At 44.8% G+C, this 72089-nt stretch overlaps 1 protein-coding gene across 1 annotated transcript; it reads right to left on the reverse strand.

The window, feature by feature from the left end:
- Positions 1-8465: 8465 nt before the first annotated feature.
- Dusp10 (dual specificity phosphatase 10) lies at positions 8466-56025 on the reverse strand. The gene is made up of 4 exons (XM_004670104.2): positions 55904-56025; positions 52879-53721; positions 14848-15219; positions 8466-9032 (listed from the first exon to the last, which is right to left on the reverse strand). Exons 2-4 carry the CDS (start codon positions 53678-53680, stop codon positions 8767-8769), a joined length of 1440 nt encoding a protein of 479 aa, XP_004670161.2. The 5' UTR covers positions 53681-53721; positions 55904-56025; the 3' UTR covers positions 8466-8766.
- Between the last annotated feature and the right edge of the window lie 16064 nt (positions 56026-72089).

A 72089-nucleotide genomic window follows, 5' to 3' on the forward strand; every position in this document is an offset into this window, starting at 1 on the left:
TCTCCCAGGCATGGTGGATGGTGGTCATGCCTTTAATCCCAGGACTTGGGAGGCTGAGTTAGCAGAATCACTATAAGTTCAAGACTAGCTTGAGACTATATAGTGAATTCCAGATCAGCCTGGGCTAGAGCAAGACCCTACCTCAAAAAAAATAAATAAATAAAAAGTGCTCTGGAAGACTCAGGCTGATATGTCTGTGGTCATGAGAGAATATCAGGACAGAAAGGCAGCAGTCATTGGCAAGTAGATGCAACTGTCACCTCCTAACCTTCACCTCATTCCTAGGCTTGATTTCTGGCCAGCGAGCAGCTCAACTTTACCTTTGCATTACAACATGATTTGAAGCAATATTTCAAAGAAGCTGTTGTTATTGCTTTCCGTACTGTCATCCCAGCACTTCTGCCTCCTTCACACCACTTCCCTTGCATAGGCTTGGCTTCAGGTGAACTGTGGTGGACAACAATGTTTGCCGATTCCTTGCCACTCTTCCTACTGAGGTAGAGGCAATTGACCTCCCTTTGAATTTGGACTTAAGTTTGAAAAATTTTTACAAGCAAAGTAAAAGTCTTATTTGGGAAAGATATAAGCTGCCACATGAGAGAAGAGCACAGTCTGATACTTTTAATAAACAAAATTTTGCATAAATTATCTGAGACTTCAAAGTTTAAATGATTTAGAAGCCTCATAACTCTCATCTATGCCTCTAGGAAATGAGCTACCATGTCTTGAAGAATCCCAAGGATCCTTAAGCAGAAGAGCCATGGTATATAGTAGACAACTCTGGCTGAATTCCAAGTCAATTACATAATGCACTTGCCAGTCCTTGGAAATATGTTCTTCAGCCCCCATCAGTCTGTCTTAGGTGACACTTATTATCCCATTGACTGGCCTACCTCTACTGAACATGCTTGAAACAGATTAATGAACAAAATTATCAATTTTTATTGTGTTCAGCCACTAAATTTTGTAGTAGTTTGTTATACAGCAGTAAGCTGCATGTAAAAGTCGTAAACATGCCGGGCGTGGTGGTGCACGCCTTTAATCCCAGCACTCGGGAGGCAGAGGTAGGAGGATGGCCTTGAGTTCAAGGCTACCCTGAGACTACACAGTTAATTCCAGGTCAGCCTGGACCAGAGTGAGACCCTACGTAGAAAAACCAAAAAAAAAAAAATCATAAACACAAGTTCAATATGGAACTCTTAAAGAATAGTGAAGATTAGTGCCACCAATAGGGACCAAAAAAAAAAGTAATGACTTAATTCTTTCTACACTCCTGTTCTATTTCATTCATTTGTTCTATGAAGATCAGAGATGAGAAAGGCCAGTGGTATTTTAAAAGTCTCAATCAGCTGTTGGCTTAAATTATACATAGTGTTCCAGATGGGACTTGATCAATGGAACAAATCAACATATCTCCTGCAACCTTGGTAAATAGCTTGGTGTGTAGCTATTAGTATGGCAAATGCTTATTTCTCTATACAAGTTATGAAAGAATAAGGTTTTAAGCTATAACTCATGGGCCCATCCAGATGACCAAATTTCTAAAATAATTTTTTTAATTTTTTTTAAATTTATTTATTTGCAAGCAGAGACAGATAGAGAGAATGTGTGTGCCAGGGCCTCTAGCTGCTGCAAACAAACTCCAGATGCATGCACCATTTTGTGCATCTGGCTTTATGTGGGTACTGGGGAATTGAACCCAGACCTACAGGCTTTGTGGGCGAGTGCTTTAACTACTACCAAGCCTTCTCTCCAGCCTTTAAAATAAATTTTTATTAGACATTCATCTTTTTACATATTAGCTATGACTGTTATTGTGCTACAACTCCAGAGTTAAATAGTTATGAAAGAGAATTTATGTTATTCAAATCCTGAATTATCTATTGTCTGTCTCTTTACAGACCCATAATAAAAACCATCAGAAGCAATCTGTCATTACTCTCCCACTTCAGGGCTATTTTAACTTTACAGTCCTATGCCATAGTCTAGCTCATAGGGATATTTGTCATCCTTCTGTATCACCAGATACTATGCAGGCACATATGTGAATGATATCACACTGACTGTACATGGAAAGAAGGATGAAACAACGACATAGATATGATGATAATATGAAGCAGATTTTGTCAGACTCTGGGTTCTGGAGTCACTTGCTTATTCCATGTGCTTGAACTGGCTCTCACTTCCACTTGATGATGGAAAAGTTGGGAAATAAATCTTAAAACATACAGAAACCTATACCCAGTGAAATCTACACAAGTCTAGTGGTTTTAAAGATGCCAACATATCCCTTACATGGACAGAGTAACAAGTTGCTGCATCTGATGTCTCTTGCTACTAAGAGACATGTGAGACATTTCTGGATTTGAGAGAACAAATATATTTCCTTGGTCATTCTGTCCCAATCCACTTACCAACCAAGTAAAATAAAAGATTTTTAGTTCTGAGTGGGGGTTCCAAAGTAAGAGATGTCTCTATAGTGATTCAAAGCTACAATGCTAACTTTATAACTAGATCTTATAAATCCCATGGTATTAAAACATTTGCATATTAGACAGAGATTCAATATGAACCCATTCACCAGATGAGTGCATCAAATACTGATTATTTAGAACAAAATGATAACAGCCCTTTGGATAAACTATTCTTCCCTTTGATAGCAGTTTAATACTAGAAACCTGATCATGAATCACAGTACTTCCCATGATGAGCTAAGTGCTAAAGATGCAACAAACATTTGAACTGAGCATGAATGATAGCATTCCAGGATCATGTGGACATGGGATATGTTATATCAGGCACAAATACACTGAATAAGAAACTGACTCAGAAACTCATGATTCATCCCAATACCTGAAGAAACTTACATCTGTGGAGTCATGAGAAGCTTTCAGTGAGCAGTGGACTGAAAACAAAATGACCTATTGAAAAAAGTTCACACAATTTCTTGGTATCATCCAGAACTAAATGGCTGTATATAATTATATAGCCAATGAGTCCTGGCATGCCCATTCTGTCTGTCTGCTTATCTATGTAAAGGGATATACTTCCCTAAGGGGGAGGCACAGAATGACCCCAGCTCACCAAAACTCATTTTAGGATAGAAGGATCTTAATAAGTATCAAACATATCCATGTGGTGAACCTCTAATACGTTCCCCTCTCCCTCACTTCACCAATGAGCTCATAATCAAAGTAGCCATGGTGGTGGCCATGAAAGTGCATGAGTACGGCAACATGATTGCCTACTTGCCAAAGCTAGTCTAGCCAATTGACCAACCCATGAAAAATGAAAGCAGCTCTGAGCCCCTGAACCAGCACACCATCTCCGGGAGAATGAGCCAGAGATGGCAGGACTTCTGTCACAGGAGAACAGCAGTATGCTGTCACTCCACAGGAACTTACTTCTCATATGGAGTCGCCTTTCCTACCTGCAATGCTTTCACCAAGTTTAGCACCTGTGCCCTTACAGAATTCTCCTGCCTTATTCAGCACCATGGCATTAGATGCTGTGGGGCTTACTCTGCAGTAAATTAAGTGTGAGAGCAGGTTCATGCTCATAGAACTCATTAGCCTTACTGTGTTATTCATCACTCTGAAGAAGCAGCATGGTTCTTGTGACAGGTCTGTTACCTGTGCTAGATGGATGAAGACACTTTGCAGAGCAAGAGTGATAGCCTGTAAGATGCAGTCAGTTCTCTAAGTTATCAACCACTGTCGATTGCTGTTTCTCCTTCATGTGGGATCCTTAGGTATAGGAATCAAAGGATGGTAATGGGATAACAGCTTCCTATTACCGATTAATAATCCACTTGAAAAAAATTGTTCTTTGGGAATTCGAAGAAGTTTAGGCTCTTTGGTCTGGAAGATTTAGTCCCTAGGGGAGAAATCCTTCCACTCAGAGATGCCACAATGGAAATTAGGCTTGAAGTTGATGTTACCTACTGGACACCTTGTGCTCCTTAAAGAGTCCAAATTAAGTCCAGAAAGGTTTCACTGTACTGTAAGACATGGCTATGACTATGTCAAGTCAACTGGATAGTACTGGACTGTAGGATTAAGAAGGATATGTGGAATGCAAGTGCATCCTATATACTTACATATCCTGACATTACTTTCATCACTGTAACAAAGAAAAAAACAACCCAGTACATATTCAATTACAAAGGCCTAGATCCTTCAAAAGTTAAAATTTAGGTCACCTAGTAGTAAGAAACCATGGTAAGTTGATGTGTTTGCTGAGGTCAAAGGGTATATGGACTGGGAAGTGGCAGGAGGAAGTTATAGATGGTAGCTATGGCCCAAGATCAGTTACAGAGATCAGGATGATAAGTTAGTCCCTCATTTCTCATTCTGATATATTTGGCTATATATCCACAATTCTTTTCTCTCCCCTATCCACTACCTAATATAAAATGTGATAAAAGTAATTATCCTCCGTATTACAAAACCAAGTTCCGAAAACTGAGTCAGTTTCCTTTTGAGAACTTTAGTGGGGAGTTGCTTCCATGTCTTTCCCTGGATTCTGGTGTTCTTTATCCACTGTCTACTCCCATTATCACATGATATTCTTCTCATTAGGTCTGGGTCCAAATTTCCCTTGTCTCATAAGTATAGCAGTTACTAAGATAAATCCACCTTAATCTACTATGACCTTTTGTTAACATGATTACATCTACAAAGACTCTTATTCTCGACCAGATATATTTAATGTACAGGGTGTAGGCCCAGCATTCTTTTTGACCAACAAAACTCAAATACCATTTACTTCTGTGTTTAAATTAGCATAAGTCAAATGGATGGTGGATCTCATTTAGAAGTGGTTTTAATTTCACCCCCAATAAAGTAACAACAGGGGCTACACATCCTCAAATGGGTAGGGGGAAGTGACAGTTTCATCACAAGCTAGAAGCATCATTTTGCTAAGGTCTTCATTTGGATGTTTGAATGGTAAAAAAAAAAAAAAAAAAAAAAAGTATAGATAGATCCCAGTTTAGCAAAGAACTACAATCCCCAGAATTCCCTTGTCTGTCCTACACTGGGTTAAGAAGTATTAGGAGATAATTGTATGTGGTTGGGAAGGAATGAAGTAGTACTTTGAAAGGGCCCACGGCTAAACTATAATGAGCACACATATGCACCAATTGTGTGACTCTTCTTGACTTAGCAGCAGCTGTGGTTCATCTTCTACAGCTCCCTTCAGATGTCATCCTTCAGCATCTCCGAGACCTACTTGACAAAGGGCACAGGTCCATCAGACAGCTCATAGAGGTGGGTGAGAGGCTGCCGTGGTTCTCACTTGACTTCATACTCTCATCTTCTCTTTGCTCTACGTCCACTTCATGGGACAATGGACAGAGACACTCAGGTCCTAGCAGACCAAGGACTTTGCCAATGTCTTCAGCAGACTCCACAACTGCCTAGAACAAACTCTTCGTGTTGCATCATCCAGTGTCTCCGCTTCTGTTCCAACCCCGGTCCATGAATCTTACACCAAACAGAAGTGGACACACCAAGAACCATGGACAGCATGACATTCATATCCTACCACCTCCAGAATGCCATCCTCTACTCTACAAATGGCTGGTATTTTGGACACCATTTACTGGGACTCATGCAGTGAGTGCCAGCACTTCATCATTTTATACTGTCCCCTGTTCATCCCATTATTCACATGCAACGATTGTCCCAGATCAGATCTTAAAACAAGACATCTGAAATTGGATGGTGCACATTTTGAGGATGAGCAGGAAAGCTTATATATATAGGTATATGATTCATTTCCTAAAACTGGCTTATAAACAGTCTGAAGATCAAGACTGCTCAGTCTTCATTCCGCGTGGTTGACCAGCCTCCTTACCTCTCAGAAAGTGATGTTCTAGCATAGAAGCTTATTGTCATTTCCTTAGTAAACATTTACTACATGATTTGGGTTCTAGTTTTTTGCTGCCATGCTAATTCAGCATGGAGACAACCCTGTGTGGACCTTAAGAATGAAGCATGAATTGTACTGAGAGTCTGCTTTCTCAGGAAGACACACAGTTGCTTAGCTCAGCCCTCTACCTCCTAGATGAATACTGAGGCCCTGACCCATGAGAGTCTGCCTTCTAGCATGATGGCATGGTGTTTTCATGAAAGGGTCAACATTCCTTTTAAAGAAATGGAGACCGAGTGACTCCATGCACATTAGTAGACAGGACCTGAGATCTCAGAATTCTTGGTATGCTAGCTGGCAATTTGTCTGCCCTAGGACAGACTTTGTTCTAAAGTCATGAACTTCCAAGCATATAAATCACATCTATGTCACTATTGATTCATTCCCTTTCTTTGTAAGGAAAAAGGAAAGAAAAAAGGAGAAAAAGAGAGAATTTTACATATCAGAAATTCAACATTCATACTTAAAAACAAAAAAATGAAAAGAGTCTGCCAAAAAGTCTGTTAAATTACTGCATATTTTAAATCATTAATAATGTATTAGAAGAGATGGCTTAGCAGTTAAGCGTTTGCCTGTGAAGCCTAAGGACCCCAGTTCAAGGTTCAGTTCCCTAGGACCCACGTTAGTCAGATGCACAAGGGGGCACATGCATCTGGAGTTCGTTTACAGTGGCTGGAGGCCCTGGCATGCCCATTCTCTCTCCCTCTCTCTTTATTGGCCTCATTCTCTCTCTGTCTGTTGCTCTCAAATAAATAACTAAAACAAAAAAAATTATATAAAATAAAATAAATAATGTATCAGAATCTGACTTAAATATGCTCTAGTACCAAGGAAATTGAGGTTATTCTGCTAGCAAGCCTTTAAATGGGAAAATGCTGTAATATTTACTTTACACCTGGTTAACATTTAATATTAAACTAATTTGAAATAGCTCTGTTAATTCCTTCAAAAATTAAATCTTCACTGTTCAAATAAGAGAAAAACCCCAATGACTTTTGGCAGAAAAGCTATATTAAAAAAACTGAACATCAAAATATTTTCGTTATAATGCTTATAAGCAAATGTTCACAAAAAATAAAATTGTCGAATGTTGTCACTTAGAACCAGACATGCCAGAATTCCTCCTCTTACTCGTGTTAGGCAAGGTTCAGTGTGCTGCAAATCTCCCCTGTGGTAAGGCCTTCTGAACATGTATTTTAAGAAAACATTTGGTCTGTTTTCCTCCCACAGCCCACCTCCCACTGCCTGTGCATACAAAACCAGCTATGAATGAATCCAGAGTTATAACAGCCACTCTGCTTCTTACAAAGCTGAGCCCTGTGGCAAGGGAACGAGTGGGGAAATACCACTTCTTACAAGGTACAACATGGTAAATATCCCCAAAGCTGTCCTGCAAGCAAGTGACCATGGGACTATGAAAACCTGTGGGGAGCAGACTGTCAACAAACACCCACGAGTCACTGGGAGATCTCTGACTTCTGCCTCATCAATGCTAGCAGTGATTTGGTTCCTGAGACTGCTGGGAGCCCCTCCTATCTGAAATATCACCTCACAGTGTCATATGAGAAATTCTGTCTCCAGAGGGGTATGATCCTAGGGCACACCAGTGCTGGGGTTCTTTGGCTTCCTTGTGCATTCTCTGATTCACACCCTCATTTCACTGTTCCTAAGTAAAGAGTGTTTCATTTCTAATTATGTTTTATGTATACATTCCCAGAGGCAAGAGAGGTGTGACCCTGATTTGAGGTAAAAGAGGGGCAAAAACGACACATCCCAGAACGAGTTTCATTTATATAATGAAAATAAATTTTTACACAATCAACAAAACCACACCAAGGTATCTTTTTTTTGCGAAAAATATTTTTAAATAAATTTTTGTCTTTTTTTTACATTCTGATATACATATATAACAAAGGTTTATGGCACTGTAACCAGAATCAAATCAAAAAGAAGGAAAAAAAGAAAAGGAGAAAGGGGAGAAGGAAAGTATCTGGTTTTATCAAATCCCTTTCTAGCTCAAAGCCGGCCACCTTGTACAATTTGTCATTCAACTGCCAGCTCTAACTCATTTGCACACTCAAAACACCATTTTATTGCACAAGAGCCAAGGAAGGAAGGCATATGGTATAATGGTCAGTTTCTTGCTATTAAAAAAAAAAACAAAAAAAAAAACAAAAAAAAAAAAACAAAAAACTCTTAAACCCAGAGAGGAGGAAAAAAAAAAGTCCAGAGCAGGAAACACACACAGTCACCAGTACCCCTTCCCTGCAGAGAGCGCATGGAAAGGGTTCTGAGAGCAGACACGGACGGCCCTGTTCTCCACACGCTGAGCATAAAGCCATAGCTGGGTGAGGTCTTGCTTTTCTACATGGTCAGCCCAAGTGGGTTCCAGGCTTTCAAGGGTAATCCATGTCTTATCTACTTACTTTTTGGTTCTTTTAATCAAAGTAGGGTAGCTTCGGTCTATGAACCTGCACAGACTATATAGTCATAAACTCTACAAATAGCTTAAAAGGAAATGGGGGAGAAACAAGTTTTATTAGACTTTTATTATTGGCTTTAGAAAGTAACCTCTTTAGCCTCCCTGAATGATGAGTCTGAGGGAAGCCAAGCTCAGTGGCATCAGGAGTTATAGTCTCCTCATACTTGTTAAAAATAAAATGTCTTTAGACAAGTTTGTTTCCATTTACAAGCATTTGCCCCCCAACTTAAGAAAAAAAAGATAAGAGAACAGAAAAGAACAAAACAAAACAAAACAGAATCCATCTTCCTTCCTGTTCATCTCCAAGCAGAGAAGTAACCCCTTCCATCCTGCTGACCGTCACAGGACTGTCACACAACGGTCTCCACACCCATTAGCTTTGGTGTAAGGATCCGAGGGGTCACACCATTGTTTAGGTCTTCCTCAAATTCCAGCAACTGCCCCATGAAGTTGAGGTTTGGGGAAATAATTGGTCGTTTGCCTTTGACAAATTTGTAAGCATCAGTCATGGTCATCCGGGTGTGTTTCATCAAATAGGCGATGACAATGGTGGCAGAGCGGGACACGCCGGCCTGACAGTGGATGAGAAGCCCCTTGCCACACTGGTGAGCTTCCTCTGCAGAGAGAGAAAGGGGAGATGGGAGGTGAGATCAGAGAAGTAGCAGATGGGTGGATGGTGGTTGACTTGTACACGAACTGGACAATACCTCGGTGTGTAGAAAAAGAGCTTACTCAAATGGTTTTAATAGTAAGTATGATATGCTAGTTAATTCTGTGTGCTTAGGTCATAATGTCCAAAATTAGCTGCAATCAATACCATCACGAGTAAGAAGTGGTAGATCTACACTTAACAAGAAGGACAAAAAAGGAGTAAAGACATCGTCCATGGTAGCAGTAGCAGCGTGCTTCACAGATGCTGACTAAAGCCACATCCGTGACACGATGGACTCACACATGGAGTGAGCGGCTATGTGCAATATAAATGTCCTCTCACTCAATTACCTTGTCCCTTTTCTGGCTTTTTCTAGAATCATACTACTGAAATAAAGTGAAAGTCACAAAGGAAAGGAAGGGAAAGAAGAAAAATGGAAATGAACAGAGGGGAATTAAATACACACACACACACACACACACACACACACAGAGAGAGAGAGAGAGAGAGATAATATAGATCCACTGCTGATTAAGGAAGTTAATTCTATTCACCAGATTGTATAGCTTATCAAAACTACTATTATTCAACATTTCTCTCCATAAAACTATGTTGTTTCTTTGTACTATAGAATTGCTCAATTGCAAATCCTCATAAAAGTGAAAAACCAAAACTCAACTAGAAAGTTACTACATTAGGCTTCCCACCAGGAAAGCTAATTGTTGCAGAGTTACCTAAAGATCTGTAGTCTGCCGCTCTCAAAAAAATAAAAATAAACAACTTTTAAAAAAATATATTTAGAAGAAGGGCTGGAAAGATGACTTAGTGGTTAAGCACTTGCCTGTGAAGCCTAAGGACCCTGGTTCAAGGCTCAGTTCCCCAGGACCCACGTAAGCCAGATGCACAAGGTGGCACATGCATCTGGAGTTCGTTTGCAGTGGCTGGAGGCCCTGATGTGCCCATTCTCTCCCTTATCTCTATCTGCCTTTTTCTCTGCCTGTTGCTCACAAATAAATAAAAATAAACAAAAAAATTTAAAATATATTTAAAAATATCTATAGATGAGGGGTTGTGAAGAGGGCTCAGCAGTTAAAGGTACTTGCTGGCAAAGCTTGTCAGCCCAGATTCCACTCCCCAGGGAGCCAGAAGCAAAGTGGTGTGTGCATGGCACATATACCCACACAATAAATAGAACTTCTTAAAACAATGAACATCTATAGATGAGTGTGAAAGTTATTTTCTACTGTCAAGTTGATCGAGTCAGGGATGTGCCCCTTGGGGAGGTTTGGGAGCGCATTTCCAGGAAGGGTGAGCTAGGGGAGGAAAGACCTTTCCCTACAGTGGACATCCAGTGCTTATATAGAAAGAGGCTCCAGGAAAACATGCTCCTGTTTTCCCTGTCTGCCTTCATGCTGCCATTCTTTGCTGGCACCAGAACCCTTGGTCTTCCAGGTGGACTGAACACCAGCAACTGTCCAGACCTTCAGCACCAGACCGGGACTGCTAAAGCATCCAGTCTCATGGACTGAGCAGCTACCAGGTTTTGCAGATTCTGCAGAGAGCCATTGTGGGACTGTCCAGCCCCCATTGTGTAAGCCAATCTAATAAATTCCTTTGTGGTATACATTCATTCTATCATTTGGTTCCTCCAGACACTAACATGCGAGGCTTACTTCTCAGACATAACAGGACTTTAATAAAGTATTCCTTTCTCAATTTCTTCTTGTTATCACATATATTATATCACATATATTAATAAAGTATTCCTTTCTCAATTTCTTCTTGTTATCACATATAACTTACTGACCTCCAAACCAAGATGAGAAAGCTTGATAGTAGGAGAGTCAGCTAAGTGCTAGGTCTGACAGCTGGTTCCACTTTCATACTAGCTGAGTTACCTTATCGTATACCTCCCCCAAACCTCAGTCCTTCTGTCTGAACAATGGGAATGGCGCTAGATCACCAGCCACAGGGAAAGGGAATGACATCACTTGATTTAGGGGTAAATAGCCTTAATGAACCCCTAAACACGGAGACTATATAGTTTATATTAAACTCTCAGTGAGCATTATCATGTTGTGAACCCTGATTTGCTCTCCCTGAGGCAACACTATAATATTTTAGTCTATCCAATAAGACGACAAGGAAAAAACACGAGGGCTGGAGAGATGGTTCACCAGTTAAAGATAGGGGCTTGCAAAGTCTGACAGCATGGTTCGAGTCCCCAGTAACCTATGCGCAAACTGGCTCACATGTCTGGAGTCTGTTCTGGCATGTCTCCGTATCTATCAAGTTCTCCCCTCCACCCCCACACACAGCCTTATAAAAATAAAATAGTACCCATGCTGAATGAATTGTTCGGCAGGATAAATGCTGCTTTTTTGGCATGGGGGCAGGGGGCATTCAAGGTAGGGTCTCACTCTAGCCCAGGCTGACATGGAATTCACTCTGTAGTCTCAGGGTGGCCTGGATCTCATGGCGATCCTCCTACCTCTGCCTCCTGAGTACTGAGATCCAAGGCATGTGGCACCACACCCAGCTAAAATGCTACTTTTTACTGGTTTTGTATTCCTCCTAAAAGAGCACGTAAGTGTAAATAATCTGCAAGGAATGTGAGTCCCTTGGTTGAAATCCTCTTAGAACAAGCAGGTCCATGCCACTGAAATGGAAGACAACTTCCCAACTTCCTCCAGGAGTTAAGTCAGGTGGGACTGCAGTCATAACGCCACATACGGGCTTCCTGCTCTACCTGGTGGCGAGCATTTCTTCAGGACTCAAGACTCGGTTCAGATTTTATAAATAATGAACCCAGAGTATCTATGTACCAAGTATTGGGAACTAATTAATGATGCATTGTAAACATGGCCCCAGCATGTTAGAGAAAGGCTCCTGGCTAGAAGCCAAGAACCCCAGGGCTGGTCCCTTCTTAACACTAGAATTCTTATAACCTTGGAAATGCCACTTACTACTCAAATCTTAGCAAAAATACTGAATTTCCTTCCAGACTGAATGCCACGTGGTTCTACATAGAAGGCATAGACTTCAGACTGAATACCTCATGGCTCCACACTGAATAACACTTGGTGAGATCACCAGACAGATGTCCACAGCCTCCACCTCTCAAGCAAACCCACCAGACCTGATAGCTGTTAAACCTGAGCCTTTTCCCTGGCCAAAGTGGCAGTAAATGTGGGTGCATTCTTCTTTTGAACTTAGGCCAGTGACAATAATTAGGAAAAATACTGGGTCCCCTTTTTGTAGCAATAAAAGTTGAAGTTGGGGCTGGAGAGAAGCTCAGTGGTTAAAGGTGCTTGCTTACAAAGCCTGGGGGACTGGGTTCTATTCCCCAATACCCACATAAAGCCAGATGCACAAAGAACATCTTTCAGTGGCAAGAGGACCTGGCATGGCCAATCTTTCTTGCTCTCTTCTTCCATCCCTCCATTCTTCCCTCCCTCCATCATCTCTATTTCTCTTTCCCTTCCTTACTGCTTGAAAATAAATAAATTATATATATGTTTTAAGTTGGAGTTGCTTGTGAAAAAGACTTCAAGCATCAATTATCTGCAAGTGTTCTCCGTGTGATCATGTGATTCTTACAACAGCTCAAGGCTACAGAAGCAGCAAAACTCAAGAGTAATTCTGAACTGATGTTTCCTTCTAGAGAACACCCTGTTATTGCTAGACTTTACCTTGGGCACTACAAGGGCTACACTAGCTGGTTGTTTCTTGTGCTGGAGTGTGGGACAAGCTGCCTAAGGAAAATATGCAGTAACACCCAGCACCAAGGCTTACTCCTCAGTGTTGCTCAATGTTTAAGAAGTGAGATAAACCCAGAGGAAAGAGAAGACAACTTTCTTTACCCTCCTTGCCCTCCCCTGCGGTGATGCAATGGGGAAGAGACTCACTTCTGCATGACCTGTTTACTGAAAGGGCCTCCTCAGAACCAGCTCCTCAACAATGCTACCCATGCCTCAGCATGAGGCAAGGTAGGTGGGGGGGAGATGCCACACCCACCATTGTGTGAAACTCCAGAAAAAGAGGGGGCAGGGTACAGCTGGAGAGATGGCTTAGCAGTTAAGGTATTTGCCTGCAGAGGCAAAGGATCCAGGTTCAATTCCCCAGGACCCACGTTAGCCAAATGTACAAGGGGGTACACGTCCATTTGCAGTGGCTGGAGGCCCTGGTGTGCCCCTTCTCTCCCTCTCTCTGCCTCTTTCTGTCTGTCAAATAAATAAAATATATCTTTTTGAAAAAGAGAAGGAGGTAGGGCTATATTCTCTGCATTATACATACTCCAAGATGTGCAGGGTCCTGTCAGATGAGGCAGCAGCAGTGACCAGCTCTGGCCTCCACCTCCTCACACTCCTTCAGTTCTTCTATATGCATACAATACACATAAATGCCAAGCTCTGATAATTGGTATTTGTGCATATGTATGTGTGTGTGGGGGGTGTTCCTGTGTGCATGTCTATTCTTACGTGCGCTGGTGAGTGGGCATGCACAGGTTCTGGTGCATAAGCGTGGGTGTGAACATGCGTGTACAGGTCACAGGTCCGTGTGTGTGTCCTCCTTGAGGGCTTTCCACCTTGCTTTTCTGAGATAGGGTCTCTCACAGAACCTACAGATCCCTGAATTGGCTGGACTAGCCAGCCAGCAAGCCTTGGCGACCGGCCGCTCTCCATCTCCCCAGCGCTGGGATGAGAGGCACGTGCAGCCATACTTCACGTTTTCTGTGGGTTCTGGGGATTCGAAGTTGGATCCTCGTGCCCACAGGGTGAGTCCTCTCCTCACCCACTGAGCCATCTCTCCAGCCCCAACCTCTGCTGTGTTTTCATTGAAAACTGGGAAGAAGAGAATTTATTTTCAACCAGAGCAAATAATGAAGATTTTAGTTTGAAGAAAAAATGGCTCTACAGACCCATGTGTTGGGTATTTGGTCTTCAGATGGTGGCATTTGTTTGTGCCAGGCTTTAGAAACTTGGGAGGCGGGGCCTGGCTGTGGGAAATACATTGCTGCAGGTCTGTTCTTGGAGGTGCTACCTTGTCCCAGCTGTACCCCCGCCCCAGGCCCCGTGAGGCGATTAGCACGGCACACGCTCCTTGCTCTGATGTTCTGCCTCGCCACAGGCCCAGGACCAACAGGGTTGAATGTGGATGAGACCTCTGAACCCACGAGGCCAAATAGATGTGTACTGCCTTTAACTTGACCTCTCAGGTATCTGGGGCAAAGCTATGGAAAGGTGACAAACAACTGTTTCTTTTCAATGCATGTGTGTGTGTGTGTGTCTGTGTGTGTGGAGAGGGACAAACACGCATGAGCATGCGTGCAGAGGACAACCTCGGGAGCTGTCCTCCAGTGCCATCGTCCTTTGACAGAGGGTCTCTTGCGGACCTGAAACTCACATATCTAAACCAGCAAGGCCCCGGGGGCCTCCTGCCTCCACTTCCCCAGTGCTGGGACTGCGGGTGCTCACCGCACGGTCTTTCTATGTGACTTTGGGAACAATCTTAAGTCCTCCCACTTGCGAGACAAGTATTTGACCACCTAAGTTTCCTCCTCAGCCCCACACGGCTATTTTTTTTTTCTTGATGCCCATCCTGATAGAACTTGTACAGTTGAGGGACTATGAATTAGGAGAGCACATTTGTTTTTCTTTTTCTTTTTCTTTTTTTGCAACATAGGAATACACTTTGGACTCGACATCAAAGCCTGAGCTGGAGGGGAGGGAAGGGAAGGGAACAGCAGCGGCCAGGGTCCCCGGTGGGAGATAGTTACCAATGAACTCAAAGGCCTCTTCAAAGTACTGCCTGAGGTTCTGCTTGTTGCTGTCGGTGGCGGGCAGCCGCTTGTAGTTGAGAAGGCCTTTCTCGTAGTGGTAGAGGGGCAGGTGAGTGGTGACGTTGATGACGTAGCCGATGTTCAGCCTCTGCATGGTGCCCAGGTCCTGAGCGTCCTGCTCGTTGCCCAGGAACAGGAAGGGCAGGATGGGCGTCAGCTCGGCGCTCTCGATGTCGGGCGTGGTGGGGACAGGCTGAGGTAGCGTGCTGGAGGCCGCAGATGCGCCGCCGCCCCCCTCCCGGCACTCCTGGAGCTGGAGGGAATTGTCGCAGAGGTTTTCATGGCTCTGTTTAAAGCTACTGAGTCCACCTGGAAGGCAAGCACAGAGAGCAAGCGCCAATGAGACCTCTGAGAGGGCAGACAAGGACTGCACGGCATGGCTTATGTTCATCCGTAACACGTCAACAAGGCAGGCCTCAGTGGGCACGCCTTTAATGCCAGCACTTGGGAGGCAGCGGTAGGAGGATCACTGTGAATTCTAGGTCAGCCTTGGTAAACTAGAGCAAGACCCTATGTAAAAAAATCAAAAGCAAATACACACACACACACACACACACACACACACGAACAGAACAAAGGAAAAGAAGAGAGAAGAAAAGAAAAGAAAAGAAAAGAAAAGAAAAGAAAAGAAAAGAAAAGAAAAGAAAAGAAAAGAAAAAAAAAAAAAAAAGAAAACTTGAAGTCCTCTGGATACCCACAGCCAGTGTCAGCGGGCCGGCTCCATGGAGGGCTGCAAACCGTGCTCCTTATGCAAACTGGGCCAAGGTGCCTGGGAACAAGTTCCACGTGGCCACCCGGCAGATCAGCTGCAAATCTGATGTGCCTGAAAGAGCCATATGCTCGGTGGCCTACATAGAACCTACACTTTGGGAGTCGATGAGCGCCAGCGCATCCTTAGCCAGGCTGTCTGTCAGGATTTCACATGCAAATGCAAACTTCCTAACCTATAATACCCAGGGAGGTCAAGTTAGCTCCCGCTTCACCAAACTGGTTACAGGCTGGGGCTGTGGGAGAGTCACATACACTGGCTGCCATCAGGATATGGCCACATCCCTGCTCTGAGTTGGGCAAACTCATTTCTCTCTGGGTGTCTCAGAACCCCCAGGAGGGTGTCCTTGAGTACGTGCAAAGTGGTTTAGCACACTGGCAGGCTCACATGATTTCCTGGCAAGGATAAGCCTCTTTTATTTTATTTCATTCATTTATTTATTTATTTATTTATTTTGTTTTCAAGGTAGGGTCCCACTGTAGTCCATGCTGACCTGGAATTCACTATGTAGTCTCAGGGTGGCCTTGAACTCACCGTGATCCTCCTACCTCTGCCTCCCGAGTGCTGAGATTAAAGGCGTGCGCCTCCATGCCCGGCGAGCCTCTTTTATTAATGTTATGTCTATGGTTGCTCAAAGGATGTTGAAGGTAAGTTAGGGCTAGGTGGGGCCGGAAAGCCTTATGATCCCATGTTTTCTTTGATACCTGCTGACTGTGACTTCCAGTAGAAAAAGAATCTGAGAGCAGCTCATTCCCCTGAACCTGGCCTTGAGAGGGCTGTGGATACAGGAGCCCCTGATGATGAGCGCTAATGGATCTGTGAATACACAATCTCAACTTCAGGCCCTGCTCTGTCTCTATGAGTCTCAAGTCTAACACATTTAAGAAATCTGCTTCCTCCAAATAAGACAGTCTCATTTATGGAAATGTATCTCAGGAAAATCATTTAGATAAGGAAGATGGCCACACTGTCTCATGGAAAAGGTCCAAGGATAAAACTTTAAAAAAAATTATTATATCCATTCCATGGAACAGTATTTTATAAGCCATTAAAATAAAAGTTGTGTAAAGTCTTCTTGTAAACTCTTTCTGATTAATATTAAATTGTAAGAAAGCTAATTTAAAAACATTCTTTAAAAGCTCAAAGACTACACCAAAAATAACAGTTGTTTAAATTAGGACATTTATGGTTCAAAGTGTACTGTTCAAATTGTCCTTTCTCACGAGACACATAATGCCACACATGGATAAACCCAAAGCGTTAACATGACACATAAACCCTACCATACAAACGTAAGAGCTACAAAACCAGACAAGTTCTGGTTCCAGTCAAGCAGAATGAGATGGGCTCTGGCCTTCTCTCTGCAAGGAGGGAGACCTAGCAAAACTGTTAGCTAAAATCCAACAGATTGGAGATCTGCCCCCAAAGATAGAGGCCCTACAGCTGTGTCGACAGTCTTGGCCACAAGGCTGTCAAGAACAGGATGTTCCTCGTGTTGAAATAAGGACAGGAAGCCAGCTTTCCCCCAGCTTTGCATCTAGCACATGTTTTCCGATCTTCCCCATTTCAAGTCTCATCTTTGACTACCACAGCAGGAAACTCCACACTGCAACCCAAACAGTCTTATGCCTATTCCCAACCCATGGACACTGAGCCGTTCCTGCAAAACAAGAGAAATTATATATTCATGAAGATATATAATAAAGGAGGAGATGGTTCATTGGGTAGAGCACCAGAGTTGTTATCTCCAGCAGCCGCATAAAAGCCGGCCATAGTGGCATGTGCCTGTGATCCCAGGGCTGGAGAGGCAGAGACAGGAGAATCCCTGGACCTCACTGGCCAATGAGTGTAGCCAAATTAAGAAGCTCCTAGGTTCAGTGAGAAATGCTGCCTCCAAGAGTCAGATAAAGAGTGACCAAGGAGGACATCTGACGTCAACCTCTGACCTTCACATGCGTGCAAGCACCTGTGAACACACATAACACATCCACTCACACAGAAATGAATATGCACAAGCACACCACACACATATGCGCATGTCAAAAACAAATGGTAAGAGACGTTAAGGATCCACAGAAGATTCACAAGCACAATGTTCTGATCATTTTGTCAGAAATGAGTTAAGCCAAAATCTTTGAGTTGATCTTCGTAAGTAAATTCTGTCCTTATTATTGTTGTTTTATTGTGCAAGGAAATCATATTTTGGGGGCTGGGGAACTTTTCAAAAACAAAGAAAAAGAAGAAAAGCCAGGGCTAGAGAGACAGTTTAGCAGTTAAGGCTCTTGTTTGCAAAGTCTGGGGCCCAGGGTTCAATTCCCCAGTATCCATATAAGCCAGATGCAAAAGATAGGGCCTCCATCTGGAGTTTGTTTGTAGTTGCTAGAGGCCCTGTCGTGTCTATTCTCTCTCTTAAACAAACAAACATTTTTTTTAAAAAAAAAAAGAAGAAAAACTTCAGCAGTAAATACTTACAAATATGAAATAAGTAGCACACATTGTCACCATCCCAAACTCCACAAAGGGGCTGTGAAGAGTCATTTAAATCCAAGTGAGCAGTTGTGCTGTGATGGAAGCCTCCTTCACTTTTTTTAATGAAAAAAAAAAAAAGGAACTTGTGACATTTTTACATAAAGTGAGGAGGAAAGGATGACAAAATAAACTGAAAAGAAGTGCTTGGGGTGGGGTGGTCCTGCCTTGCATTGTATGCAGTGTATTCAAGTTGTAATTTGTCTTAAAAGCAGCTAGCTTAAAAAAAAAAATAAATAAAAAGCATGCCAGAACCTCCCCACTCTAACACACAGGAAAAAAAAAAAAAAATCCCAGCATACAGCTTTTTAAAATTCTGCCTCTATACCTCCTTTCCCAATGACATCAGCTGGAGGCTCCCCACCTGCCCAGTTGCCATGGCAGTTACACAAAGCCACACAATGACATCAGTTGGCATGATATCAGCTCTCTGAGTGCAAACAATACAAGAAGAACTACTTTGTTTAAGGCTTTGGGTGCAACTGTGTTCTGGGGAGCCAATGATGTAATGCTAACAGGTGGCATAGCCTCCTTCCATTTGCCCAATGGGGGGATGTGGGGGAGGGGGACTCGAGGGAATCTGAGACAGACACACTCAGAAGGCTTCAATCACAGGGCATGCAAAATGATGATATTGTATGCTGGAGCCATGTGAGAACTCTGCTCATGTAACATTGGAAGGGGGACATGGGCAAAGGGCTATTACTCAGTCCCATAAACTGGACAAAGGAAGTTGTCGCCTAGGGTCTGAAGAGTCTGTCTCTGGCTTGTTGGCTCAAGTCAGACCTTCTTCTCACGGGAGATGGATGTGCATTACACATCAGTTACAAGTCTTTTGACTCAGGGATAGCATTTAAAGCAACACAAAGCCGTAGCAGTGGTGGCGTTTGGGGGAAGGTTATTCTCTTGGCAGGGCATGGGGAGTTCCATAGCTGGGGGAAGGGTAAGAGATCTGCTCATTGATGAAGGGTATCACTTTTAACCCATTCCACCCCATCAAGTGCCACTAGAGAGGCCAAACTGATTGATTGCTTAATGGGGAGCTTTGATGTTTGTTATTACAAGAATATTACAATATCATCCTTAGTGAATAGTGAGGAGGCAGTATGGAATGGTGGACAGACATACGGACCCAGCCTACAGTCATGATTCTGCTTCATAGGAGCTGTTGGGAATCATCTTCCTGTAAGAATCCTCAGTTAGCTGATCTATAAAGTGGATATAATATTGTCTACATATAGAGCTGTGCAGAGAATGCCCACGTGACAGCTTTTACATATACAACTTAGAGCTCAATAAATGCTATCACGTTATCTTCATGTCATTGTCACTGTTCTCACAGGCACTCCATCCCTTCATATGCAGTCCATAAGAGCTCCAAGGCAATGTGATCCACAGCAGGGGCAATGAGTCTAGACTGCTGGCATCTAACTGCATGCTGCCAAACCCTCACTGGGAAATCCTAGGCAAGTTTCTCGTGCATCTCTTCCTAGGATTCCCTGAATGTACACCAGAATAATAATAATAATTCCACATTGCAGTACTGCATGAGGATTAAGTCGGTTAACAATATAAAAGTCTGCTGAAACAATGTCTAGCACGTAAGGAACACTCTTCCATTACTAACAATATCTGCTTAATACAAAGACTGATAAGTGAATGCTTCAGAATTTTTATATTTAAATATGTATTTGTTTTGTTTTGGGAGATAGGATCTTGGCTTGTAACCCTGGCTGAGTTGGTACTCAGTATGAAGCCCAGGGTGACTTCAAAGTCATTGCAAGTCTCCTGACTTAAGACATGATTGATATAGGTAGACAGATTAGATTGATAGATGATGATGATAGATAGATAGATAGATAGATAGATAGATAGATAGATGATAGATAGATAGATGATAGATAGATAGATGATAGATATAGATGGATGGATAGATACATAGATGATAGATAGATAGATAGATAGATAGATACATAGATACATAGATACATCATAGATACATAGATACATAGACACATAGATACATAGATAGATACATAGATAGATGGATTGATGATAGATGGATGGACACAGGAACCAACTTATTTGGACAGTTTTGAAGTTTGAATAATCTTTGGTTTTCTACAGATCTGAAGTTTTAAAGTAACTTTTTGACCTTCTCTCCCCCTCCAACCCCCTTTTATCTGAGAACAGCTCATAGTCACACAAAGATTAGGAAGGAGAAAATGTTATGTGTTAGTTCTTTACATGTATTCAGAGTTAAGTATTAGCCTCTCTGTAGAAGGATAGATTTGTAACATATTATAACACAGTGCTCAGGGTCCAGGAAAGTCCATGAACCCCAAACCTTAGGTTTGTTTCTAATTTTAATCAAAGAATTGAATAAAAAGACTGAGAAGGTTAAGTATTAAGTTATATTTATTGAGTTAAGTACAGAGACCAAGGAAAGGCACCCACGTAGCTGGAGATCCCATGTGGAGGGAAAATCCGTAGAGAGAAACGTGCACATGCACGAGACGCCAGCAGCAGTACCAGGGACAACCATTTTCAAGCCTCATCTCAAAACTGGGGCCTCAGTTAAAGCAAGTGTGGCCAGTTGCTCCATTTTGATTGAAATAAAATACTCAGATGTACCGAACAGAAACTTGTCTGAGCATCCCATGCCTGACTCTTCCAACAGGCCTGGTCAGGAGCAGGGCCGAGGAAGCAGTGGATTCTCACTTTGGGGGAGAACCTCTCTTTTACAGATACATTTCAGCTCCTGGTGCTGTTCTACTGCAGTCTGGGTGGCAGAAGAGTCCTCTGAGGTGTGATGCAGAGAGTGCTCCACACGCAGCATCCATACGCGAGAGAGTCCATATTCTGGAGATGGACAGCCCTTCCACACACAAGCTCTCGCTTTTGTGCTAACCTCAGAATGAGCACTTGCCAGATATTAGAGGAAAACATTCCCTGAAGGTCAGAAAATAGAACTAATGTCCAAAAACAAGGGGAAAGAGGGGGTATGAAGTTGGACTCTTCAGCATGCTTGCTACACAAATATTGATTATTCTTGTTTATTGCCTTGTTTTTCTTATTGGATTGCCAGTCTTTTAAAGTAAAATAGTACATTAAGAGTGCTGAGGAACCCGGAGTGGAGCCAGAATGAACTTCAGTCCCAGCTCTGAGTGTTCACTAGCTGTTACCTCCAGCAAGTTATTAACATGCAGGCAGCTCAGTGCCCACATCTGTAACTCGAACATGATTGTATCTACCTCACAGTGTTCCTAATGCGGCTGTAAGTCTATGTAACTGATTTGATAAATGGGAGAATTATTGGCATAAGATGAATATGGCCGTGTAGATCCCCAGTGGAAACAGTAATCTATCAGAGCTCTGTATGCACAGAGAGCCCTATGGAGGAACACGGCAGATGAATGCAGCAGACACCCAGTTCCCAAAGCTGAAACTTTCAAAGACAGAGGCATGGTGCCCTCTAATTTTCAGGGCAGGGTACCACCCACTACCATTCACATTAACAGAAGAAATATTTGGAGTACCAGGTAGACCCATAAAAATTTATTGATATTTCTTGTTTTCTATTAATTAATTATCTTTATAGCCCATAAATGTGACTGGGTATTTCATGGCACCAGTTATTTCAAATGTAATACCAGGAGGTGCCAAACAGTCTGATGACCCTCTTCCTGGGTCTTCCCCTAGAAGAGTGAAGGGACCTCTATGCTGAAGAGAAGGAATAGAATGAAAATGCTATCTCACAGGGTGTGAGCTATGAAACAAAGGCACAAACATTTCTGCCATCCCGGGAAGAAGGGACAGGGGGCTGAGTCCTGGGGTTGCACTGATGACAGTCAGTCAGGAACATTCCTTGACTGCTTCTCCAAACCAGCATGGCCTGCTTCCACTGTGAAATGCCCAGTGTGTAGAAAGATATGATAGCTTCTCCCTCTCTCTCCCTCTCTCTCTCTCTATCTATCTATCTATCTATCTATCTATCTATCTATCTATCTATCTATCTATCCATCCATCCATCCATGTCTCTGTGTGTATGTACTATAGTCAACAAAGGACAAAGGCCCAAAGAAATGCCACCTTGCCTGCCTGCCTTGGCAGGATTAGAACCTGTGTCTACTCAGTCTCATTCAAGATGGCTGCAAGCAATGCCTCAGCACGTGCCTTCTGCTCCTGCCTCAGCTTAGCACACCGGGGTGGGCTGACCCCTCCTGAGACAGCCTCTTGCATCCACCAGTCACTCAGATCTCTCCTTCATACACCTGAGCCTCATGACCAGGTCCATCCATATTGGATGTTAAACCCCAAACTGGGCCTGGCACATGTATGTAAGCTCTCTGTTCACTCTCCTGATCTTTGCTGCCTGGCCCTGTTGGTAAGCTCTCCCACTTCCCCGCTAGGAAGGGAGAGGGTTTCTTTTTGTCCATGCGCTTCCCAGCCTTGTTTTGGGGTACTTTCCTGTTTTGTTACACGTGTGGTCTTTCTTTCATCTGAGTCCTTTACTATCTCTTAATCTCCTCTGTCACCCTACTTAGGAAGGGGCATCTTTTGACTTGGACTCTTCTTCCTTGCCTTTGTGTGTGTGCGTGCATGCGTGAGTACACGCTGGTGTTCTCCAGAGGCGTCTTCCCTGCAGATTTCTCTGTGGGAAGACTTTTCTCTCTCTCCTCCCCATTCCCAGCCAGTCTAGGAAGTGGGGGGGAACCCTCTTTTTGGGCTTGTGTGTCCAGACTTTTTCCTATGTTACAGAGACCTTCTCCCTCTCCCATCTGCCTTGCCAATCTGGCTGGGAAGGTAAGGAACCCTTTTGTGACCTAGACTTGCTGCTAGGCCCCTCTCTGGATCTTAACTCTCACTAAAATAAACCTCATAATTCAGAATTTACCCTTCTTGGAGTACATGATTTCAATTCTTTGCTACTCGAACAAGGACTCAAAAGTTGGGCTCTAACTTTTGGAATTTAATCCTTCCTTGGACCCCAAATCCTGCATTAGTATTGATGCTTACAGGAAATAGATGTTGCTACATGGTCTCTGACTCTACCACCTCCCTCAGATAATAGTCTCCTTCAGCCTCAACCATGGATGCTGAGTGGGAGTACAGTTAGGGTGACCGGACCCCTCCTTTGAGGGAGGTCTTTCATAAGATTTAAACATTGTGGTTGGTCAAGTTCAGCCCCTGGAACTTGGTGTCAGATGCCTTCTTGGGACAGCCCCTAGCCTTAACCAAGCAGATGTCCCTCTGGTTTGCCTGAGCTGGAAGATACCTTTGCAAGGGGAGGGCAGGCTCTCTGACTACTTGGGAACTTCCAGCTGTGGGCAGGTTTTCCCTCCACTGGGTCTGGGCTGCCTTGTCCCAGGCGGAGCAGGATTGAGCCAAGGGGAGAGCCCCTAGCCCTAACTCTAGCCAAGGGGAGAGCCCCTAGCCCTAACTCTCCTCATGGGTTCTTCAGCCCCTCCAGCTCCCTACATGGCAGGAGTTCCGTGAACCTTCTTCTCTCTTTTCTTTCTATGTTTTATCCAGGCCCTCCACGTGGAATCTCTAGCCACACGGGTGCCTTTCCTTGGTCTCTGTCCTTAACTCAATAAATATTATAATTTAATAGTTATCCTTCTCAGATTTTTTATTCAATTCTTTGATTAAAATTAGAAACAAACCTAAGGTTTGGGGTTCATGGACTTTCCTACACCCTGAGCACCCTGTTACAATATGTTATAAATCTAGCCTCTGGAAAGAAGCTAATACTTGACTCTGAATACATATAAAGAACTAAACACAACATTTGCTCCTTCCTAATTTTTGTGTGTTTTGCAACATGTTTTCTTCTAAATGTTTGGTACTATCTGCTTCTACAAATATTTTCCACCATGAGCTAAGGGATCTCAAAATTTTTCTTATACTTTCAATATACTGCTTCCTTCTTTGATAAAATCTTTACAACCCCAGTAGAAATAAACTCTTTAAAATCTTGCCATATATATATATATATATATATATATATATATATATATATATATATATATGATAGATCTGATAGATCTGCACAAAGGTGAGCTGAGTCAGAAAGGCCCAATGATTTGGGAACTCTGTTTTGCAAAAATTGAAAATAAAGCTTTAGTTGGAAGTCTTCCAGGAAATGCTGACCTGGAATGTTTTATTAAAGTTCACAAGATTCCTCCCTCCCTGCCACCCCACCCTCCCAGCTCAGAAGTTGCCTCCTCAGCTCTTCCAAATCTACTCCCTACAAAATGGGGAGAACACTGGGGAAGGCTAGGGATTAAACTTCAACCTGAGGGCCACTCCTCACCAAAAAAGGAGGTGTCCTGTCACTATCTACTGCAGGATGTGCTCCTCTGCTTCCCTTCCTAACCCAGCCACTTTAAGGCTTTTAGGAGTCACTGGCATTTGGGAAACCACAAGTGTAGTTTGTGTGTATTTGAATAGATTGTTTGAGAGACTACTTCACAAGTATGTAAATACAGGCTGCCCCTTTAAATCTGTTACCTCATTTATTTACATTAGAACAGAAAGCACTGCCCCAGAGCAAGTGAGCAACAGCTGAGGCCAGCCATGTAATTTTCCACAAAGACAGCAATTAACCAGCTCTCTGTGACTTTAATGTGCAGATGACTTTTAATGGGAGCAGATCTCAATCTATAAGCTCTCAGAGTGTGTGTCCAGGAGCACACTCAGGTTTTGCACAAGTCAGTGTAGTTCCTAGGAGGGTCACCCTTGGGATCTTTCCCACTCACCAGAAGCTGGAGCTGGACTTGGCCTCTCTCTCCCTTCCTGTCCCTCCCACACTTCGGTTCCTCTTCCCTGCTCTCAGCCCTTCAGGAAGCCAGGAAGAAAAGAAGGGGAAGAAGATTTTACCTGGAATACCTTTTTTGTTGTTGTGGTTCACTTCTTCATGTTTTAGTGTGTTTTGTTTGTTTGAGGCAGGGTCTCACTCTAACCCAAGCTGAAACGCTTGCTCCTAGACTAGCCTAAAACTCATAGTGATCCTCCTGCCTCAGTCTCCCTCCAGAGTGCTGGAATTCAAGGTGTAACCCATCACAACTGGCCTGTAATACATTTTTTTAAAAATATATTTTGTTTATTCGAGAGAGCAGCAGAGCCTCTAGCTATTGCAAAGATACTCCAGATGCATGTGCTATCTTATTCAACTGGCTTATGTGGGTTCTAGGGAATAGAATCTGAGTCCTTAGGCTTCACAGGCAAGTGCCTTAATTGCTAAGCCATCTATCTCTCCAGCCCCTGTAAGACATTTTAATGCACGGACTTCCTATGCCCTGAATACTTGCTAAACCTTTTTTTTTTTGGGGGGGGGAGTGATGGTATAGTATAGAACAGCATAGCACAGTGTGTGTATACGCACACGCACAGGTGTGCATGTGGTGATGTGTTTGTGCACACGCATGTGCCCCCTACACATGCTTTTGCAGACTGGAGGACCTCCACTCTTCTGCCTGATCCCCTTGAGATAGAGCCTCCCACTGGCATTCCTACTGAGTTTCTTGTGTTTTTCTTTCTGCTTAGACAGGCTGAGGCCCAGGGAGCCTCCCTGTCTCTGCTTCTGTTAGAGCCCTGGCCTTTTCTCTCTCTCTCTCTCTCTCTCTCTCTCTCTTTTTTTTTTTTTTTTTTTTTTTTTTGAGGTATGGTCTCACTCTAGCCCAGGCTGACCTGGAATTCACTATGTAGTCTCAAGGTGGCCTCGAACTCTCAGCGATCCTCCTACCTCTGCCTCCAGAGTGCTGGCATTAAAGGTGTGCACCACCACGCCCGGCTTGGCCTCTTCTCTTTCAACCTGGATGCTGGGGATGGAACTCCAGTCCTCATGCCCAGCCAGTGCTCTTATCTATTTAGCCAGCTTCCCAGCCCTCCCCTCCCATGGAACAGGAGCTTATGTAGCTGAGGCTGGCCTCAAGAACACCTCCTGCCTCTAGCTCCCAGGTGCCGGGATTATGAGTGTGAATCTGACGTGCCCACTTTATGTGGTCCAGGGGATCAAAGCCAGGGCCGTGCGCATGCTGTGTGAGCACTCCACCAAATGAGCTACACTGCCCAGCCTAAACCCATTTTAAGAGGAGGGTTAGGCCAGGTGTGGTGGGGCATGTCTTTAATCCCAACATTCTCGGGAGGCAGTGGTAGGTGGATCACTGTGAGTTCGAGGCCACCCTGAGACTACATAGTAAATTCCAGGTCAGCCTGGACTAGAGTAAGACCCTACTTCAAATAAAAAAAAAAAAAGATAAAGATAAAAGGAGGAGGGTTAGGGTGGAAATCACTGGAATGTCCTCTTCTGCTACCTATTGTGAGGATCTGCTGGTGCCCAGGAACCCATCTTGACACCACCCATATTGTGCCTGCAACAGGTTTCAGTAAGATCCACAGGGTCAAGGGTGAGCCCAGTTGATTTTCCCAGAAGGGAAGAAAGGGCCTTAGGCCTTGGCCAGGCTGGAGAGCAGAGGTTGCTGGTGGGCTTTCCTGCCCCTGTGTCCTCTACTCTAGCTTCCAGAGACGTGGCCTGTGAACTATCATTTCTACCACTTCTAGATCCTACCCACTACCAAAGACAATGACAGGCAAAATACCTTCCAGGATAGAGCTTTGGGACTCCGTAAACAAATGGCTGTCTACTGTCAAAGTTTGGGCTGGGTGAGAGAGAAGGTAGCTGATGTTAACAGAAGGTCAAGCAAAGTTTGGTTTCTCCAACTCTCCATGTCTGTCTTTCTTGTTGCTGTTGTCACAGTCTTGGATTTGCAGCCTTCAGAACTGTGAGGAAACAATTTCCTGTTGCTTAAACTACCCAGTCCATGGCATTTCATTATAGCAGCCTGCTGAGGTTTAGATGTGGAATGGATGTGTCCACCTAAAGTTCAAATACTGGAAACTTGGTCCTCGCTGTTGTGTTACTGAGAGGTGGAGGAACTCTAACAGGGGGGTGGGGGAAGCTAATGAGATCACTAGGTCACTTGCCCTTGAAAGGGATAAAAGTCACACTCTGGAGATTCCAGTCCGTAGCCAGGAAAGCATGCTGAGGCCTTGCACCTGCTCAGCTTCCGATCCTGCCACACGCTGATCTCTGCTGTGCATTCTCCTGCCACAGGGTTCCTGCCATGACAAAGCCCTGACAACAGCTAGGACCACCCAGTCTTGGACTTCTGGCCTCAAAAACTGAGCAATAAATAAACTTCTTTTCTTAATACACTATCCAGCACTGGGTGTTTTGTTATTGCAGCAGAAACTGACTTACACAACACCTAAGCAGACTAATACAGTACCCCTTTACATGTATGTATGCATGTGTGCATATGTGTATGTGTGTATGGGGGGAGGTGTTTATGAGTATAAAAGAAGTATGGCCCAGGAATTATCCTTGCTGGAGACTTGAGGCTGCACTGTACCAAGTCGGAGCTCCAGCTTCTCTCTGTTCACTAGAATTTTCAACACAGGTCCATCCAGAAGGGGACACAAAGCAAACACCTCCATAAGGTCACACTACAAGCCCGGAGAGGGAGGAATGCTAACAGAGCTTTGTGCTATAAAACACAAAGGCAGACTATTCCTGAGAGCTCAGCCAGTAACTCCCCATGGCAGTCAAATTCTCTGAAGAGGGGCAAACACTCTGCTTTTCAGTGCAGAAGAAGTTTAAACAATTAAGCATCACTAAGCAAACAGAGGAAAACCCAGTACAGCTATCCATTAAACCAGTCCCCAGCACAAAAAATGAAAAATAAAAAAACCTTGCCTATCCATTCACCCCCTGAGGATCAACGCTCATCTTAGACCCCAAATTAAACACATCACAACTTTACAGAAAAAAGAAAATGCTTCCCAGTGGGATTTAAGTAAAGTCCAATTAAATAAATCTTCAGAAATGCCATGGGCAAGCCTCAAGGGACAGCATTTTTCTACCCTGAAAACAGTCCCATTGGAGATTACACTCGCAAAAGGCCATCGAGAAGCATCTGTGATAAGAGGAGGGGAAGAAGGAGGGGGAGGGGAGAGGCATGGTTACCCAAGTGCGGCCCCTGCAGGGTCCTGCCTGCAGTTAGGTATGGAAGGGCTCTCACCAGCATCATGCAGCCTTAGAAGGAAAGCCCACATCCACTCAAACTAGCCTTACTACTCTGTGTTTTGGTATGGTATGGAGGTCAAAGGGCTGTGGCTTAGGGAATTCAGGAAGTGGCCGGGGAAAGAATTAGATGTCAGTATCGTAATTTGGAGTGAACCAGTGTTTTCAGTTCACAAACAGCATAGCAACAACTTCCTTAAGTCACCAAGCTAAATTCTATATTTAGCAAGAGTACTGAGCAGGGATGTGAGCTCTGCCATCAACTGCCAGAAAACAATGGGCGCTGTCCTACAGACACCCATAATGGCTAGACACCCCGTGTGGGCTGAGCTCCCAAAGGCCAGCCTGAAGCCAGGTGACATCTCCACAGGTTCAGACCTGCACAAGACCCCCATCTTCTGCTCAAGAGCTGGCATAGCTTCACCTGAGGGTACCACAGTCTGCAACAACAGGGAAGCCTACCTGTCTCTGAGGAGTTGAGCTTGGGTCACACATTATCAACATGAACTCGCAAGTAAGTGGAAGACCATTCAAGTAACACTCAGTGCACCCGGGGACACATCAAGCAGAGACCTGACCTCAGATGCAAACCATATGTGATACCATCAGACTTCCAGACACGGCCCCCTGGAAGCCATGCCCAACTCTGTACAGGGTGACAGTCTCCCTGGGAGCAGAGACTCGCAGCTATTCTTTCCTCACTAGAGTGACCCTAGGCTCTCTGAAACTGATTGTCTCCTCTATAAAATCAAGCCCTTGGGTGATCTAAACCTCTCTCACCTGAGCATTGTGTCACTTCCTCAACATAGCCTCGCTGATGTATAAATGTGGTATGGATGAAACATATCTAGCCTGAGATATGCTGATGGAGGGGGTGAGAAGGCTGTGTGATCTGCTACCTGTTTCGAGGCGCTCTGCACTTCCTGGTTCCTCTTCCAGGGTATTCTCACTGTACTACTACGATCATAATAAACATGCTCTTGGTCTCTCCTCAGCTCCTGGCACATAGTCCTAAACCCTTGGAGTCTGCAGAGCGATGAGAGTGACTAATGATAGTTGATTGATGGTCAGAGAACTAGATAACTTCAGAATGGAACTGGCAGCTAGAAAGACTAAGCCTAGGGTAGAAAGTAGGAACTTTCAGCCCCACCCCACAGTCCTGAATTGACAATGAACCAGAGTCACTTACCTGGGGCCAATAATTGAACCAACCACGCCTAATTGATGAATGAAGGTTCCAAAGTACAGGGCTTAAGGTTCTGGAGGCTGCGCACGCGAGGGTGGCTGGAAGGTGGTGCACTTGAACAGGGCACAGGATCACCCTCCCCCTCCCACACCCTGCTTTCCATGTCTCTGCCATCCTCCTGTGTGTGTGCATGCTTTGTGAGCCTCTTTAGCATAAGCAAGAAGACATGAGAGAAACGCTTCCCGGAGCCCTGTGAGCTGTCCCAGCCAAAGAGTCACCTTCCCCTAGTGGATCAGGAGAACTGCCTCGCAGGGTGCTGGCCAGAGGCACAGGCTTGTGACTTGCTCCCACAGTGGGGGCAATTTTATGGGACTGAGATTTCGAGATCTGGCACTGTCTCTGGAGAGATGGTGTCAGAACTGAGTTAAATTCAGTGACCACAGCTGGAGAGACAGACGTGTTCGTGGAGGAGAGGGGACTCTCAGCAGCGCGCTTTGCTACGAAAGTGCCTGAGAGTCTGTTTTCTGTCCCCATAACAAACACCTTAGGCTGAGCACGCAGATAAAAAGTTCGATTTACTCCCAACTTTGGAGGCTGAATGTCCAAAGCACCATTGCGCCAGCTCTGGTGAGGGTCACCTTGGATCCATCACACCATGAAAAATGGCATCAGAATCACGGAACCACGGGTGAAGGGGACAGATCAGACTGAGGCAGGAAACTAGAGTGAGGGGGAGGGACAGAGTCACTTCTTCCGTTTTCATAACAACTCCCTCAGGAACTAGCTCAGAATTCTAAGAGAATGATCCTAAACACTTCCACGGGGTTGGCAGTGATCTCCAAGTTGCCGTCCTGCTAGATCCAACCACACAAAGATCACAGCACTCTCCAATAGCATGCAACTGGAGAGGAAGTTTCCTACCCGTGAGTCCTTGGGGGACACACTCAAATAATATCCCAACCATAGCTGAGAGTCAGTATGAGTAAAACCATTTCCTCTGAGACCTTCATGGGTGATCCAGGTCTCAGAGTGAACATCTTCTCAGATGGCTCTTCCTAGACATCTGTCTAGAACTCTCTTGCCTGACACTTGAATCACATAATGATATTTTGAAATTTTACTGTCTTCACATGTCACTGTCTGAAATTATATACTTCTTCCTTGTTTATCATTATTATTACAATGTAGACCCCAAGAAGGCTCAGCTGTTTCTTGTCTTGGAGGAAAGGAGGCATAATTGTTCAGTACACTGAAGTCACGCTGCCCACACCCCTTTAATGTATGGAAAGGTAGGTGGTTTGACCTCTTTGTACCCTAGTTTATTTATGTGTAAAAAGGAGCTAATTGATAGGCAGCAGAGTTACTGCAAGAATGAAATGACCTACTACTAAATGAGTTATTCATAGAACATGTAAGTGTTCACCATTTAGCATTTGATTTGTTTAGTAAGTGCTCTTTAAATATTTTTAGATTAAATGAACATTGGAACCAGATAGGAAGGGCCATTAATTATGTGTTATTCAGCATTATGCTAGGGATCTGGGAGATTAAAAATAGTCCCCAAAGATAAATCTAATGGAGAAAAAAGAAGGAATGAAGAAACAGAAGAAATCGTGGCAAAAAGTTCTGGCTGTAGAAACGCTTTCAAAGCAGACCAAAGACTGACCTAAATGGGGCCACTTGGCTGTGACTCAGGTGAAGCAGGCTCAGGACAGGTACATTCTGCAACAGGATGTAGAAATCCACCAAGTCCCCCAGGCTAGGAAGAAGGGCTGATACAGAGTGAAAGTACGGGAGAACCAGGCCTTCCATGGGACAGAGGGGCACCCCAGGAGAAATAACATCTAGTCGTACAGGGGCCCCAGCCCTTTGCTTCCTGCCTGCCTCCCACTTTTGGACCCTCTTCATGAACAATGAATGACAGAGATGGGTAGAAAGTGGTAAGAAGGCTTGTGAGGGCCACACAGGCTGCCCAGGAGCCCTGCACTCAGTTCAACACACATTCATGACATGCTTCCTTAGGGATGAGGACACAGAGCTTCATCCTCGGGCATGTGGAGAAAAGTCTGGTCTGGCCCTGAGAGCTGGTGGCCATTGAGGATCAGATGGGCACATCTAGGTGCATATGCTTCCAAGATGGAAATAGCTTATCTCTGCAAAGAGCTCTTATAGCCCTTGCTGGCTTGCAGGCTGCAACTCAACCTGGCACTCTGGAAAGAGAGACTGACCCTGAACACCTCCGTCCCCAGGTCCCCAGGAAGGCGAGGCACTCAGGGGGACCGTGGGGAAGGGAGTGGTCAATACTCAGGCCCCTTAGAGTTAGTTTCACCAGTTAAAGGTACTTGCTTACAAAGCCTGACAGCCTGGGTTTGATTCCTCAGTACCCACATAAAGCCAGATACACAAAGTGGCACATGCATCTAGAATTCATTTGCAAGAGCCAGAGACACTTGCGTACCCATTCCCATTTGCTCTGTCTGCCTCTCTGCCTGTCAAATGAATAAATAAAAAGTTTGTTAAAAAAAATCTACACTGTCTTAGAATTGAGGACTGACATCCTCACAGGCACTGAGAGAGAGAGAGAGAGAGAGAGAGAGAGAGACCTGCTGGTGACAACTGTCTGGTTGACCTCCCCACTCTTAAACCCAATCACCTCTGACTGGCAGGGCGGCCAAGTGCAATATGCCTCAGTCCAGCCCAATTTAGAAAGAAATAAAGTCACTGTGGGTGTCTTAGGAGATCTGACAACGCTCAGCCTGCTTTGTTTCATTCCTATGTTTGCTGGGGGAAGGAACATACACTCACAGTAATTATAGTTTGTCTTTTCTTAGAAACCTGCCTTCCAGGGTAGCCCCAGGAAGCACTGGTAGGAGTCAACTTTCCAGGAGCCAATAACCTAGAGAACTTTGTAGGTCTGAGCATGAGTGGAAATCAATGGTTAACAGGACCACAAGGAAGAGAGAAAGTGACTATTTTAAGTAAGGTACTAAAACAAGATCAAAACAAACATATGAGATCATGGCTAAAAAGGCCAAAGAAAAGGCAACATTGGACTTGAACATCTAACTCATGAGATATAGAAAGACACACCACAAAAGTATGATTCCCAACAACACAAATAATTAAAGAAAAATGCAAACAGTTCTTCCTTATAGTATTATCTTCCATCAATTTTCTATAAGGAACTAAATGTAAGCACCAATGTTTAAGAATTTCTGATATCAAAAGGGGGGTGGAGAGATGGCTCAGCAGTTAAAGATACTTACTTGCAAAGCCTAACAGCCCAGGTTCAATTCCTTAGGACCCACGTAAAGCCAGATGCACAAAGTTGCATCATCTGTAATTCATTTGCAGCAGAAAGAGGCCTTGATGTGCCCATTCTCTCTCTCCCTCTCTCCCTCTCTCTCTCTCTCTCTCTCTCTCTCTCTCTCTCTCTCTCTGTGTGTGTGTGTGTGTGTGTGTGTGTCTTAAATAAAACATGTGTTTTTTTTTTAAATGGCTCAGCGCACACACACACATGCTACCACATTAAAGTGATGCTCTGATGGTTAATCTCTGGTTGTCAACTAGACAGGATTTAGACTCACCATGGAAAAAAAATCTGTGGGCATGCCTGTGAGGGATATCCTAGATTAGGTTAGTTGAGGAGGGAAGACCTCCTGGATCTGCAGGTGGTGTTAGTTAGTGGGTTAGTTAGTGAGAGAAGGTGGGCTGAACATCAGCATTCCGCCCTCTCTGCCTCCTCTTCTGTGTGGACTGAGGATGACACGTTGCCACAAGCTCCTGCCGCCACACTTCCCATACCATGGTGGGCAGCAACCTCAGACTATAAACTGGAATAAAACCTGGCATACCTTGAGTTACTTCTGGTTAGGTTTTTGGTCACAGCAACAAGAACAGAACTAACATGGATGCCATCGAGGAGGTGAAACAGAAAGGCCCTGGGCATGAACGTGCCACGGCTCTTCTTGTGGTCTCTAGGCTAAGTCTCAGAGTCTAAAGCAGTTCCTCTAAGGTAGAGTCATTTTGTAATTAAACTGGTCACTGTCACCATGGAAATGGAGTTAGAAGGACAAGCAAGTTAAGCTACCTTCCCATGTGCTTTGGTATTCTCTCACTAAAAGGCCCTCGAGCCAGGCAGGGAAGGTGGTCTCTTCTCCAACACTGCAGGGCTTGCCTCAGCGGGATCTGTGCACACGAAGCTCTTGGTCCCCCAAAGATTGCTCGAACTTCCAGATGCTAGCCACTAGCCCAGGGCTTCCCAGGTCACTTACCACTTACGCTGCCAACTAAGTGGTTTACAGATTCTGAGGCTCCTCCCACCTCTCAGGCTCCATAATTCACTAGAATGATTCACAGAACCCCAGCCAGCATCGAATTTGTGATGACAGCTTTATTATTAAGGATACAAATCAGACCAACAAAATGAAGGGACACAACCTGGTCTGGGAGGGTCTAAAGGGGGCATTCCTGCACCCTGCTTCATGTAATCAGAGCACACCACCCTACTGGCATACCCATGTGCAGGAAGAGACTCAACAGTGTCCATGTTTTATTACACAGGCCTAATTGTGATTGATTCATCATTGGCCCTGTGACCGAACTTAATCCTCAGCCTGGCTCTCCACTTCTGCGGAGGTTGGACTAGCTCCAAGTCCAGCCATCTAATCACATGGCCAGGCCTTCTGATGAGCACCTCTTCTCCTGAGTCATCTCACTGGCACAAGCTCAGGTGTGACCCAATGGGCTCAGGGTGAGTAACAAAGACACTATCCCTCTGGAAATTCCGAAGAATGAGAGGTCATCTCCCAGATAGCAGGGACAAAGGCCAAACTATTATATAACAGTTCTACAGTGAAGAAGAGACTGGGCCTGAGAGTTCAGCTGAGTCTCAGGGTGACTTACTCCTGTGTGACCTAACCTCTCCAGCATCTGTTTCCCCACTTAAACTATGGTGCACTATATAAAGATCAGGCTCATTGGCTAGAAATGTAATCAAGTTACCATTACGATCAAAAAAAAAAAAAAATCTAATAGTAACACTGAAAAGAGAAACAGGTAAAATTTAACATCAGTAATACATTTTATTGAAGGTGTCCAAAATATGTAATCAATAGGAAAAAGTTGCCAGTGAAATATTGTATTCCACGTTGCTTCTTGTAAACCTTTGAAATCCAGTATTACTTTACACACACAGGGAATCTCAGCTTCATCTGGACAAGCCCCATTTCAAGCACTCTGCAGTCACATGCAGCACACAGCTACCATGAGCATATAGCGTGGTAGAGGCGACAGGCCCACTAAAGGAGCTCATGCTGTCCTCCTACCAGTGTTAGCGCAAATGAGAATGTGTTTCTAAGTGTCTGCGTACATATTTGCATGTTTACATGGCTCACTGGCCAATTGATCGAAGCAACTTGGTGACCAATGGGAGACCTGGTCTCAAGAAAGAGGTAGGCAGTGTTCAAGAGGAATAAGACCCAAGGCTGTCTCTGGCCTCCACACACACGTGTACCTGCACACACGCACGCACTTCACGATGCAGATGTAAGTTGAAAGCTCTTGGCCTGAACATGATTGTGCCTCACACTCTGCATCTCCTTATTTTCTCTGAGCGAGGCTTCCAGGCACCATCACCCCAAGATTCAAGTGTTTAAAGTGGGCTGAGGCTTCTGGCCACCCCTGCCCAAAACCCTCCCCCCACTTCCAGGTAAGATTAAAGAAATTCACCAAATCAAAAGAGGCACATGCACTTTTTTCACAATATGCAAAATTGACTACAATAAATTCAATCCAACTCACTTCCTTTATCAAGGAAGACAAGCTAATTATCTGTCAGAGAATTACCTCCTAGTTTTAAAGGGCATTTTACCATAATTTGGCAAAAGGAACTAGTGGAAAGTATCTTTCCATTCTGATTGTATTCTTTTTTGTTGTTTTGTTTTATGAGGTGGGGGTCTCACTCTAGCCCAGGCTGACCTGGAATTTACTCTGTAATCTCAGGCTGGCTTTGAACTCACAGTGAACCTCCTGCCTCTGCCTCCCGAGCGCTGGGATTAAATGTGTGCTCCACCACAGTCAGTTTAATTGTATTCTCACTGCTGTTTTTTGTTCAAGAACTTGGAGGACTTTAGCATTACATGAAAAGGGGGGCAAGTGTGAGAGAAGCAAACATGTGCACCCAGAATCTCATGATTGACAGTTTAATATGTTTTATCAACTGTGTCAAACTGGGAGTGACTCTATTTTATGAAACAAGAAGCCTGCTGCTGTATTGTTGGTATCCGCTGACTTCCTCAATAGATTCTAAGTGTCATTGTGCTTGTGGAGATGCTGAAGTCTGTCACTTTAAGAAAGGACAAACTCTAGATCACAGAACAGGTCTCAGAAGGTCTTTATCATACAGACCCAGAACTGATACAAAGATCACAGTCAAGGATAAAGACTTCCTTTAAAAAGATGAACTTTGGCCAGGCCAAATGAGCCAACGGGTGCAACAGTGGCATGTCTGTTATGTGGGAAACCAACTGCCCTCTAATTGGACTGGAGGCCTGCTCCATGGGAAGGGAATACATCCCTCATACTGAAAACTTAAAACATATCCCTGATACTGAAAACTTAAAACAGGGGTAGTCATGAGCCATAGGGGTGTAACGTCTGCTGTTGTCTGGCCAAATGTATATACTATGCTTATCAAACTGCCCAGTAAGCACTTCTATTAATGTTTACACATTTATATTAACGCTACTCTCACTTTTGGTTGAGAATCTTCTCTTTTCACATAGCAGTGACCTTGGGACAACTCAGAAGGTATCATGGTGATGGAAAGAAATGACCTCAGTGCTCAGTACTGCAATATCTGTATCACACCCTCCAAGGCTCAGGGTCTAATGTGGAAGAGGTAGCAGAAAGAATATAAGAGCCAAAGGAAGGGCAGGACTCCATACAACATGCTCCTTCCAGACACAAAATGGCCTGGATATCCATGTCTTCACAATGCCTGTTACTACCTGCATAAGACACATAATAAGAGGAGGAAAAGATCATGACATCAAAAGTAAGAGAGAGACTGATTGAGATGGGGAAGGGGTATGATGGAGAGTGGAGATGGAGTTGTTAATAAATTTTTTTTTAAAAAAAAAAAGAAGGGCTGGAGAGATGGCTTAGCGGTTAAGCGCTTGCCTGTGAAGCCTAAGGACCCCGGTTCGAGGCTCGGTTCCCCAGGTCCCACGTTAGCCAGATGCACAAGGGGGCGCACGCGTCTGGAGTTCGTTTGCCGAGGCTGGAAGCCCTGGCGCGCCCATTCTCTCTCTCCCTCTATCTGTCTTTCTCTCTATGTCCGTCGCTCTCAAATAAATAAATAAAAAATTTAAAAAAAAAAAAAAAGAAGATTAAAAAAAAAGATGGACTTTGGGCTGGGCATGGTTGTACCTGCCTTTAATCCCAGCACTCCAAATAAGACTTTCAGAGATTAAAACCTACAATATCCAAGATTAAATAAATCACACTATCAGGAATTAACAACTATAGAAGAACTGATGAACTTGGAAAGTCTATCAGTAGAAATTTTACAAAGTGAATCAGGAATATAAACACATTTTTTTTTTTAATGAAAAGAACATCCATGATCAAAGAGCTTCAATTGGACTAATGCATGGAGATCCACCTTGGAAGAAAGAAGGGAAAGAGAAAAAAGGTAGAAAAACACTTAAATAGCTGACTGGAAACTTCCCAGGCCTGAAGAGATATGTATAATACCCTGCAACCAAAGGAATTTAATGGATCCTAGAACTACACCAAGGTACATCAATCAATCAAAATGATAATGAACTTGTTAAGTGATACAATATTCCAAAAGCCCTCAGGAGAGAGAGAAGAAAAAAAAAAGACACGCCAGAGAGCAACAAAGTTAAAAAATGGTATCAGAATGCTGGGCACGGTGGTGCACACTTTTCATCCCACCACTCCAAGGCGGAGGTAGGAGGATCACCGTGAGTTCAATGCCACCCTAAAAATACATAGTGAATTCCAGGTCAGCCTGAGATAGAGCTAAACCCTACCTGGAGGTGGGGGCGGGGGTGGAGAGAAAAACAGGAAACAAAACAGTGAAGGTGAATTAGGAGAAGAGATACAGCTCCAAACTGACCTGCAGACAAAATCTATTCCTCCAATAATTGAGGTAGGGGTAGAGAAAGTTCTAAGCAAAGGGTCCCTAAAAAAAGTTTCTCTTTTTAAAAACTTATACACAACTTCCACTAACAGGGACATTCGTTGAATAGAATGTAGTGATAAACACAGTCTCTTATTTGAGAAGAAAATATTTGAGGACAATACAGGAAGCAATGGTGGTGGTAATATAAAGTGAAAACACACTTCAGTTTCTATATGAGAAACTCCACAAAACATGCACATATATGGGTAAGGAATGAAGAGAATTTGTAAAAATGAAACTAGGTCAGTCAGGGCGGGATTAGTATTTCAATTTTTTTTTTCTTTCCAAAATGTTCTTAATGCTACAACAATGAGTATGCATCAGGGCTTTTGCTAGCACTTAATTTTATATAATTTTCTTAAATATAAATAACATATAATTTTCCAGCATGGCACCAATTCATAAAAATAGTATCCATGCAGTCATCCATCCATCTCACTAGAAATACCAAATTTTTCCAAGCCTTGAGACAAACATCAACCAAGCATCAAAAAAAAAAATTTTTTTCAGGGCTGGAGAGATGGCTCAGCAGTTAAGGCACTTGCCTGCAAAGCCAAAGTACCCAGGTTTCATTCCCCGAGACTCGCATGAGCCAGACGCACAAGGTGGCAGAGGTGTCTGGAATCCATTTGCAGTGGCTGGAAGCCCTACAGCACCCATTCACATTCTCTCTCTCTCTCTCTCTCATCTGCTTCTTTCCCTCTCTTTCAGTCAAATAAATAAATAAAAATTAAATATATATATATTTTTTTTAATTTTTATTTATTTATTTATTTATTTGAGAGCGACACAGAGAGAAAGACAGATAGAGGGAGAGAGAGAATGGGCAGGCCAGGGCTTCCAGCCTCTGCAAACGAACTCCAGACGCGTGTGCCCCCTTGTGCATCTGGCTAACGTGGGACCTGGGGAACCGAGCCTTGAACCAGGGTCCTTAGGCTTCACAGGCAAGCGCTTAACCGCTAAGCCATCTCTCCAGCCCAAAAATTAAATATTTTTTTAAAATCTATTTTCATATTACATGAGTGGTAATATCATGTCATTTTATAGAACTATATCACTCATAACCCCATGGATAAAAGTAGATAAGTTATTATTATTGTCATATACATTTGATATAATTGTGGCGACTTTTTAATTAACTGTCATCTACTATGCGTTAGTCATTGTTTATAGAACTTGGGAGTAAATACTAATTTACTCCTCCATCAACCCCATGTAAAGTAACATTACCCATCCTACTTCACAGACAGGGTAAGGGAGGCATAGAAAAGTTAATCTGACCATGGGTAATCAGTGGCAAATTCAGAATTCAGACTCAGCAAACTACTCTCTAGCCTGTGCTCCTAACTACCACAGCTGATGTTTTCTGCACAAGAGTAAATAAATTAGTACAAAGAAAGTAGAATAAACATGTCGTGGGAGGGCATTAAACCCATTAATAAGAGTCAGACATTGTGGCACAGAGCTGTGACCCCAGCCCTCAGGAGGCAGCAGCAGGAGGATCAGGTTGTCCTCAGCTGCGCAGTGAGAGCAAGGCGAGTGTGGGCTACATGAGATCCTCCTCAAAACTCAAACTGGGATGGAAAGATTGCTCAGTGGTTAACGGCACTTGCTTGCAAAGCCTGAGAGCCTGGGTTTGATTACCCAGCACCCACATAAAGCCAGATACACTGAGTCCTGCATGCATCTGGAATTCATTTGTGGTGGCAGGAGAACTCTCGTGTGCCTATACTCACTCTCTCAATGGGCCTGTTTCTCTCTTAAATAAAAAAATAAAATAAAATAAAATAAAATAAAATATTTAAAAAAAAAATCAAAGCCAAACCACATAAAAAAAAGAGAAAAGTGAAGAAATCATGAAGAGATCTGGCTGGCCACACCCATGGAGTCCCACAAGTTTTGCCTATTTATAATTAACTCCAAGACGTGAACACACTGGAGGATTATATACCCTCTAAGATAGATATAGATAGATATAGATATAGATATAGATATAGATATAGATATAGATATAGATATAGATATAGATATAGATATATATTAGATTTTTGAGGTAGGGTCTTGCTTTAGCCCAAGCTGGCCTGGAATTCACTATATAGTCTCAAGCTAGCCTCAAACTCATGGTGATTCTCCTATCTCTGCCTCCCAAGTGCTGGGATTAAGAGCATGTATCAACTCACTTGCCTCCGCCCTCCCCCTCACTTCCTCCCCACCGCCAAGACTTTTTAAAAAGTCTGAACTGTAAGTGAAACCCAAATCTTCTTCTGCCCATCTCTGTTCTTAGGGAAGTGGTCAGTTTCCAGTTCCACAACATGAGAGAAATGGAGCAAGTGCCCAATAAGGACTCTTCTAATTGTATAAATACATGCTTCATGCAAATTTTCTTTTGTTTTTTCCACCTAGCATAAAGTGAGTAGATTCCTGGTGTGAAAGGGACCTTGATCAGCTTGGTCTTTCAATGCCTCTCACGTTATCCTGGGACTGCTGTGATTCAGAAAACCCACCTTATGTCAATGTGAATGTTATCAATGAAGTTAATATCCTTGAATTTCTTTGAAAACCTTAAGCCCATCAACATTTTGACATGAAGGATGGAGAAGGAAAAAAGAAATGAGACAGTAAAACAGAGAGGAAGGACTAACTTGAAAGATGAGCATCCTGGGGCATGGAGGCAGGACAGAGGAGACGCAAGAAGATAACGGGAAGGAAACATGATCAAATTACTATATGTTCACATATTAAAGTTCTCAATAATTTTTAATTGGTTACTTTTATTTTTCAAACTAAAAAAAAATACTCATAATTTTAGACTTCCTTTCCTATTGTGTTCCATTAATCTTATCACCCAGGGTCCCCTGTCATTCCCTCTGACAGCCTGGGATGCCTGGGGGTGAGGTAACAAACTATACAGTTGGTATCTGAAAGTAAAGTCACCTGCTCCCCCTCCTATATGTGTCCTGTGCAGAGACAGAAGCTGCCTAAAAGCTGCTTCCAACATGCGCCCCTGGGGCCACTCTGTCATCTTCCTCGTGTCCAGTATGCTTTTCCCCAGGGCCTAGCACCGCGGCATCCCACACCCGCCACCAGGCAGTATGGCACAGCCTTGGTCTGCAGAAGAGCTCAAAGCAGCCAACAGGTGACAGTGTGGTGGTGAATCTCTGTTCACCTATCTCAGAGAATTCCCCCTACCACAGGAAAATGACAGACTACTAGGCAGCCTTTCTTCACATACATGAGGGAAAATCTATAGTTAATATCGGCAATCCCACCAAGGGGAGAAGGGACAAACAAAATGACAGAGGTGGCGCTTGGCACTCTGGAAGGCAGTCACAGCTACCCATCCCAGGTTCCTACCGCTATACCCAGCTTCTCACCTGCACTGCCCACTCTGGAGAGTGAGTGGTATACTAATATCCGGCATCCCAATATTCACAGCTACTTGAAGAATGTATTCCAAGTAGACACATAACCATGCTATTCCCAGACTCCACCTGTACCAGATGAGTCACCTAGCAAAAGTCTCTTAATCTCTCTGACTTTCAGCCACTTATATGCGAAAGCCTTTCTTTCCAAAACAGGCCTTTGGCTGGATTTCTTATGAGGGAACTCTGTCGTGTTTACAACCCTATTCATTTCCCTCACAGCGGTTAGACCTTCCTCTCAGAAGAGGGGGAACTGTAAAGGTTAGAAGCAAGGTAACCTCTTCCAGGCAGTCCAAGTCGCAGGCCCAGAACATAAAACAGAGATGCTGCCCTGCCCAGGTGAGACTGTTACAGCTCCACTGATCTAGTCTGATTCAAGATGGCAGTTAAGAGCAGCTTTCTGATTCTTCCTCAAAAGTTCCTCCTGAACTTTCCCCTGGCTTGATGGGTCCTTTCTAAGTCTGTGTTCTCCTCTTTGGCCCACCTACCAATCAGGGTCCTTCATATATATCTGAATTGGTAATAAGGCTCATGCCAAGTGGATGGCTAATTTATAAAAACCTAATCCAAGTTGCAGGTTTTCCCTCTCAGGACCCCTTCCAGCTGGGAGAGAAAAACCCTCTAAACTTAGAAGCTTTTCTCTTATCTCTACTTTGTTTTAAAATATGTTCTTTTCATGATAAAAAAAATATTCTGGGCTAGAAAAAAGGCTTAATGGTTAAGGCGTTTGCCTGCAAAGCCAAAGGACCCAGGTTCGATTCCCCAGGACCCACATAAGCCAGCTGAATAAGGTGGCACATGTGTCTGGAGTTTGTTTGCAGTGGCTGGAGGCCCTGGCACACCCATTCTCTCCCTCCCTCTCCATCTACCTCTCTCTCAAATAAATTAATAGAAATCTAAAAAAATTTTAACAAGATTAAAACTTCACATTCCCAGAGACTGAGATATAATTTGGTCAAGGTCACTCTGCTTAGTACGATCATTTTCATTCTAAAATACACAAGGAAATTGTGGGGAGGGTGGCATTAGACCTGCGGCATCTACGAGGCAAAAGCCCGGCTGAAGGAACTCTCAAGATGAGAGTCACAGAATTCTTGTAAACAGGAATGCGACCAGCCAAACAGTACTTGGATTTGAAATAAAAAGTATTGCTGGGTATTGTGGCGCACGCCTTTCATCCCAGCACTTGGGAGGCAGAGGTAGGAGGATCGCTGTGAATTCGAGGCCACCCTGAGACTACACAATGAATTTCAGGTCAGCCTGGGCCAGAGTGAGACCCTACCTTGAAAAAAATAAAATAAAAAAGATTACTTTGTGTTTCTTTGCTTGTCTTATGTTGCTGGAGATAAGCTCAAAACTTCCTGTATGCTTAGCAAATATTGTACCAGTGAGCTATATCCAAGCCCTACATTTCCTTTTTTAAAATTATTTATTTATGTACATATTTATTTATTTATGAGTCAGAGAGAATGTGTGCTTCAGGCCCTCCTGCCACTGCACACAAATTCTAGACATACACGCCACCTCATGCATTGGCTTTACATCAGTACTGGGGAACTGAACCTGGGCCAGCAGGCTTTGCAAGGAAGTGAGCCATCTCCCCAGCCCCCTTTTGGCTTCTTTATTCTCCTCTGGTGGTGCTGAAGATGGAACTCCCACCCAAGGGCAAGCTAAGCAACCCACTTCACCCCTGAGCTACATCTTCAGCCCATACGCCGGGTTTCATTCTTGTTCTCCCACTCGCTAGTTAATAACACAAGAGAAAACACTCAATCTGTTCTTCAAATGCCTTAATCTGTAAACTAGGATAGACCACTCATCTCACAGAGCTACCTGGAGAATTGAATAAGGCCATTCATGACAGCCCAGTATGCACAAAAAACTCAGCAGTTCTTATTCCTCCAAACCCCCTAGAAGATAATTTTCTTAGTGTCAGAGATGATGAGCTGATCAGACCACAGTAGTTACATTTGATGAGATGATGCTTAGCTGGCAAATTAAAATACCACTTCATGAGAACCGTAAGACCCTTCCTTTTCAAACTCTTATTTTAAAAATATAATTTTAAAAATGCTTATTTATGGGCTGGAGAGAAGGCTTAGTGGTTAAGTGCTTGCCTATGAAGCCTAAGGACCCTGGTTTGAGGCTCGATTCCCCAGGTCCCACATTAGCCAGATGTACAAGGGAGCACATGCATCTGGAGTTCATTTGCATTGGCTGGAGGCCCAGGTACGCCCATTCTCTCTCTCTCTCTCTCTGCCTCTTTCTCTCTCTGTCACTTTCAAATAAATAAATAAAAATAAACAAAAAAATTTTAATACTTACTTATTTAGTTATTTGCAAGCCGAGAGAGCTAGAGAAGACAGACAGTCAGAGAGAACGGGCAAATGAGGGCCTCTAGCTGCTGCAAACAAACTCCTGACTCATGTGCCATTTTGAGCATCTGGTTTTACATAGGTACTGGGGGACTAAACTCTTGAGCATTAGGCTTTGCAGGCAAGTACCTTAACCATTAAGCCATCTCTCATGCCCATAAATGCAATATTTTAATGAGTTAAAATACAAAGGCTAAAGAAAATACTCTCATTCCTTCAGGAAAGACATTTGTGCCTAGTCTCACTGTTTAAGAGGGAAGTAGAGAAGCTGGGGAAATAGCTTAGTGGTTAAGGCACTTGTCTGCAAAGTCAAAGGACCTAGGTGAGATTCCCCAGGACCCATGTAAGCCAGATGCCCAAGGTGGCACACGTGTTAAGTTCATTTGCAGTGACTGGTGCACCTATTTTCTCCCTCTCTCTCTCTCTCAAATAAATTAAAAAATATTTTTAAAAAAGGGAAGCAGAGACATTGTGGTGACTAATGACAACATCACAGCCCTGAGCCCTGAAGCTCAGAGCTGGAGTCTGGAGTCGCAGCTTGTTGCCATCATCCTGAGGACACCCTGGGCCCTTCAGGATTCTGCTTTGCTCCTCCACTCCACCTGCTCCCACACCTTCTCCACACAATTAATTTTTCTTCACTTTCTATTAGCAGCATCTGGTAATATTTAGCCCAGTGGTAGTGGACCTCGGGGTCATGATTCAAGGCCGTGAGGTTCTGCCCACCATGAGGTGAACATCATACGATATTGAACTAGGTAGCTACTTTCAGCCCTCCACACTGGTGACTGCCTCCATGCTCCAAACACAAAGGTCAGCTGGGCTCTGACTCTAACGTGAGAGAACAATGAAAAATGAAGAAAAAGCTCCTCAAAGCACTATGAGCCAACACCGCCCCAGATCAGGAGTTTCTTCTACTAATTTGATATGAGAAATGGGTAACAGATGCCTAACAGGGGCCCCATGTGCTATGTAAGACAAGAAGGCAAAACCTTGTGTGGAAACAAAGGAAGGTGGACTTTGGTTTTCCGTGAAATCCAAGTCCAGGGGTGGGGCTATGTGAACAAACCTCTGCCACAAATAAAACATTAAGGAATTCAGATAACCTGATGAGTTCACACTCATCGTCTTTGTGCAAAAGCTTCTATTTTTCAAGACACAAAGCATGGTGTTTTGGGTTCATACTGATGTGCCATGCTGACAAGAAGTGGACTTGCCATGGTTAGTCTTATCAACCTGCATGGATTAAGGATCACCCAAGACTTCCTTTGAGCTGTGTTTGTGAGGCCATTTTCAGAAAGGTTTCACTGAGAAGAGAAAACCTACCCTAAAGGTGGACGATGCCATCTCATGGACTGGGGGTCACACTGAACAAAAGCAGAGAAAACGAAAGCTTAATGAGCGCCTCTGTCCTGCACTCTCCTCTCGGCTTCCTGATCCACTCAGGGATGTGAGGAGCAGTCTCACACTCCCACCACCATGCTGTCCCCAGGACGGTGGCCTGTGAGCCCAAACCAACCTTTCCTTCGTCCGAGGTGCCTTCCACCATTTTATCAAAGCAATGAGAAAAGTAACCAACTCACATAGGGTAATAGCCCTTATCGCACGTGAAAGTAGCAGGCAGGCACAGCCCATTTCCTCTGCTAATACACAGGCTCCGCTTCCTTTACTTCCAAGTCGTATAAAATAGGGACCCTGGTGAGAGGTTCAGGGCTGGAGATACAGACTTCCAAACCTTTAAATAATAATACATAAGCATTCCTGAAACAAAAATGATGCTAAGAACTTGCTTTGGAATTATGGATGAAAGCATCTGAAGAGTGAAAGATACCATGATTATAAAATACCAACTTGCATATAAAAATGAATGCTTTACAGTAAAATTTTAAATAACAGGCATACTCATTGTTTTCTACCTCCTTTGAATTAGTACCATTAGACTCTGTATCTGTAGGGTTCACAGAAACATAACCAGTGAAAAGTCACCATTTATAGAAAATAACACAGGCTTTAGGATCATAAAGAATTACATTTTAATCTCAGCCTCACCCTCAAAGAGGTACTTGTACTAAAAAACAACAACAACAACAAAGGCAGGCTAAAGTCTTGTCTCTGAAATAGTGTTAGTTTGTTTGGTCCTATTTTCATAAAGATCATGCAGGAGGAATAAACACAGGCCTTGTTCCTATCAGAAACATGTCTAAAATTAGTGGGGCCCAAATTATAAAGTTCCACTCTGCTGCACAGTGGAGACCTGTCTGCCTGCAGCTATGGAGGCTGAGAAGCAGGGGTCTTTTCTATTAAACAGCAGAAAGTTATTTCTTTTCAGATCAAGACAATGGAAAGGAATTCTGTTGCCCATGATACACTTAGAAAAGGCTTTCTGAAAGGAAGAAAGGAAGGAAGGAAGGAAGGAAGGAAGGAAGGAAGGAAGGAAGGAAGGAAGGAGGGAGGGAGGGAGGGAGGGAGGGAGGGAGGGAAAAGAAAGGAAAAGAAAGGATGGAGGGAGGAAGGGAGAGAGAGAAAGAGGGGCAGGGTTAGTACAAATATACTTGCAAGAACAATATTTCGGGATGATGAGCTGTTCCATAAACAAGACTGAAGGATTGAGAACACACACACACACGCACACACACACACGGAAACTGGCCTTGTCCACATGCTCTCACCCTAGCACTTCGCTTGCAAGCATCGTGATGGCAGATTCCCCAGCGACACCCAGAGAGAATTCAGTAACAGTCACGCTACATTCAAATGGATGCCTCTACCTACCAGGTTGTATCATCATGAAGCTACCTACCAAAAAATAGCTTGAGTCCTGACATATTTGAGCTCCTTTTTTTTTCTGACAGTTCTGGGGATGACATCCTGGTACCTACAAGGCAAGTGGGCTGCCACTGCTACTTTCCCCAGTCCTTATTTGGGTGGATTTTGACATGTTGTTTGGCTTTTCATTAAAAAATTAAGTTCTTTAGACAATGGGATTCAGTGTTTGGCCCATTATTTTTAGGGTCCCAGGTAAAATCTAGACCATAAATTGCTTATTTTCAAAATCCTTCAACTTAAGCCTTTTTAGTTGGGGATGAATTTTTTTTTTAAGTATTGGTAGTCAGAAGTATTGATTAGATATATCATTTTATTATACCTTATGCTATACATTAGATTATTAAGATTCATGCTGTACATTAGACTTTGTTAGTATTTGATACTAACACAGACACAACACACACACACACAGTCTACAAACCTAGCAAGACCTACTTTAGTATTCAGAACCAAAGCTCTCAAATTAATCATCCATGTGACCTTGGACAAGTGATAAACCTCTCTAGGCCTCATTTCCATAAGTGCATAATGTCAAGATTGAACTACATCCATGGTTCTCAAATTTCACTGCAGGTTAAAATCATCTGGGAAGGTTTTAGAAATGTTAGTGTGCATACAGGCTGAACCCCAGGCCAATCTGCCTAGAAGCTCTGCAGGTGAGAACTGAGCGTCATGCATTTTCAGTCACCCACAGGTGACAGCACTGAGCTATGGAATGAAATGCCTTCCCAAGTTCTTTCCCACAGGAGCATCTAAGATCCTCCAGTTCTGAAAAGATGATGTGGTAAACCACAGCATCAGAAGTCCTCTCCTTACTGTACAGTATATCTTTTTGTACCAACTTGTATGAAATTGTCTAAGCATTGCAGTGACTTTTGTTTTTATGCCCAACTGCTCTCCAGTGACGCTGGAAGATGGCGATTACTGCTTGTCACACAACAGAGGGTCGAAGGAAACAGTCTGCCACAAAGGCTCTCCCTGGCCCTCTGAAAGTCTAAGCCCAAGGTGGCTGTAGGAGGGACATTTTCTGCACCTGTAATCTTGTCACATATCCTGACGGATTGGCTGAAGGGACCAAGTAGCAAAGTACATGAACACACCTTCTCCTCTCCCTTTCCACCTATAAATATACACCTTGGCAAACAGAATTAGGCAAACCTCATTGTCTAATTTCTTTACCCTGCCCTGCTTTTTGAAATCTGTGATCCTTATCCACTACAGCCTGCTCTGACAGGGAAGAATTTCTTGTGCTTGTCCCTCATATGCCAGCCAGTATAACTGATCTGAACTGAATCGGAATGGTCTTAGGGAATGTGGCCCCACTCTCTATGCTGAAACCAACTTATCTCCCTTCATCTGCTGCGAGAGGCTCTTTTTAAAGGCCATGGGACATGACTTGCCAGAAGCTATCTACGAGCCAGTCTGCCTCTCTCTTCATCCTGTCCTGTTGGAACTAACCTGGCCTGGGCCTCGGAGAGGTCACCTCTGAGAAGTCATTTGAGCACACACACAGTGGTCCATTGGGAAAGACTAGCTTTGAAGCCACAGTGAAAAAAGTCAAAATGGGGTTCCGGGCTCACGTCCATTCTCTTTCAGGCAGAAGAGAGTAGACTGCAATGTCTCACAGAGCTATTGGGTGAATTTCAGGGGTTGAGGGGTCACTCAGGTCTCCCTCAAATAAAAGGGCAGACATCAGCTCCGCCCTCCTCCATCCCCCACTCCGGATCCTTGCCACCTCGGGCTGCAGCAGCCCGCAACCCCCTCCTTCCACCTCCCCTTTTATAGCCACACTACAACCCTTCTTCCAAAAATAAATCAGCCTGAGGAGAGGTCGGAGAAAACAAAGTTGAAAACTTTCAGACTTTCATTTTTCTGACAAGGAACATGAGTTAGACAGGTTTATCAGTTCTACTACAAATAAATAATTCAAGGATGTGCCTAAATTACTCAGCCTCTTAACCCAACATGTTTTTGCAATTACTTGGCACTGCAACTATATGTTATTTTAACTAGGTGATAGTCACCAAGTTATTTTTAGGATCTAGCAACACACACACACACATATGCAGGCACACACACACACACACACACACACATGCACACACGCACGCATGTCAGATATCACTTATTATTTGCACTTTTTTGGAAGCGCCCAAATTGCCTTTTCACTGTCACTGACATTTCTGCTAAGTGGATGATACTAACTGAGCTACACGTATGGGGCCCTCAGCATGTACAAGGACCATAATGGACATTTGACAAGCATTAACTTATGGAATTCCTAAATGAACACTGCGAGACAGCTACTGTTATATCCTCTGTTTGTAAATGAGAAAGCCAGGGAACTTACTGAGGACATCAAAAGAAAGAACCAAGTGGGAGCCGAGGTCTGCTGCACACAGAATTCCCCCTGAACTCTACTATCTGCGGCACAGCTGATGCTTGGCATATAAACTTCAGAATAAATCAGAGGCTCAGGATAATAACGGTATGTTTATGAATATAGATATGTCATAAAATTATCATATTCCTGAGATGTAAGAATGGGAGTGTTTTTCTTATCACTCACCCCCCAAAAAGCAGAAATAAAATGTTTTCACAGGATCTCTGATTTCTGAGCATAGCCACTCACATTGTCATCTAACTCTATAGTGCCTACATATATTTCCAAATCATTTGTGATTAAGGGAAAATGTACAAGCTATGTTGTTCATCGTTCCGTAGTTTAAAGCAAGTTCTATAGTATATATTTAACTCTCGCTGTTTCACTCCTCCCTCTGGGTTAGTCTCCTGCACTCTTTCCTATCTTTACTTAGTCTCCCCTCCAAAAAGCCTCTAGCACCAAAAAGGGCTGTAAAATATGACAGCAGCTACACATAGCAAAAACAGGCCCCAGCTTTAACATACCACTTGCATGAGGATAAGGAGGTGACACAGACCCCAAGGGGCTCGAGGAGGGAAAGAAAGACTTTTCCTTAGACCCAACAGCCAGTCAGTGACAGTGACATTACATATTTTAAGGAAGACACTCAAGTACTGAGCAATTAAAATGTGTATACCATCTTATAAAATATATTAACTCTAAACATTAAAATATTACCGTGTATTATAAGCTACTTCAACAAAAGGAAGGAAAACCAAAAAGAGAAAAGGCCTGTTTAATCACATTCCTCAGGATAGAGGTTTTCTTTATATACTGTTCTACTTTTCCAAATGTTTGAAAATAATTTATAATAAAGTTTTAAACGCACATCTTGCCTTTAAGGAAATGACAGCTGGACAACGTCTCATCCTAAGTAGGTGATTTTCCTGAACCTAACTTTGTTGGAATGATAGCTATGAAAATATGGTAGCAAAAAACAGGGGCTCTTACTGGGGAAGGTAAAGATCTATCTATCCTTCTTCTTCATGTAGGCTCGAATCCACATGATGGTTAATTAAGAAATCAACGTTAGGTACAAGAGATTCCAATTCTTTCAAAGACTTTGTGAATGCCTAAGCATTTATTTGGATCACTTGGATGGGGGTGAACAGGAGGAAGAGCCTGATGCCACATGTTCTTCACAGGATGGTAAGACATAGACTCAGTCCTGGGTCACAACAGGGTGGGGACTGTAAATTAGCACAGTAACTTAATCCCAGGGGCTTCTGTGCCTCCGATCAGTTTCTTCCCGACCTGACACCGCAGGACTAAAATGGCAACCCAGCCACCCTGGGCTTGACAGCCAGGACCAAAAATGGAGAAGGTGGCATTGAAACAGGGGGACATAAAACTTGGCTGAGGAGGGTAGCAACCAGTGTTTACAAACACTAACCAGAGTCTCGGATGGAGCAGGCATCTCTGAAAATCTCTGAAAATAAATCAAGGCCTTGGGAGTTTCTACCATAGGTTCTAACCACCCACCCCGGCCACATGTTCCCTACAAAATTCACTCATTCCAAAATGGTACCACTACTGCTCTTGCTAAACTATAACCACAGATGGCCCAGGAGGGAAGCCCTTTAATAAGCCTCAGAAGACAGGCCACACTAGAATGACCTTGCTTGTCCCCACTCAAGAACGTGGGGGAAGCTATCCACCATGCCCATTGAGAAAGGGCCATCCCATCCTGCACCTCAGTAATGCTATATATCAGCCTCTGTTCTGCCCAGATGAGAGGGTAAGAAGGGAAGTTCTACCAGTGACCCATCTTTCCCTTCTTCCTTAGCTTGGTCCTGATCTTAGGCCATTACTGCAAAGATACCAAGTTTATACTGAAAATATTAAAGTAGATGACAGATCCTTTTGTTCCTCAACTATGTTTTCAACCAAATTCCCAGATATGTGATGAGAAAGCCTCCCCCCCAAAACTACAAATATTCCAACCTCTACCACCAGAGCGTCTTCTAAAACAGCCACCGCGGTGTCGCACCAACCAGAAATGACAAGCCCTCAGCCTGGCCGCCAGGGCGCTGGGTGGTGAGGTCAGCAGCGTATCCGGCCCCGCCCCACTGAGGCAATCTTCCTCTGACACCAAGGAACAAGCCCAGGCTGCTGGAAGCCTCAGCTGTATCCACAACAAAGGGGCAGAGGAACCTCACCTCTATTAGTAGCCCTAGGAGACTCCTTTCTTCAACTGACATGCGACCCTTCCACACAATAAGACCCACGGCAAAATAGAGGACAGGGCCCCACAACGCCTCCTAACCCGCCTATGTTCAAGTTCAGGGTCATCTTAATTTGACTTGCTTGAAACCTCTCCTCGGGTCCTACCAACTCCAATGGCCTGCCCTTTACCAAAGCATGGAGTCTGTAGGAGAAAAAGAAACAAGCAAGATGATTTGCCTTGGTTCCCCAAGACAAATGATCACAAGTGGGAAATCTGTAGGTGGTGTTTTCTCATCTGGAAAAGATAAAAGCCAAATCAAGATGATGCCAGAGAACAGCAGCAGGGTAAACCTACTGGGAAATACTAGAAGTCAACCGAACAGAAAGGTAGAGATGAAACCCAGAGCCATACAGGAGGAACGAAGACTTGTCTGTAACTCCAAGAAGCCTCCTGCCACTACCAGAAGGCATGCCTCAAGCTCCGGAACACTCTGCTGTAGGTTCCTATGTGTTCCTATACTCCAAGCCCATAAGCCCTAAGGCAAGGTGTGCTTTTGAGGTATTTGTGTCCCGTGAAATCCCACTGGAGAAGGAGTGGGAGAATTTAAGTTACATAGTAAAGGAATTCAGAATTCTCAGACAAAAGTTAGAATGCATCATTCAGAAGACCAGGAGAAGGGGAGGAGCAGCCCCACAAGGATAAGTAACTACCTTGATTGCTTAGATAGCTTGCTGCAACTTAAATGGGAAAAGTGTTCAAAAGAACCCAGAAATGCCTTTGATGCAGACACTCTCAGAGATTGTTCCAGTGATTGAAAACCTGACTTAAAACACCAGAGTGGATAAAGATGTTTACCACTCACCACCACCAAAATAGTAGATGATGCTGGAAGAGGTGCCAGGTGTGGTGGCTCATGCCTTTAATCCCAGCACTTGGAAGGTTGAGGTAGGGGGATCACTGTGAATATAAGATCAGCCTGGTCTACACAGTGAACTCCAGGTCACACTGGGCTGGAGTGAGATCCTGCCTCAAAAATAAAATTAATTAATTAAATAAATAAATAAATAAGAAGAAGAGAGACTGGGAGGGAGAGAGGGAAGGAGGAAAGAAAAGAAAAAGAAAAGAGAAGAGTGATGCTTAGTGCCCCACAAAATAGAGTGTTGTAGAGCAAAGAGGCACAAGGAGAGTGTGTGTGAAGTCTAGGCAGCACTGTATGGAAGAAGCTCAAAGAAAAGTTATTAATTCTTCATCTTGGGACTCAGCTCCAAATAACCTCGGAGTTATTCCATGTTGAGTGTACAGGGGAGGAGAACCCATGACTCCTCCTTGGGAAGACCCAGAGGCCAAGTGTTGTCAGGTGGAGCCAGGAAGACCAATGAGTTGGAGAGTACTCATAAAGGTGTCTCTGACCCTTTGGAGCTTCGGCAGAGTAAATGGATATATTTGGCGAACTTTGCATGTGGCCTTAAAATAAATGCCTCTGCCATTCATGAAGGTCACTTTATAAATTATGCAAAAGTCAAGCTGGTCAGAGAGAAAAGAAAGTGGAAGAGTTTTCCCCTCAAAGAACTGGCAAATACAGATTCACATGCCATTCACATAGGTGGTGTTTCCTCTGGCCCGTCAACATTGGTCAGGTCTGAGTGACCATAACTTTCCAACTATTTAAGGATTGAACTAAGCTACCAGACTAGGCAAGAATTGAGAGATACCATTTGGTGGTGAAAACTCCCTTTTGAAATGATGAGAAAAGTCATTTCAAGTGACATGCCTTGGAACAGCACAAACTAGAAGTCCAATCAAGGTTGGGACCTTGATCTTCTGGCCAACTTAACATCACTAGGGTTTTCTTAGTATACCAGAAAGAAAAGGATGGAAGAGAAGATGAAAGGTTATTCAGGTCCTTCTAAGAAACACCCAGTATAGAAACCAGCTACCAGGATGGCTCTTGGGAAAGAAGCAGGGAGTATTACCTTTCAACACCAGAGGCTCCTTGCCTTCTCTCTTCAGGGACTCCAGAACTATGTGAAGAGGCTGGGACGGCATCACCCGGCTCGGCTCATTGGTATTCTCGTCATAAACTATGATTTCTTTGGAAAAGATCCTCTTGAGAGAGTCCTTGCCTTCCCTACAGGAAATCAAGTCTAGGACCGTGATTTTGCCCTGCTGCAGCCTCCGCCGGCTGATCTTATCGGCACAGTTAATGTGGACAGCTCCTTGGATGTGACTCTTGTTATACTCCATGAAGGGCCTGCAGTCAATGATAACAGGGCCCTGGCTGGACAGGTGACTCTTACTGCATTTGGTCATCTTCTTCGCCAAGTCATTGGGGTAGATGATTTTGATGCTGGCTAGTTGCTTGGGGGTCCCCGACACAGGACTGCCCACCCCACCTGATGGACTTAAAGAGCCTGTGTTCTCATTGTTGTTGACCATCTGGGTTGCAGGGCAGGTGGTAGAGGTTCCAATGGTGGTGCCGGTGGCAATGGCTTGGGTCTGGACCTGACTGTCCTTGTCGTAGCTGGCCACAGTACAGCAGCTGGCACTGCTGCATCCACAATTGAGAGAGCGGGCAGAGCCGCTGGATGAGGGCATATACGTCAGATTCGCAGCCTTGAGGGTCACAACAGCCGTGGCAATGGCAGGGGGATGGCTGTGACTGTCTGGAGAGGCAGAGCCAAGGTAGCTAGAGTCTAAACAAAGGTTGAGATCCTGAGGTCGGACGGGCCTAGACAGTGCCACCACTACCCTGTCGTCTAAAGGAGATGGAGGCATGAGGAGGCTGAAAACTGGCAATTCAGGAAGAACTCAAGAGTCTGCAAAGAAGGGGAAGGGGAAAGAAAGAATAAAATCATGTGACACAAAAGGCAGGCTCATCCAGTCTCTAGGACAGACCTCTGTCTGTAAATCTCTCAGCAAAGTCATCCTAGGTACCCTTTATCACGCTAACCATCAAAGCCTGAAACTCGTTTTTGATGTATTTGGAGAGGATTCCAACTTGAGGGCCCCATCTATGTTGCTGCTAAGTCTAAGGTTAAAATTAGATGTGACATCAGAGATGTAAATGAACCACCTTTCATAGACCTACATCAAAGTTCAGCCTCAGAGAAAGTAAAGGCACCAAGAGTCAGAAAAGCTGGAGACAGGAAGGCTCTGCAGAGACCTTTGCTCTGGGCTGCCTCTCCTGGGTAAAAGTACATTGCACCTGAGAAAGACCCATGTGTCCACCTGTGCATTGCTTCCTGAGTCATTTCTTCACTCAGAGCAGGGGCAGAGATGAGTAAGCGGCAGGCTCACTGAAGTACACAGTAGCTAAACATACGTCAGGGCTGGATGTCAACTTTCTGCAAATCGGAATGACAGTGTTCTCCCTAAGTGAATAAGAGCTACTGTCGCCTTCTATTCTGGTGGGTCCTTTGGACAGCACATGTAGTCATTTAAAATCTCACCTGTCTTCCATTAGGCTTCCAAACATATCTGCATGTCCCCTCTGCATTGCAAACTGCTGTCCTAAAATCAAGTCTCAGACTAAGGAGCTGCGTCCAGGTACCCCACTCCTGGCAGATTCAGACCCATCACTTCCAACTATGACTCTAATGAAAGAACCGCAAGTCCCCTACCCCACCATCTCCCCGGAGGGCAGACACAGGCTTTGTGAAGGAGCTTTTCTCCCTTGCAGAGGCCACTAAGCATAAGATTTCAATCTGTACAGACCCCTTTTGGAAAAAGGACCAAGACAACTCCTTTGGCCCCTTCACCAAAGACAGACTAACTAGGAAGTATTGCCCACTGGGGACTACCACAGTCTCCTCTGAGGGTGCCTGCAAAGGGACAGTTCTGTCCCCCTAGACATGTACCCTTTGCAATGCAAACCAGTGTCCCAAAACCAAGTCTCAATGGAGCTGGGTCCGGGAAACCTCTTTACAACACGGTTTGGTTGGCTCCTCTCTTCCTATTGTACAGGCACATGGCAAAGAAACTGAATCTCAAGCAAGAGCCGCTCAACTAAAGGAACTTTAAGAGCTGTCTGGGAAAATGGCATCTATCACCCTTCTACACACGACTGTCACCATTCTCTGACACAGAGCCAAAATGTCACAGGCGGAATCCACACACCCACACACGCACACACAGGGTCTCATACCCACACAGGTATAACCCCCATGGACTCGCTTTGTCTACCCCACCTTTGGATGGGAGCAAAGGTTCCAATCTCCTGTCTTTCTCCTCCTTCCCTGTCTCCCTTGCGTAGTATTTTTTTTGTGTGTGTGTGTGCAGAGCTAGTACTATTCCAGAACCCAGAAGTGTTTCCCAGCTGGAACAAGCAGTTAAAAAGTCTTTACTATTGTGTTACCTGGTAGGGTCCATCAGGCTCCACAGCCCGTTGCCTCTGTGAGTGTTCCCAGGGACACGCCGGGACCCCCGCCTCCACCCGAGTGCACCCAGATCTGCATCCTTGCAGCACAGGGTCAGGCGTGCAGAGCCGGTCAAGCCATCCAGTGTGGCCTGGGCAATAAAGCTGCCACCACCACCCATCCCTTCCTCCTTAGCTCCCCCACTTCCACCAGTAGGCAGGGGCTGGAGAGAAAATTAAGTGCTTAGAAAATGCCCCTTGCCCATTGCTGAGGAACTACTCAGCATCCCCCTTCCTCGCTATACAACGCACAAGCAAGCCCCGGGCTTTCAAAACTGCCGCAAACCATCCCAAAGAACCTCAGGCTTTTTTGTTTTTGTTTCTGCTTCACCCCTCAATCCAAGTAGACTGCAGAGAGCGTGTAAACGCACAGGAGCCAAGGAACCTTAGGACCTTACCTGCTGTGGGGTCCTCCTCTCCTGGGTCTCTCTGAGTGTGCGTCTGTCTCCCTCGGTCTGTCTCTCTCCCTCTCTTACACACACACACACACACACACACACACACACACACACACGCGCGCGCACACACACCTCACCACTAACCCCCCGGGGCTCCCAGTAGTAGCCGCGGTCACTTCCACTTACTTCATTAATGAATGCAGCCCTCCACCACCACCGCCGGGCGCCGGGCTTCAGCTACGCGCTGGCGCTCGCGCTCGGCCCCCATTCACCGGGCTTCATTGATCTCCAGCAGCAACATAGTTACTTTCTCTTTTGCTACACTGTAAATGTAAGGCTCCGAGGGGGCGGGGCGGGGCGGGGCGGGGCGGCCGCCGAGCGACGGCGCGCCCAGCCAATCAGAGCGCGCGCGGAGCCGCCCGCTACCTCACAGAGGCCCGCAGCCAATGCGCGGTTCGGAAGGGGGCGGGGCCGGCGGCGGGGGGCGGGGCCTGGCCTGGGGCTGGCCTGGCCGCTGCCTAGGGCTCCGAGTGTCAGAACGGCGGGCGGTGATGTCATTGGCAACCAATCAAAAACTTCAAAGCGCCTAGCCGGGGCCCGCGCGGCGCGGAGCAGCTGCTCTCTATTTACATGTAAACCGAGGCGGTGGCGGGATGCTGTTAACCCTTTCCGGGGCTGAATTGTCAATGGACTGACTGCTCCGGCCGCGCCGGCTGAAACTGGTTCTTGCGAACGTGTGAGACCCTGCCACGCGTACCCCTCTCAATCCCCACCCACCACCCCGGTGCCGGGGACTGAGCTCTGAGGACCCGCTCGGTCTTCCCAAGTGCAGGGTGAACTTTCCAAAGACTTCCCGCGATCCGGTGGACTCGAACCCCGAACGCGAGACATCCTCCCACCCCCACCACGCGGACGTCATCAGGGCCCGTGTGCGGGGTTTGGCCGTGACCGCGCAGCCCGGGGCCGGCGCTGCTCCTCCTCCTCCCTGTGCTCGTCCGGCCGGTTGTCCCTCGGGCAGCCGGGACCCCGCTCGGCCCGCAGATGTCGCTGCCCCTCCGGCTGCCCTACAGCTCTCCCGCGCGGCGACTGCGCGCAGTCCTGCTCTTCCCCTGCTTCTGCGCCCCGCTTACGCCCCCGCCGTCGCCCGCCTGCTCGCAGGACCCCGACTCGGACACCGACGGCGGCGCCTCTTCGGAGGGATGCCCGCTGGACGACGCTTGGCTCTACGTCCCGGGCGGCCGGGGCCGCGCGTTCAGCGGCTGTGCGGGAGCCTCCACCCGCCAGGGCTGGGCGGGCCCGGGCCCGCTGAGCCTGCCCCACGTGCCCCCTGCCCAGTCCAAGCCCAAGCCCGGGCCTCCGTCCAACGTCGCCCCGGGTCCCCTGTCCTCCTCCTCCCCAAGTCCGAGGTCTCGGGGCTGCGTCCGTCGCCCGCAGCCCACCCGCCCTCCGCTCCTTAACCGCAGGCCTTCTGCCGCAAAGGGTTCGTGGCCGGCCAAGGACCGCCAGCCTGGCATTCTGGGTGGAAAAGAGCCCGAGTCCAGCGTGAGCAGCCGGAAGGAATATGACCGGCTCTGGAGAATTGGGCAGTTCGCCCCACCGACCCTCCCGGCGCCCCGGGCTGCTGCCAGAGGAGTGGCCGCGAGCCGGGGCGAGGCTCCTGGGGGAAAGAAAAGTGCAAAAGTCTGCCAGCCTGCCAGCGCCTCGCAAGAAAAAAACCCAGCCACCTGCAGAAAAATCGTCCTGGAAGTCAAAAAAGGGGTGGGAAAACCCAGATGAACTATGCAAAAGCTACATCAAAGAATCCCAAAAGACAACCGTTTTGTACCTCCCCACCTTCTCCTAGCTCCCAAATGATAAGCAAAATGAGAAATATTCACAGTGGAATAAAAAGCATTGTGAGTGCTATGGAATGCTCTCTCGCCTTATAAGTTTTCTTCCCAACTGGGTTGGAAGTGTCTGAAGGCGTGCTTTACACCCCAAGCCAAAAAGTCAGCCAAGTGGCAGGGATCTGTACACGTGATCGCCGTTAAGTGCGCATCTACGATCTGAAGGTGTCAAAACATGGCCAACTCCTGTCACTTGAGCCATTAGAAGTCTCCTTGTGTGCACAAACAGGAATCTTCAGTAGGAAAGGGTTTTGTGTAACACCCCACACCAAAATACTCAACATCCATCTGCTCCCGAATGGAAACTTGCAAGTATTCAGGACACACCATCTGGTCCTTCTATTCCTTTCAGGACCAGCCATGGGCAAGAAAGTTGGGCTTTACATGTAATGTTCATAGAGGTCAGAAAAGAAGCATCTGGAAGGTCTATGCTAGGTCTGTATCCTTATGAGCCTTTCCCTTCAAAGGTAGACAGTTGAAAAACTTCACCTCCTCAGGGTCGGGTGGGGGGGGTGGTCTACATCAAGGATCTGAAAGCTGCCTCTGTCTAGCCAGAGGGACTCTGTTAATCTGTTATCTGTCTAATGCTAATAGCCTGGAAGGAAAGGGAAGGAAGTGCTTATGGGAGTGATGGAAGTATGCCCTGTTGGTAAAAGGTATTCACTCTTAAAAATAAAAATTGCACTTCCTTTAGGAAAAGAACAGCCTCTATCTAAAGGTACTTATAATCTGTAAATTATGAATTCACAAAGCCCAAGAAGGGAAATCATCTTCCAAAAGAACTATAACTCATTTAACAAGATGTTTATTTTACTTTAGTTGCAAACTCATGAGTCATTATAATTCAGTTAACTAAGAATCATCAGGAAAGATGGCAAAATTCCTCACAATGGAGCAAGCCTGAACTGTGAACTTTGCATTAACATATGCAAAGATGTGCTTGCTTTTTAAATGCAGTAGCTCTAAGTTTGTATCATATCCAAATTGTAGAGGAAAAAGTCAGATTTCAGATAATTCTTCCACTCATTACTGCTATCAGTTTCTTTTGCACAAAGGTGATTTTTATTTTTGTCACTGTATTTGCATCATAAGGTGAACATGCCATTTAAAACAACTGTGTTAGGGCTATGAAGCCAATCTGCACACTCTTACTTTACAACTAGGTTCCAGAGAAATGGAGAAGCATCTTGTATTTGAGTGCTATAATATGCCTGTATTGGGTCGTAGCTTCAAAGGCTCCTACAAACTCCGTAAGACAACTTGTTTCTACCAGTGCACAGTGCTATGGGTTGAAGCCAAAAGGTGAAAATAACCCCAACAAAGACATTATCAAGCATGGACCCTGTTAAACAGATGGATGTACTCTTTAAAAGGTTAAATGTTTAGGATCGTGTGGACTCCCTGAGACCTGGAATTCAGGCAGAGAAAGGCTTAGAGAAATTTTAACAATGATAAATACCATATTAATAAACCCTGTCATATTAAATCATCAACAAGCGAGGAATGTGCTGATGCATAGAAAGTTTAGGTCACTTGTATGAGCTTGGCGAAACATTCTTCAATTTTCTAGCCCAGAGAAAGGTTGTGGAGGGAGAGCACCTGAAGGAAGTAAACACTGTAGTCTAAATTTGTCCCTCAAAGTTACATGATGAGGGGGTAGGGATGTGTCTCAGTAGATAGAGTGACTCCTTTGGAGCATGCAGGAAGCCCTGAGTTCAATCCCCAACATAAACAGGGCACAGTAGCACCTTCCTCTAATCCCAGCACCAGAGAAGTGGAAAAAGAGAATCGATTCAAGATCAATCTCAGTCTCATAAGCAGTATGTCAGCCTGAGCTACATGAAGCCCTGTCTCAAAAGTGAAAAAAGACTGGAGAGATGGCCTAGTAATTAAGCACTAGAATTTTTCATACTTGCTTTGATCAGAAGCTACCAAAATGCCAAAAGCACCAACCCATAGAATGCCACACCTGGAAGGGATTTTGCAGCTGGCCCAGGGGCAATGGTTCTTCAACTGTGTTCAGATGATCCAAGTGAGGCAGCAGAAGTGAGAGCAGGCATCTGCTGAAGAAGCTCCAGCCAGGCCCCCAGCCCAAACTTGATATAGGTGTAAGGTTCTAAGATATAGACAGAATGCTGTGCTCATGGCTCATGCTTCTTTACACCAAGCCCTGCTTCCTGTGAGGAAAGGATCCTGGTGGGGAAATCGAACCTGAGTCCTTTTGCATTGCAGACAAGCACCTTAACTACTAGCCATCTATCCAGCCCTCTCTATCAGTTTTTAATGTTTGCCAACTTTCATCTTCAGCGTAAAGCAGTTTGAGGCCTAGAGAATGGAGAGGGCATGGCTAAAGCCATCCTTCACTCAAGATTTCACCTTGAGTCATCTTTTTAAAATCTAGCCTGGCCTCTACTGGCCATCAAGACATACCTGGCTGGGTAGGGGAAGTCTTGAGCTCCCTGTCTTCAACTGGGCAGACTCCTTCCCCAAGCACATGTTTGTTTGTTTTTTCTCTTGTCCCACTGACCACTCACCTTTATGACATCACAGACACTTGCTACTGTTTCTTAGAAGCAGGTTCTGGCTAGACCCAAGGGCGTGGACCAGTGACAAGAATTTATTGTCTTCACTACATAACTAATACACTGGCCTTGGGTCTCTAGTCCACCATCCTCCACAATGGGTGACTAATTATCATTTATTATGTGTTGCTACATCCAAAAGGATCTGCCTTTTCCCCACCACCCAGATGAGAAAAGTTTCCTAATAGGTAACCTCCACTAAGGCACTGTCTAGGCATCACACACGACTGTTGCTGTGCGTGACTGTTACAGAGGTGTGTCCTGGGGTGCAAAGTCAACAGGGAAAATGCACTCTGAATATTCCCAGCCCCCTCCCTGTAGCCTTGCTTTTGATTCTAACACAGATTTGGTATGCTTATACTGAAAATCCAAATGCTCCCAAATACAAAACTTTTTGAACACCAAAATGATATCACAAGTGGAAAGTTCCACACCTGAACTCATGTCATGGATCACAGTAAAAAATTTTGACTGTGTCTAACCTGAGGGCCACACGGGGCTAAGGACAGCTATGAACAAAGATCAACACAAAATCATAAACTTGCTTGAAACACCATGAGACTTTTTGTTTTCAATTTTTTAAACTTGATGCCTCCGTTTCAAGAGTGAACTCTGTAGATAGCGGTGTCATGTTACAATGTCCAGGAGCTCAGAAAACTACTGACACTCTTTAAGGTGACAGTTGTTTCCTTTTTTTTTTTTTTTTTTTTAAATCTGAGGCAGGGTCTCACTCTAGCTCAGGCTGACCTGGAATTCACTATGTTAGTCTCAGGGTGGACTCGACCTTAGAGTGATCCTCTTACCTCTGCTTCCCAAGTGCTGGGATTAAAGGCGTGTGTGCACCACCACGTCAGGCCAGAGACCATCTTTGACCTAAAGACATGCTAAGAATGTACCAAGCCGCTGCTTCTCTGTCTTCTACTCAAAAAGCATAACTTCCGGGCTGGAGAGATGGCTTAGCGGTTGAGCGCTTGCTTGTGAAGCCTAAGGACCCCGGTTCGAGGCTCGGTTCCCCAGGTCCCACGTTAGCCAGATGCACAAGGGGACGCACGCATCTGGAGTTCGTTTGCAGAGGCTGGAAGCCCTGGCACGCCCATTCTCTCTCTCTCCCTCTATCTTTCTCTCTGTGACTGTCGCTCTCAAAACAACAACAAAAATAAATAAATAAATAAATAAATAAATAAATAAATAAATAAATAAATAAAAAAGCATAACTTCCCCCTTTCTGCCTTTCCATCTCTTTGGATCCTGGTCCAAACCCTAAGCATGCACAGCCTGGCACTCTGGCTTTTCTCACTGTTCTCTGAAGAAGACCACTCCCACCCCTCCTCACGACCCCCCAACCTTGCAGCCATGCAGCTGCCTGCAGGCCTGTATGCTGAACCTGCCACCTGCCTGCTTTCTGGACCAAGACTCAAAAAGCTCAACTTTTCCTCATTCTCCGTCTCCCTTCTCCTGGCAGCCTGCCTACCCTGCTGCTTTTCTCTAAAACATTAAGTGGTCCTGGAGCTTCCTTCTAAATTCTTCTATTAATGAGGCCAAGGATCCCATCTAGAAAGAAAGACAAGGCCCTGTGCTGCCACAGTGTGGGCAGTGGTCTGGGCCTGTCTCTTGTGAAGATGCAAATCTCTTCTCAGGGAATGTGCAGCAAGCCAGTGTGATCTTCCCCAGTATGGCTAAGCTAAGCATTAACATAGAAATGAGGTCTAACATGATTCTGCTTGGTTCAGAAAGGGTGCTTTAGAATAAGATTAACATTTGAATTGTTGGATTTTGAGTAGCTTTGAGTAAAGCAGATTGCTCTCCATAATGTATGTGGGCCTCATCCAATCAGTTGAATGTCTGGCTAGAAGAAAAGATTGACCTTCGCTTAGGAACCTTCCCAGGTGGCCTTTGACTTCACCTGTGGCATGATACTTCCCTGGGTCTCCAGCCTGCTGGCAAACCTACCCCATAGATTTGTTTGGTTGTTTGTTTTGTTTTTGAGTTTGCAATCTTCTCTATTACATGAGATAATTCCATGCATAAAAGCCTATCTATCATTTAACTTCCTACCTACCTATACATCCCTGTATCTATCTCTATGTCTCTGAGAGAGAAAGAGAGAGAGGGATTGCTAGATACTAGATTGATCTATCCAGCTATCTCTCATATCATCTGCCCAGTAGCTAGCAATCATCTGTCATCTATCTCTAGTTCTATTTCTATCTCTGTCTATGTCTCCCTGGGAGAGACAGAGCAATCTACAGGACATGGGTCTATGTGGTGGCTAAAACGTGCAGTGTTCCCTGCAGCTTCACTGGTTCTGAACACTTTGTCCCCAGCTGGCAATTTGAGAAAGTTATGGAGTTCTGGGAAACTGGAGCCTCCCTGGAAGAGGTCTTGCACTGAGGGGAACCTTGAGGTTTAATACCCTGCCCACCCGGTGTTCGAAGCGAACTCACTCTTACGGCTTCCTTCCTGTTGTTAGGACAAGAGGTGATGTCTTGCCTTCTTGCTCTGGCATGCTTTCTCCACCGTGATGAAGCTCCCCTTCAAAAATGTAAGCTAAGGGCTGGAGAGATGGCTTAGTGGTTAAGCGCTTGCCTGTGAAACCTAAGGACCCCGGTTCAAGGCTCGGTTCCCCAGGTCCCACGTTAGCCAGATGCACAAGGGGACGCACGCGTCTGGAGTTCGTTTGCAGAGGCTGGAAGCCCTGGCATGCCCATTCTCTCTCTCTCCCTCTATCTGTCTTTCTCTCTGTGTCTGTCGCTCTCAAATAAATAAATAAATAAATAAATGTAAGCTAAAATAAACCCTTTCTGCCCACAGCTGCTTCTGCTTTGCCCCAGGAACAAAAACAGTAACTGTAATAATATATCTACCATATCATCTGCTTATTATGTCAGTCTATCTATCATCTATTTCTCTGAAGTCATCTATCTATCACCTATCCATCCATATATACATTCATCTCCCTATGTAAGCATTCTATTGGTTCAGTTTTGTCTGGAGGAAGCTGACCAACAAAACCCTCCTCCCATTGGATGGACAGAACAAAGCTTGCAGGATGGGCATTGCAATGAGTGCTCCAGGTTCCTGACCAATGTTCTTAAAGACGTCCTTAATTGAGTTCATCAGCATCTCTTTTTAATTTTTTTTCATCACCATCTTTAATTACCAGGAGTTGAAAGGTACCTTGAATGGATAATAGAACTACGTTTAATAAACTGAAGATAAGATTGCTATTGTAAAAGGAAACAATTATTCTCTTTAACATTATTAGGGGACAGTTGAAAATCTGGAGCTTTTCTTGACTTTGGGATTCTAGGGCAATCTGAAGATTAGAAAGATAAAAGTACAGATAGGCTTCTGAGCCTCTGATGCATGTACATGCACCCGGAAGGCAGAGATATGAATGTGTTGCTTTACCCCAAGTGCCTATCTAATCTTTACTTAAGTGTTCTGAATTTTGAGCCCTTCAGGAGTTTCCACAGTAAGTACAGATTGCTTTCCCCATTTTCTAGCACGTATTAAAGAAAGCCTTTTTAAATCCCAGCATTATTGTGGATACTTCAACGTAGTTATTTCTTGTGGTTTCTGCTTTCCCAGGTTGATTGGCATGTAGTGGAATTATTGTGCTTTCTCAAGGATTTCTCAAGAAGAGGCCACAGCTCACAGAAAAGCCAATGGGAAAGTGGAATCGCTCTGTTTCCGCAGCTGCCCAATGTGCCTGGTTTCCTGGGCTCTTACAGGGGTGAGTGAAATACACGGACCAAGGGTTTATTAGCCTGAGGAAGTGTTCTTGGCTTCTGAGATGAAAAGGAATGGTGGAAGAACTTTAGGCACACACGAAGTAGAGAAAAGGGCAGCAAGGAAGGGAAGAAGGTAAAATCAACTTGGGAGCATGAGCACAAGGAAGACTCTATATGCTGATGGTTTCTTACACCTCAGTCCCAGCTCGGAGGCATCCTCCCTGGTTCTGTCACAATGGAAGCTACTCACCTAGTATCTGGGCCAGTGTTTTTCCAACTCTTAACTGCACACAGATCATTTGGGGACCCAGTTCGGTAGGTCAGGGGTAACAACAGAAAGTCTACATTTTGTATCATATATTCTGGTGATTTTTTTTTTTTTTCAGTACTTGGGATTGAACCCAGGGCTTCACATATGCTTCATGTGAGGCAAAGGCTCTTCCACTGAGCTACAGCCCTGGCTGGTGACTTTGGTGCAGATGGTCCCCGTGCTAGCCTGGGTTTACTTAACAATCCACACAGTTGGGCAGGGAAGCTGATAGCCACGTGTAGCTAACTGAGCACTTACACTGTAGCTGTTCTGAATTACAATCTAGTAAAGGATAAAATACATGCCTGTTGCCTGCCCACTCAGAAAAAGCAACCCTAAGCATTTCTTCACGTACCTACCCCTACTGAGTATTTGCAGCAGCTAGTTAGTTTATTGTCTTGATTGTCTCTCAATGTTCATCACATTTCCAGAAGGTATTTTGGCATTTTCCACACCACACGCACAACACATGCAGTACAGGTGTCAGCCACACTATACCTGGAGTAGACTTTGAAAGTGTTCTAGCACAAATGTCCTTATTCTTCCTCATTTTGCTAAAGAAAACAAGGGACTGAGTTGCAATGTTTTATCCAAAGATATCCTTTGAATAAGATTTCCAGAAAAAAAATATACACGGATTGTATCTGCCAGGCACTTGTCGAAGGGGAAGAATTACAGATGGTCAGCGTGGGGAGTGAACTGGGGTAAAGAAGATCTTAGAAAGGTGTCATTCTTAGGGAAAGAAAGACCCTAGTGTGTAACTAGTTAAATGACAAGCATTGTAGGGCATTCAACTTGCTTTAGTACTGATGAGAGGCTTGGACACAAAACCTGGGCATTTCAACAAGAACTGGTTGCGGAGTGGCAGGGAAGCAGCAAAGAAATTGAGAGTGGCTTTAATCCCAGCTCTTGGGGAGGCAGAGGTAGGAGGATTGCTGTGAGTTTGAGGCCAGCTAGTAAATTCCAGGTCAGTCTAGGCTAGAGCAAAATCCTACAATGAAAAATTCAAAAAACAAAAAACAAAAAATGAAAGAAAGAAAGAAATTAAGAGTATGAAGAGTAACAAGGCCACTGCTTTCACAAAATTCTGTGGTGAAGGAAAGGAGAATGCTGGGGAGTGCCATGGAGAGGGGACAGTCTCCACAGAATCTTTTGCTTGTTCTTTCTTATTCTGAATGGGAGACTTGGGCACCTTGCAGGATGTGTGGAGTAGGCTGTTGATGTGTGATGCAGGAAGTACCAAGAGGAAGATCATGCCATATGCATTATTGGAGGAAGAGGATGAGAGGCTGCATTAGCAGGACTAAGGAATTATTAGCCTAGGGAAGGGGGCTCTTTGCTTCTGAGATGAAAAGGAAAGGCAGAAAAATTTTAGGTATACACTCAGGAGAGAACAGAGCAGCTAAGGAAGGGAAGAAGGTAAAATCAACTGTGGAGCAAGAGGAAGACGCTGTATGCTGATGGCTTCCTACATTTCATTCCCAGCTCTCCCAAATCTGAAGGTATGGCATTTTCACGTGTAGCCCTGGGACCCTCAGAAAATCTGTAGATTAACACAGCCCAAGTTCATAGAAGGAGCTTGGTCTAAATGCAAATGGAAATGTTTACTGTTATGAAATGTCCCCCAGCTGGTGACACCATTTGGGGAGGTTGTAGAACGTTTAGGAGCCTAGCTAGAGAAGGTGTTCACTGGGGATCAGGCCAAGAGGGTTAAGGCTCAGCCCAGCTTCTGGCTCTCTCTGTTTCCTGATCAACAGAAATGTAGCAAACTGTGCCGCTGCAATCTCCTGCAGTCACACTCTCCCCACCCCAGCTATCATGGCTTTTCCATTCTGAAATGGAGCTAAAACAAATCCTTCTTCCCTAAGGAGGCATCTTGGCAGGTATTTGGTCACCATGTTGAGAGAAGTAACAATTGCTAAGCTTGGCTTTAGTTCAGTGGAATCTTTTCTCCCGTGGAGACTCACAGAGCGTGTTTACTCTTAGGCAGAGCACTGTGTCCCATGTGCAGAGGAGGTGCTTTTGAGGAACACTGACCAATCCAATTACCTACTGTCACGTGTATCTCAATACCCGGGAGACATCTCATCATCAACATGAACTCAGCCTCTGCCCACCCACATGTACTTTTGCTTCTTCGTGCCCTTGCTTGGAGAATCTCTGGCCATGCCCACCAGGACATCAAGCCCGACATAGAGAATTAGGGTACTTTCTCTGGACCTTCTTCATACATTTGGACCACTCACTCACCAGTTCATGCTCTCTTCTACCTGGCTCTCCAGTCCTCTCTCTTCTCTCCAACCTTGTTATCACTGGCTTAGTCAAGGTCATTTAGCATCTCACATATTTCCACAGGCCACAGACATATCTTTGCTCCACAATGCCACCCCAAAGAGCTGTCCAAAGCCCTCACATTGCACTCATCAGAAGACCCTCTCTAGTTCTTTGTGGTCCATGTTAACCTTGGGAGCTTTCACAGGCCACTGACCAGAAGCCAGGTATTTTGAACTGCTTCTCAGATCCCCGGGTTTTCCATAGGTGCTGCAACTTTCAATGGGATCTCTGCTTTACTTTTCAGTCATTCCAGTTTCTTACCCCTAGCAGTAGAATTGTTGTAACCCCAATACCCATTACAATACCCAGAAAATAATAGATACCTATCACATGTTTGAGGGATGAAAAACTTATGTTGAGACAGGAAGAGGAAATCAGATTGACCTCATATTATCCAGAGCTGGTAAAAGTGCAGCCATTAAAGGAGTGCCTGGGCTAAGCCCCCTCACGTCCCACAGTAGCTAAGGGCAGCTGAGAGTCACTGGGGGAAGGGCTCATGTTCTTCAGTGGTGTAACCACTGGCATGTTGTCCACACTCTAGTTCACAACTTTTCACACCTGCTCATACAGGCAACCCCAGTTTAACTCAGTGGGTAAAAAGTGTGTGTAGAGGGAGGCATCAAAGTAGGATGGGGAATAACTGGGAAGAAGGGTTTTAGTGGGAGGGTTTTGGAGGGTGATAATAGCAGACAATTGGAGGTAAGAGATCAAAATATATTATATTCCTATATAAAAGTGTCAAAACAGAAACAGAATAAAATGAAATGTAAAATGCCTGACTCAAGTCAAGGTTGGTCTCCAATCCTGAAGCGAGGCTGTGCTGGTAGATGGTGCAATCTCCATTATCAGTGTGATGGGCTAAGGAGTCAACTAAAGGACAGGACTATTGGGGGGGGGTCATTTCCAGGAAAGACGCCCCAACCCCAGAGCAAGCAGTCCTTCTGGCAGTAGCCCAGTGCAAAGAGGTCCGAAGGGAAAGTGATGTTTTGGCCTGAGTTTACTCCTTGCTGGTGCGTGCATCTACCCTGCTTCTGCTGCAGCTGCTGACATCAGAACCTAGCGTTCTCTACCTTGAACAAGGCCCGAGGACTAAGGGCTCTGCGGGAATCCTCCAGGCTTTCAGCACCAGGCTGGAATGTCTGAGGCATCCATATTCAGGCACTGAGCAGCTACTGACTTCCCAGCCGCTCCAGCCTGCAAGCAGCCATTGCTGGGCTGCCCAGCCCCTATGTGTAAGCCATCTAATACATCCTTTTACAGAAATATTCATTCTACCAGCTCTGTTCCTCCAGAGAACCCGACTAATACAGATTCAGTCACAGAACTCCAGCAACAGAAGCAGGAGTTTGCAGAGACTATAAAAATGGATTACTGAAGTAAAGCCATTATTTGCAGTTTCTTTTACTTAACCTGGTATGTTGTTGATCAAAACTCTCCACATAAAAGAGAGCTATGACTGAGAACATCTTTCAGAATAAGAGTCCTACTATCACCCATGCACTTGGTACCTAGCTTTTATGTCTAGGTTTCCCTGGTATCTCTCTTAACCAACTCTAATAGTACCATCCTCCCAGGGCCCCAGAAAATACCATCACCATTTTGACCTCTGCCCTTGACTTAGACCTTATTCACTTACCATCTCAGTGCCTCTGCATCCTCTTAAGATGAAACATGCAGGCTGGCCACGTACACCAACCACAGAGAGTAAGACAGGCCCAGGTGCAGCAGTCTACCTTGTGACTTCTCTTGCTGTAGAACAGAGTAAAGGGGCGGAGGTGGGGAAAGCAGCACAGCCATGTGAGCCAAGTCATAGATTGTGACTGGAAACTCCCGTCTTGATTTGGTCCAGGGGCCACAGACATATTTGTCTGGCCCCTGATTGACATAATTATGATTGCCAGAAAGTAATTTTAGAAAGGACTTAAAAGGAGGACATGGGTGATTAAACTTCTAATAATAACATTTCTACAAAGACTGGGTTAATGAATCTGTAACTCAGGTAAAAGAAAAGAGGCTTCAAGTGTTCAGGGACTAGCACCTGGAGCTAAGGTTGGAAAAAACCAAATTCTGCTGGGGAGTCAAGTAGGGCAGGGCTAGATCACATGCCTCCAAGAAATCTTGGGGAAAAGAAATGCAGCTTGTCTTGCAATGGAAGTTCTCCTAAAACTGTGCATGGAAAAAGGCTCCCCAAAGCAGAGAATGTTTTGATTCCACTCACTTTATATACAACGCCTGGTCTGGTCCTTTGAAATATTCCCATGGGCTTGAGCAGGCTGTGAGGAGTGCTAACCCAGGCAGGCTGGCTCTATACAGCTAGCATGTGCTTTGACCGAACCCTTGTGCAGGCTGATTGGTGGATGTGCAGAGACTAGTTAAATGTTTTTGAATATCGTCCTTGGACCCAAGGCAGGCTTCCTGTCCTAAGCTAGAAGGAATAAGCTCACAAATACTGCAGTGTGATGATGCCATGTCATCACAGTTTGTTTGCAGAATGCTTTCCACATTCTTTCTCACTGGAGCCTCATCATGACTGGTGGAGCACATTCCTAATCTCATTTTGCAGATAAGAAAGCAGAAAGTTCATTAGGAAAGCAATCATTCACATTTCAGGGAGCAGGAACTGCTCCTGGCTCCTCAGCACGACTTTCCCCTCAGAACTAGCCCCATGGCCTCCCTGTTTATTTTTCTTAATTGTTTCTGTGGTGTGTTCATGTGTGTGTGTGTGGGGGGGGTGCTTGTATGTGTGTGCATGTGGCTCGGGTGTGGTTTCTTAGGCACACCATCCACCTCTGTTTTGTTTTGTTTTGTGAAAGGGTCTCACTCTAGCTCAGGCTGACCTGTAACTCACTATGTAGTCTCAAATTGGCCTTGAGATCACAGCGATCCTCCTACCTCTGTCTCCTGAGTGCAGGGATTAAAGGCATGCACCACCACACTTGGCCATCCACTGATTTTTGATGCTCAGAATTGCTTTGGCTATTCAAGGTTGATTTTTGTTTGTTTGTTTCTTTGTGCTTCCAGAATGAATTTTAGTATTGTCTTCTTTTCTATTATGGTGAACGATGCCATTGGAATTTTGATGGGCATTGCATTAAATCTGTAGATTGCTTTTGGTAAGATAGCAATTGTTTTGAGACAGGCTTTCTCATTGGCCTAGAGCTCACCAATTAGGCTACACTGGTTGGCCAGAAAGCCCCAGGGATCTTCTTGTTTCTTTCCCAGCACTGGGTTTACAGGTATGCACCACCATGCCCAGACTTTTACATAGGTACTGGTATTAAATGCAGGTCCTCATGCCCTTTACCCTCTGGGGATCCTCTCAGCCCTGCTCTCCCTGTTTAAAAGGGAAGATTCACTAAAGCCACCCATTGATTATTTCTTGAATTCTCATTTCTTTCTCTCTCTCCCCCACCTTTTTCTTGGAATTACTCATTTCTAAACTGAGTATTATTTATTATATTTATTTATCTATTGTGTATTTGCATGCATGCATGCATACATACGTGTGTGTGTGTGTGTGTGTGTGTGTGTGTGTGTATTGATCAAGAGCCAGTGGGGCTTTGCAAGCAAATGCCTTTGACCACTTAGCCATCATCCTAGCCCCTAACCTCCGGTTTTAAACCTGGTAACCACATGAAGCTCACCCTTATAGCTCTGTCATTCTGGGGAAAACAAAATTTCAAAAGCCTCATTTTGGAAAATAAGCTTCCATAAAACTCAGGTAATATACATTCAGTCAATGTATATTACAATGTATATTACAATGTCTTTTAGCCCTCTCCTGAGGTGTGATGTGTAAACACACACACAGAAAGACAGACACACACAGAAAGAGAAAGAAAGAGAGAGAGAAAGGAAAGTAAGAGTGGATCACAGAGCAGAGCACAAACAAGCCAACAACAAATAAAAGGGCCCAGTTATCTGGTGATCTGGTGTCAGCTCTGTATTCTAGAACAAGCCTTTACCCACATCCCTAGCTCCATGCAGAAGCAGTGGCAGGGGTGTCTCTCCTGATGAGCCTGAGTAAAGCAGGTTAAAAGCTCCCGACATGAGTGCTGATGCTTGCAGAAGCAATGTGGCCTTTCCGAGGACTCATTCATGCAGAGTACCATATACTCCAAGAGGCCATGCACGCGTGGGGCTGTCTCAGTGAGACTCAGCTCTGTGTACAAGGGCCATGTGTGACGTGTTAAGGGCCACTGCACCATGGGAATTAAGTGCAGCATCTCCCAGGTGAACCACCCAGAGGCTGTGTGCCAGGTTCTAATGGCTGAGATGCCTCCATTAATTCAGAAGCCTTGCTTCTGCATCTGATAGGCATTTTTGCGACTCCCTCCATTCCAATATTCTGGAATAATTCCTTTGTGAAATCTCACAGAAAGAATCCTTCCCAACAGAAAGGGACCCTAGAAATTGTCTAATGCATTACTTTTTTCCCCAAGAAAGTAGGAGGAACTTACAGGAGTGCAGTGACTTTTACAGGAGTGCAGTGATTTGTTCAAGGTGACAAAAGAAGTTAGTTGAAAATCAATACCAGAGACATTAATTTCTAGCTGTTGTCATTAGACCTTTCTTATTTCATGTGATTTCTGTGTTTGGAATAACCTTGCTATCAAAGACCTGTGGAACTCCTAATTCCACTTGGAATTGTGGTGTCAGTCACAGACAAAGAGCTCCTAGCTATGGTTTATCTCCCCCACAGTGCCCAGCTCCAGAGATGCTGCCCTCCCCCCCCCCCCATGCTGACTGCTTCCTGCCAGTTGTGTATCAGCACAGCTGCAAACCATCCCTTCCTGGGTGGTCTGGCACAGTCAGCCACTGCCATCTCCTCCCGGACTCCAAGCAGCCAGCGCTCCCACCCGATGAGGCAGACCCCTCCTTGTCATGGTGTTCTATCTTCCATGTGCCACATATTGTGATTGGGTCAGCGATGGGTCACATATGAACCGTGGTCCCATAAGACTTGTGTCGCCTAACTTCTTGTCACTGTGACAAAATAGCTGACCCAAGTAACCTGAGGCAGGCGGGCTTTACTTTGGCTCGTGGTTTGAGGGTTCAGTCCGTCATGGTAGGGAAAGCAATGCACGGTGGTGGGGCCTGGAGGCTGCTGATCACATGACATGAGCAGCCAGAAAGCAGGGAGAGATGAATGCCTGAGCTTAGCTCACTTTCTTATTCAATCTAGGACTGCAGCCTATGGAATGGTGGGCACCACCCACAGCAAGGGGTGGGGCTCCCCACCTCAGTTAACCTGAAGTAGAATCTTCCTCACAGAGATGTCTGTAGATTTGGCTTGAGGTGATTTTAGAACCTGTCATCTTTACAATATTAACTACCACAGGATTGGGTCATTTGTTGTTGTTATGTGTGCCTTAGGCTGTCAGACCACGCTGTCATGGTCACATGCACGTCTCTGAGTGCATGGGACCACTGAGCCACATAGGACTGGCGTTAGCTCCCTTCCTACCTGTTACATGAACAACAGCAGGAAGAGACGAACACTGATGCTTGTTCTTAACTTCAGTT

The sequence above is a fragment of the Jaculus jaculus genome, chromosome 1, assembly GCF_020740685.1.
Source record: "Jaculus jaculus isolate mJacJac1 chromosome 1, mJacJac1.mat.Y.cur, whole genome shotgun sequence".
NCBI lineage: Eukaryota > Metazoa > Chordata > Mammalia > Rodentia > Dipodidae > Jaculus > Jaculus jaculus.

What these genes read in the sequence shown, in the direction of transcription:
- Dusp10 (XM_004670104.2), bottom strand. Translation starts at nt 53,680, where the DNA reads ATGCCTCCATCTCCTTTAGACGACAGGGTAGTGGTGGCACTGTCTAGG. An exon ending in GGAGCCTCTGGTGTTGAAAG is followed by an intron (nt 15,220 to 52,878) that starts GTAATACTCCCT and finishes CTTGCCTTCCAG; the next exon opens with GTGGACTCAGTAGCTTTAAA. An exon ending in AGAGGCCTTTGAGTTCATTG is followed by an intron (nt 9,033 to 14,847) that starts GTAACTATCTCC and finishes CTCTCTCTGCAG; the next exon opens with AGGAAGCTCACCAGTGTGGC.